Source organism: Ammodytes marinus, assembly GCF_949987685.1.
Source record: "Ammodytes marinus genome assembly, chromosome: 14".
NCBI classification, from domain to species: Eukaryota; Metazoa; Chordata; class Actinopteri; order Uranoscopiformes; family Ammodytidae; genus Ammodytes; species Ammodytes marinus.
Window position 1 is genome coordinate 8,172,450 of NC_137218.1, and position 65,376 is coordinate 8,237,825.

Below are 65,376 nucleotides of genomic sequence, written 5' to 3' on the forward strand. Positions count from 1 at the left end.
ATTGGATAAAGATTGTTGTCAAAATCACTTTTTGTCAAAACCAGTGCATATATCCGCACTATCCGCTACCTGTCTTTATTGTGTATGCGCAGAAAAAAATGGCGTTAATACACAGCCTAGGCTCTGTAAACTGGATTGTAAACAAAGGGTATGTACACAGTGCTCAGACAGTACGGACAGGTAGATTGTTGAGATTGTGGAAATATTCACTGATTTTGACAAAAAGTCATTTAGACAACAAGCATTCTCCAGAATCACTAGCACTTAAACACTGAAAGCTGTTATCGAGACCTGTGGAAACATTACATTTTATTTCCCTCAAATAAACATGGGGGATATCATAAGATACAAGTCCAAGAAACAAGAGGCAGATGGGTCAAGGTGGATTATACTTGCAGACAGAAAAATACATCTTGCTGATTAGCATTCCACTGAACGCCCCTCTGCTAAAAATAACCCAATATGACTTTGCTTTTCACTCAGACCAGTCAGAGACGCTCAGCTGCATCTGGGCCTCAGAATGAGATTATGTGTATTTTTTGGGAGGAATGTGTCACACTCTCTATGATATATTGAAGCTGATATATTCATGATTTGAACCGAGAATCCCTTTCTCATCACTACAAGTCAAAGGAACACATGTCATGGTCGCCCACTCAGTCAGGCAATCTTCAATGGCCCCAGTGCAATAAATGTTGGAGTCTTTGTCTGGGTGACATTGATGCAGACGCCTGTTGACAGCTGAGTGCACACTTACGCACATCGTGAGCCGCACAGTGCGTAGGGACTGACGAGTTCTCTTCATGAAGTCCACCGGGGAAATCCAAGGCAAAAGCTTTTAAAGTCAAAATGAAAAGATCAGTTAGAGAAGTATACTTAGGCTAAAAGCTGCCATGATTTGAGTTTGTGCTAAAGGGAAGAGAAAAACAGCATCAGGGAGAAGTTCCATATATTCTATACAAACTCTGTGTGTAGTTGGGGCCAATAGGCTCAGCTTTCCTCTTCACTTAGACATTCTAGTATTAGTACACAATGGACTGTGTGACCCTCTTCCATACCACACAAATCCTGTCAATTTTGCGTCATGTTATTGACAGTTTTCTTTAGGGATCAATTGACTTTTAGTTTCACATCTGTCAGCTTTTCAGAAACAGCACAACAAACATAGCCTCTCTCATGTCTTGTACACTTCATCTGTGCCCAATATATGAAAATACCAGATTTAAACACATCCTGGGCTGTGATAGTTAACACATGTGCGATTTCAAAAATACCTCTGGAAATATATACAACCTTTAAATAACAGATTAGCAAAATACTGTTTGTATTTCCCAACTTCAGTTCTCGCTGTGAAGTGACCAAAATGTGGAGTAACATATGGAGTGTCAAGGTTACAAATGGGGCTGGGAGGGAACACAAATATATGGGGAAACAGACCTTGAGACACCACCAGAATGCCATTGGATGCATGGCTTGGGATGCAGCATATGTGAGGTTCAAAGTCTGAAAAAAAATGTTTTTCACTTTGGCTGCAAAACCTGGTGTAAAAACAAGAGTGAAGCAATCTCCATTGAAAATATGCATGAGTTAGTTTCGCCTTCACAGGACTACGACCAAGTTAGTTAGTTCAATAAATACGCACATCACTCACACCCATATGACTCAGTGTCTACCTTGTGTGCTCATGTGGGTGTGTGTATCTAATAAGTTTGCCTGTAGAGCAGCAGCTAGGGCGGCCGTCCCGCTGAGCTCACTTTGACAGTAAACAGCGGCTTCCCACAGCGCTGAGATACAGCCCCCACATCAGGTAAATAGGTATTTAATGCTGCCACATCACATCAGCTCAAGATACATCACTACCCAGTTACCTAGCAACAATCCCCATTAGGTCTTGCACTAATGAATTCTTGCAGAGCCAAGCTGTGCTGAATTTAGGAGGCGGTGACAACCTGAAGTTATATACTGTACACACATCCCACGCATCGCATGAGCAATAATGTGTCTGTCCGCTGAGCACCGCTGGCCATTAGAGCCACAGGTGGATTCTTCTGCACAGCAGGAATGTGGAAAGTTAAAAGTCAAAAGTTACTTTAAAGCTCTCCCCACTGCTTTAGTCTGTGTATGGTTGGTATGAACTGTGATGGTACTGAAGTGTTGCAGAATGTTTTGGGTTTCTTTTCTGGGCTAGACTGGACAAATGAATCATTAAACATCAGTCAGTCAGTCAGTTGACTCAGTGATCCATTCTTATACTGTATAGATTCTCTGTGTAAACGAGCTACATAGTGAGAATCTTCCATTTAAAAGCAGACTTATGAAATGCTGCACGGTCAAGTCAAACAATTCCCCTAAAAGTTCAAGTGTGTGTTCTTGTTGTATTGTCATTATATTGAAGGTCAAACAACGATACAACACAATTGTTGTAGAACTCCCAGAGACAAAGGGCTAAAATGAGATATTTCTTTGTTTACTAGATTAATCGTTATTTCCTTTTTCCTTTATTCAAGTGTGTGGTGTTTCGGTTTGAGAGCATGTTTTATTGATTTCACGTTCAGATTTTATGTATGCTTGCGCTCAGATATACTCTCACAGATTACCTCGTCCCCGCTTCAGCAAGAGTTACTCAGTCTGAACATGAAATCAATAAATAATGCCTTCATATCAAAAGACCACGCTCTTGAATAAAGATAGGAAAATAACTCCATACGATGATACCTCGTTATAAATCCTTTTTCTCTGATAACAAAGAATAATGACTCTGTGAACGGTAAGGAAAAGAAAAATATGAAAAATAATGAAGATAAAAAATAAACAAGTTCTAACAAGGCAATTAAAACCTGAACAGAGTAAATAAACCACAGATCCCAAACCCTTAAAAAGACATCAGGAAAAAAAGAGATGTACAGTTATATTTTTTGCTCAGAGCCTCGCTGACATATCATTCCTAGAGGCAACAAAAGAACTAAAAAGCAGAATATAAATAATGTCTGAGTGCTGTCTTAGCTCATTTCATCCCTGATTGAAAACTAGATTTGTGATTTCATTTATCCGTGGCCAATTTGTTTTAAAGGCTAAATGTCAACAGCTTTTTTTCTACCAATCAATCTGTCAGTTTTTTTTTTCTTTATTTAACCGTTGGATTTATGTCAGTCCAAAGGATACGGACAGAAAACATTATGCCACGCAGAAATGCGAGGCGATCAGTCAAGTCCGTGTGTCTGTTTCTCTTTAGCTGGCAGCGTCAGTTTTCTTTTTATGGATCTATGAATGAACATAACATCAGATGCTGTTTAACGATATAATAAAACTGATATATTGGGTCAACATTTAAAACCTTATTTAATTATGAAAACCCCCTGCTTGGAGGAACTGTTGTGTCACAATTTAGAGGCTGCGTCCTCCGCTATGTGACCAAGTCAGGACAAAGTTTATGTTCTGAAAAAGGCCAGTGGGAAAGAGCTAGTAAGAAAATTGTATCAAAGAAGCTTTCCAACTGAATGCAGATTTTGGAGTTTATGAAATTACGTTATGTTACGTTAGGGCTAATCATTTTTGGCAGGAAATACACAATTACAGTTTAAAAAAAAAAAACTTCCCTGCTAGGAAATGAATACCCCTTAAAGGTCCCATATTATGCTAAATGCACTTTTTAAATGTGTTCCAACATATCCATGCGTCCACGGTGTGCCTAGAGACTGCCAAAATATCAAAAAAAATAACAATCTCTCCTTTTCTCACTCTCCCCTTTTCTGAAACCCCCACCCCTCCCCCCAAAAACACTCCAGTCAGAATTATCCCCTTTTCTGACCTCACAAACCGTAAAGCCAGAAGCTTCCACTGTGCAGCCCACACCCCTATTTCTTATTGGTCCACGGCCCTGACAGACAGAGGGCGAGGCGTATCTGGCTTCGCTTCCGGACAGGGGGCGGGGGGAGCTCAAAGATTGTATATTTACGAGGGGACCTGCAACTCTTTTTTTAAAAATAGGCCATTGTGAGATTAGCTGAACATCAGCATAGTACAATAAATTATCTGAAAGTTTTTTTCAGCAAACAATTAAAGAAAAACGTATTAGGGACCACTAAGACCATATAATATGGTGTATAATAGAACCGAAAAGTGTATAATATGGGAGCTTTAACAGTTTACCAGCACCTCAATGCAACATACAATGAAGGGTAGGAAGGAGGTAAAAATGTCTCATACTTATGTGTGTGTGTTTTCTCCACTACAGTCGGTGGTGGGGAAGACTTGCGGCGGTACTGGTCGGACTACCTGAGAAAGACTCATATTCTGGTGTATGTGGTGGACTCGTCTGACAGGAGCCGATTCCCATTGGCTAAGGCTGAGCTGCACCGCCTGCTGAGGGTGGAGCCCCGCCTACCTGTGGTCATCCTGGGAAACAAGCAGGTAAAACAACACATGTCCTGTCTATCTCCAATGTATTTTTTGACATGTTAATGCAAAACAAGCCCAAAGTACAGCTGATGGTTAATCATTTTGGAAACCCTGCTGTTGTCGTGGCAGCCCCTCGGTTTCCATTCATTTTCCTAACAATACACAAATCAGAAAGTAATAAGCAGACATCAGGTAAATAAATCATCACAGTGAACTTCAAGCCTGAAGCCATATTTTTCAGTTAACATTGCGGTCATGTGGTAAAGACTGCGATGCATAGTGTGACTGACAATCTTTAACTTGATATTCACAACTTGACGTTATGGATTACATAGCAGAAGCCGGTTTCCAGAGATCACCAATTGATTTTTATATTGTATAAAACAATATCAATCGGAAATGGTAGAGCATGCATTAAAAGAATAAAAATAAAAATGTATTATAGCATACATACAGTAATTTCTTGTTAAGGACATACAATCGACAAACATACTTGTAGGGTCCTTTTAGGTCTTCCTGTGAATGAATTGGAGCACAATATTGGTAAAAATAGAAAATTAAACAGCATAGTAGGGGAGAACGGGGGAATCTGAGGAATCGGGTAATGTGAGCCACCCCCTGTATCTAGGCAACGGAAAACATTTGTGGTCATGTGAGATATATGTTTTCAAGCCCCTCTCATTTCCCCATGGCCCTGAAAGAGAGGACCTCATGGTGCTGTGGTAAGCATGTTTTTTCACCAAAATAGGTATTTTGCATGTAAAAGTAAATGTTCTTGCTGTCAACTTAATCGATTGTTGTGCCAAAGCAAATGTATTCACGTAGAAAAACTTCTATCATACGTGTTGATGAACTACCAACATATAAAAACCATGTGATGATATTAGCTAAAGATTAGCCTGAAATGCTAAGAGAGGTAGTTTTTTCTCAAATTGTGGTGGTGGGGGAAAGTGAGCCAAATGCTGTGGGGGAAAGTGAGCCACTGTCTCACTTTCCCCCACCTTGAGGCACAAGTTAAGTTTAGTCTTAAACATATTTTAATGTAATATTACATAACATATGTTTTATTTTAATGTCATACACATTGTAGAAAAGCCATCATGCCAAGGAAATACACCAGGAAGACGACCTGGGGCAACCACACGGAAAGAGCACCTTCTCATCTTTCCCTATAACCTTCAGGGCTGGAATGTAGAGTAGGCCTAGTTGTAGAGTATGACAGGCTGATGTTATAATCCAGTTGGGTCTTCTCCTGTGTTCTGAGTCCCAGGCTGTTCTCGCTGGTTCTGATTTTCCTATGCTTTGACCCCCAGACACAAGCTGGCTCTAAGGGTCCTGTGTTCTGACCCCCAGACTGTTCTAATCTTACTGGTTCTATCTTTCACTTGAATCTTATTAAAACCTTTTGAATTATAATACGTTGTATTTGATTTTGTTCAGAGTTAGTAAGTGTTTAGAAAATTTGCTTTGCTTAATTGACCAGACCCCATCATCCTTTTACTATTCTGACATTAGTTCTGGAATGTGTGGCTACCTTTCAGGATTCTAACTGTTACAATATGTGTTGTTATGGTAGTTTCAGAGTGGAAAAAGTAAGTGGATCAGTTTACCCCCAGCTGGTTCACTTTACCCCCTTGATTTTTCTGGTCTGTCTCAGTTTACCCCACAGCTGGGGTAAAGTGAGCCACATGACAACTTTTTTTAAAACAATCATATTTTCACTGCCCTTTGTCTTGGAAAAATTCTTCTAATGCCCATTTCTAGGAAACATCCTGAATTAATGGGAAATGTGTAAATTTGAGTGATAAATCATTTTAGCTCGCTTAGAGGGGAGCAAATGTAAAAAGTGGCTCAGATTACCCCGTTCTCCCCTATTTAACTTTAAATGTTTTTAAATTATTTAAATTAAATACTTGCCCAAAAGCCATCATACTCTGGAGGACTAGAATTCTGGTTAAAAAATAAAATAAAAATAAAAATTCAGTCAAAATGATTCTGCAGTGTAAGTACTAAAGAATAATTTCACATGAGATTGAGCTTTCCAGGTAAAAGAGAGAGAGGTGCTACAGTGAGCAGGTAGACGACATGTTGTTCCCTCATCATTCTCTATCCAGCCTCAGTGATCCGTCAGACTTTCCTGAAATAGACATTTCTACATTTCCACCTCGGCTCATATTTCTTCACTCTGCACGGGCGGCTCCAGTGGAATTATTCATGACCCTTCGAGGGAAGCGGGAATATTTAGTCACATAGATCTACTGTCGGAGCGCCGCAGATTTCATCCGTCAAGCAATGTGCAGTGTATTAGCAATATGAGAGTAGTCTTTGCAGGTGGTGTATTGTACAGAGCAGGGGCCTATTGCATAAAACTAGGATAAGGGATTAACCTAGGATATTTCGGTTATCCTGGCTTGCGTTAGCCATGATCCGGTTGCATAAAAGTGGAGGGACATAAGTTACCCTGGAGATTTATCCTTTACGTTTAGCCTGGTCGGGACCAGGCTAAACGTAAAGGATAAACTTATTCTGTTGCCTGATTGGCTCAGTCAGCTGTCACTCCGATCTGAAATCAAGGTGTTTAACAGTTATTCCATGATCTTCTGTGTATTGCTTTATTTTCATTAGCCTGTTTTAAGGTACCACATAAAGGACTGCATTGTCATTTAGTTAAATAGTCCTTCTTTTTTATTTATTTAACCTGAACCATTTATAATTAACTTAATTATAATTAGATTAAGATGCAATGATATAAATTACAATAATTGATGTTCAATATTGCAGGCTATATTTATACAATTGATTATCGATGGAAGATGACGTTGCAAGTGTGGGTCAAATAAATTCACTTTGTACTTATCACTATATCGAGGTGCATCTAAAACAAAATTCAATATCAATGAAAAATTCCTTTTTTCTGTAATTGAATTCAAAAAGTGAAACTTGAATATATTCTAGAAATTCATTACACATGGAGTGAAATTAATCTAGAATAAACATACTTTTCAGAAGGTCGACATTTGTGTTTTATAAATCCTTTTTCTGATTGGTTGTATGTAACATTCTAATATTTTGAGATACTGGATTTTTTATTCCATGTCAATCAATCATCCAAAAAAAAAAGGCCTGACATATTTCACTTTGTGTAATGAATCTATGAAAGTTTCACTTTTTGAATGGACTTTCCATGATATTCAATTTTTTAGATGCACCTGCAGACTGCTCACTGTCAACTATTTTATCATAAAACAATGCAGGGACATCAAGAACAATTGGCAGAGAATACATCTCCTGTATGAAATGAACTGCCCCCTCACTTACGGTTTAAACTAGCAAGGCATTGTGGGAAAATGGGCCGTCTTTTCCATTTTTCCATCAGTAAATCTGTGTTCGATCTTCTGAAAGCTGTGGGCTGGCACTTAACAGAATTACTTACACCTGGCTTGACAAAGCAGCCCCTTTACATCCTGGATTGGCGTTTATGCAACTGACTAATCCAAAGTGCCCAGGCTAGACTTTGTCAAGGCTGGCTTTATCAATCATCCTGGATGTCTTTATTCCACTTTTATGCAATAGGCCCCAGGTCCAGTCTAGTTCGTCTATGAAGTATATCATGGTTAAAACATAGAGAACAAGCATTTTATTCTACTAAAGGTGTGACATTAACACCCTCTTCTTATCATCAAAATGAATAAAGTAGCATGGAACACCAAACACATATACCTCCTATAGGAATTAAAGACTTTATGCCTTTTAAAATCTATTGCCTGAAAATCCAGATGTTACACTGGTAAGCTTTGATGTTATTGTGTTCCACACATGCAATGCAATATTTCCCAGAAAGCATGGCCTTGGTGATTTGCAGTTTAAAAGTTCCTCAGTCGTTATAAAAGGCTAGCTAGGGCAATTTTATACATATAGCATGTGCCATTTTCAATAAAGTGCATACAACCACAAGTACATTAAGGATTTGATATACATTCAATTAAATAACTTACAACACAAGGTCAATGCTGGAAATATTGAATATTGTCTTAAAAAAAAATTAGACAACCATTTCTTGTCAGACTGAGTTGAACTGAGTTTTGCCCTCTTTCCACCAGGACAGGCCCAATGCAGTGAGCGTGTCGGAGCTCCATGAAGCGCTGTCTCTGGGCTCGGTGAGCGGGGACAGGAGGCTGTTCCTATTGGCTGCTCAGCTGGACTCTGACGGGGTCCTGAGGGAATCCTGCAGGGGCCTGGACGCCTTCCAGGACCTGCTGCTCCAGCTCGTCTGATCTCACACACACACGCACACACACACACACACACACACACACACACACACACACGAAGACACAGACACAGACACACTCACACACACACACACACACACACACACACGAAGACACAGACACACTCACACGGACACACACACACGGACACACACACACACACACACACACACACACACACACACACACACACACACACACACACACACACACACACACACACACACACACACACACACACACACACACACACACACACACACACAGAGCAGAGCAGAAGGGTGGGAGATGGAGGGAGGAAAACAAAAGGATGACTTCAAGCGATCTCTTTTAGGCTTTGGTTTATTGGAGGCAGAGGAGGAGAGATGAGAAAGACTGCAGGAACTGAGGAAGAGAAATGATTGAAGAAGACCAGATTGAGAGGACATACCTCCTTGTCTTGTAGTTGACCATTTTCAAACATGTCAGTTTGGTCTTTTAAGACTTTTTGTTAGACACCACAGAAAAAAAGGTGCATAGCGTCTGACTGGGAACCGCAATGTTGATCTCTTGCCAATGATTCAGACTTTGGACTTAAAGCTGGGGTATGTGATTTCTGATTGGTCAAAATTAACATGAGCGGTACACTTTGACCAATCGGAGCGAGGCTCCGATTCACAAAAAAAAATAAAAAATCTGATTCTCTGTTCTTATTGGCTGTTGGGACTGTCCATTCACTTTGGCACGACTTTGTTGGTGTAGAGCGTGTCAGGGAGGGACCATAGGGGAGGGACCAAAGTATATTTGGATTCAAATCTCTATCCCAACTGCTATATTCTCCCCAAATTCTCCACCCCAGCTTTAAGTCTTAACATGTAGATTTTACAGTATATTAACTGACATATGTCAAGATTGTACATACAGATTGTGAGTGATGAAAGAAGTCATGGTTTTAAAATCTCACTCTGTTTGATTAAAATCAAATATTAACAATAGATTTACAATTAAAAATGGAAATGATAACTTGATGTTAGATCAACTGGACCCTTCACTTTTCTTTTAAGGATTTCACCTCATTATTCTGTACACTCACAAACCAGTTTGCTCAGACGTATCCTCAAATGCATCAACACAGTGAAGTATTTGAAAATGGAATGCAACTTGTACAGATGAACTGGAATTAGCTAGACTCTGATTTGTGTGCAGCAATGTCTGCTTATGACGCACAATTTTTTAATGAATGTGAAGTTTTATTCCATTTGATGTACTTTAAGTCTGCAAAAATGTTTTTCCCAGTACCTTCAGTGGTTTGTATTTGGTGTGCACTGATTTTATATCCCAGGACTTGCTCGCCGCCCCTGTTTTCATGTGTTTTACGTTTAACTATGTAAACAGTTGGATATGAATTCATGCATGTCTTTTATGTTTTTGTTGTGATCTTTTTTAAACATCATGAATGTGTAAGCTACAGTGTCTGTAAACAGCATTTTACAGCATTAGGTTATTTCGTCTTAAAGAGGAATTCCACTGATTTTGCACATCAAAGTTAGCAGTATATAAGCTTGAGGCTACATTAGCTTTTACTAGCATAACACAGCTGAATCTCAGACTTTGGAATTGTATTGCCATGCAGGCAACCATGTTTTGACAAGGATGAGGAATGCATGAAATATAAAATATAACTCTGGGTTCGGCTGCATTTGCTTTAATCGTTTTAATATAATAGCATCCTGCAGTGTTATTGAAATGCAAAATCGGTGGAGATCTCTTCAAATGTTTTTCCAGAGAATTTAGGTATAAATCTGCATCTGTGGTGAGGTAATTTGCTTCAAACTTTTTGAAGATAATTCTTAACAGTGTTATTGGAACATTATAGCATATTAAAGAAGTGCAGCAACTTAATACAAGAGATTTTTTTTAAATAATCTATTAATTTACATTAATTTAATCAAGTAATCTTATGGAGTGAGATCTTTGTTGTATATGAGACCATGGAAGTAAAAGTGGGAACATGTAGAGACGATATATTTATTTACTCTATGCGCACAAAATGTACTCAAACAAACTGGACTATCTCACCCCACTTAAAACAACATAGACGGATCTATAAGATGTCCTCTAAACTTGCTGTCAACAAGCACAGAATTGGAAAAACAAGTTCTGTTTTGTCACTGCTGACTGGGGTCAGGTCAATGCAAACTCAGATAAAGTCTATATAGGCCTCTTCTGCTGCCTGGGCTGGTTTACTCTGGGCAAAGTTCCACAACATGTAGAAGCTGTCAGTTCTGAAGGTTACTACGACCGTGAGGCATGAAAAAGTTCAGTGAGTTAAAGATTAAATAAAGGTGTAAATGTCTTAAGTGAAACTCATTAAAATGCATTACTCAATTAACTTGCGTGTTCATTATTTTCATGTTTCAATAGTTGACACGTTATTTTGATCCTCAGACCTGAAGAGAACATTTTTGAGATAGGACTTCATGCTAGAAATATTGATGTTACTTTATGTTTTTATAAGGTCATAAAGGGACAGGGACACTTGAAGCCTTTTATGTATCGTATGTGCTCAGACTGAAGATCTGAGAAGAATTCCATTTGATGGAAAAGTATTGTCATCCAGTCCTGCCCACGGCAAATATATTTTACTACACCAAGGAAGATGTTGAAAATATGGATTCACTATGATGGATAGTTTCAAAACAAAAAGTCTATAGGAAGGCAAGAAACCTTGTAAAGCTGTAATGCTCATAAGAAAATTAAAATCAGATAAATAAAAAGGGAGACAATGTAGTGCGTAACTTCTGTCACCCCATTTACATTACTTTATATGAAAAAGTTACACACTATATCTTTAAGACGAGTCTTGAACAGCATATTCCAGAAATACAACCTCAGATTGTTTTAAACAATGAGCTAACATATCTCGCATACCTCTGCTGATGCTAAATACTTGCCGTTACATGGTGATCAACTCTCCACCCCTCCCTTGTTTTCTCATTAGTCAACTATGTGACTCTACAGGAACTTCAAGTATTCTTGTATGTCAGTTGGTTTTAAAAGTTTGATGTTTTTTTGTCTATAAATGTTATAAAAGCAGTATTCCCTCACTCCAGCTCTATCTCTTAAGATCTGCTTTGTTTTGTTCTGTACTGATATTGGGCAGCTTCTGGAACAAAGTCCACTTTTCTCTCAGTCAAGCTGCTCCCCTCAGCTTTACTGCTGACGTTTAAATTGGATGCTCCCCTCAAAGTGATGCATGCGTCTCTCCGCCTGTCACACCAGCCTCTTGTTTACTTCACACCGTTTCCTCCGAGCAATCAATGCAAACCACATTTTGCCGCCTGATGATTCATTTGTTTTGCCACAAATATGAAATTACGAGTCTGTTTACGGATACCAAAAATTGTCCCCGAAAAAATCCTGTTAACCGTCATGTCCTTTCCGGGAGGCAGAGACAATCAGTCTCCAGATTAGTTCTTCAAAGAATCCCAATATGAAAACATTTCTTGTTTTCATCCAAAGCTAGTAGGATGGATGGCTGTCTGTCTGTCTGTGTGTAAGGATGCTTTTCTGTCTGTCTGTCTATAAGGATGGTTTTCATCCTGGAGTAAGAAAAACACATCTACTAAAATTAGCTTTAAAAAGGTGTTTAAATGATACAACATTTAAATACAGCTCATTCAATCACGTTTGACGTTCATAATATAGAACAGAACACACAGTTGAGATCAGGGCGATATTCATGAAACTAAATTTGAAAACACAGGAAACTCTTGAGCGGGGGAGGAAAGTTACAGGGGAAGAAATATCCACAACACACTTAAAAAGTCCTTTTTCAGGTGTGACTTGTCTCAGCTTGACACAGTGTCTCTAGAATGGAGGTCCATCTCATCCCGATAGAGATAGAAACAGTCTCTTGTCTCTACTACTGGTCCATGGGCTGTGGAGGGGCCAGTGAGCTGATGAATGCAGCAAAGTGCTCTGGGTGGCAGCGCTGGTACTCGTTGATTTTCCTCTTGATCTGTTTGGGTGTGTCCTGGTAGTAGTTCTTCTCATCTCTGGCCATCGCCTGCAGAGAGAGAGGGAGAACAGGATGGGTCAGTTTAGGCAAAAGATTTTGTGTAAGGTTGTCTTGTATTGGTAAATGGATTTGACTTATATAGCGCTCTTTAGCCGATTTTCTCAGCCCCAAAGCGCTTTACAATTCTTACCACATTCTCTCACACACACACACACACACACACACACACACACGGCAGTAGCTGCCATGCAAGACGCTCTCTGAACCACTGGGAGCACTGTGGGGTTCAGTGTCTTGCCCAGGGACACTTCGACATGTGGCGGGTAGCCGGGGGATCGAACCTCCGACCCTATAATTCAGTGGACGACCGCGCTACCCACTTCGCCACTGCAGCCCCAGTATTTCATTTTTATATCTTAAATGTTGTATTAAATGCGAAACTTCTGCTTTTATGCTGCTTTCTTGGACAGGACAAAGGTTAAAAAAACTAAAATATAAGGAATTATTATGTTTTGGACCATCAGACCAATGAAGAAAACAAGCAAACTCTAATTTACTCTTTTTTTAAGATTATTTATTTGGGACATTTTCGTGACTGACTCAGCTTTTCCGAATTGGAAACTTGTATGTTGTATTATATAAAGAAAATGTTATTGTAGAAAAAGTTAGACAAACACATTATCCTTTGTTTTGACTGATAGTGGTTGGCCAGTGCTTTCAGTAATGACTCCTATTAAAAGCAACGGTTGATAATCCATTTGAAGGAGGCATTATTTTTGTTAATAGCTCAAGTCATTTAAACGTATACCCTTCGCCTTGCAGGGCAACAAAATACACTACGCTCCAAGCGCTGTCTAGAATATGCACCAGAATGTCCCTGCAATTATAATTTGTTATGAGAAAAAGTTTTGAAAAGACTACTATGCTCAAACTCTATTCATCATTCAGCCAAGCATCTTCAATGGAAACTTCTCTGGGAAGCCAAACGGAGGGAAGGTTATCATTGGGTTAACACAAGATGAAAACATCCCAGAGACAAATTAAGTTTCCTCCAGAGCTTGTGAGCACGTCCAGGATGGCACAAACAAATCGTTTTAGACCTTGGGCGGCCAGCGCTCATTTTTCAGATGTCAGGGTGTCCTTGAATGCACCATCAGGGAGAATTTCTGAAACAGTTTTCAGACATACAGCAGCAGTCCAGACAGTGATACAGTAAACCTGATGCCTTATGTAAAAACAATGCTTCCAGCAGGCTATTGAGGGCATGTTAAGCTTCAAGCTGAACTCCTGGTAATGGTGTGTGTGGTGAGTTAATGGCTTGTACAAACGTGAGGGAGATTGATTTTCCTTTGCAGTAGATTGTTTTCAACTCTCAAAGAGTTAAAGCAAGTTTGATGGCAGACTTATATTAGACCAATTTAAAAACAACTAAAACTGAAGATATCAATTACTCTTGGTCAGGGACAATTTTCCATAAAATATGACTTATTTGGTGCAGTGAAAAAGTAAGATCTACTTCAAATGTTAAATATATGTTTTAATTTGGTCATTCAAAATACACAACTCAAAAGCCCAAATAATATCTTTATCCATCGGATAAGTTGAGACTTCAGTTGCTGTGTTCTCACCTTGAAGTTGAATTTGTGTTCCCGGACCATGTGCTGAGCGTACTCAATCAGGTCTGATGATAACGTCTTGGAGTCTTTCTCTGGACGGCTGGCCTCCTCCTCCAGCTCTGCTCACACACACACACACCAGAGACGTAAGAGACACATCATGGCAGAAAGATGAATTACTTCTCCACCCACCTCTTTTATTCATTTTCTGTTTAATATCGTGACGACCAGGGTAAAACTGAGACATAATATGCAAACCATCACGGTCATTCTTTGTGATATGAAATATTCAGCTTAGGGTAAGAACTGCCACTGGTGTTCGTGGAATTAAAAGTCATTCAGCATCTGTTGAAGGCCAAAAGCTCTGTCTGCATTCCAATCGGTCTAGTTAAACTGCAATTTCATTGAGTGTCCAACAGAATAAAGAAATTGCCCTTGGGTGGTGGTGGGCATTAAGTTACATAAAGTCCATGAAATCCATTCATTTCAACTGAATGACTGCTTTTAAGGCTTTTGCTCACAGATGAAACACAAGGTCCAAGGTGCCTTCACTTTGATTCAACTTGACACGTACATTTCAGCTGTTAATAATTGAGAAATGCTCTCAAAAGCTTTCATAGAAACTGTGCTGCACACCCTCTAAATCTTCAAACTGTGGTCTGTTGGGCGTCACATAACAGAAGCAGGATGGAGTGGTTGGAACAGATTAAAAAGAAAATTCTGGTTGTATTTACATTTTAATTTTAAACAAATTCCATAAAAATAAAAAATAAATGTATCCAACAAATGCAAGCTTTTGGACAACAGTGACCAGCTGTCTGGAAAAATTGACTGAACCTTTTTTATGAGACTGTACATTTGCGAGGTGTTTTTAACAGATATTACGGAGTAGGAAAGTCAGAAAGCATTGAGAAAAATGAAAGGCCACATTGCATATTTCAATCTTTTCATGGAGTTTTGTTGACAATACCTCCAGGCCTTACTCTTTAAGGTTGTGTTAAAATCAGCCTTGCGTGAAATAAACATCACCATCTCATTTCTTTCAGAAAGGCCACTGCGTTGGCAGAGCGGCATTGCCAGAGAGCTGCTGCTTCAATAAAGAGAAGTCAGTGTTGCTCAGCAAAACAGTAAATACTGACTCAACTTTTGCCATAAAAACAAGAAAAAATGCAAAGTCATCCCAGAGAGCACTTGGATGGTCAATTACATTTTAGCAAGACATTTTTTTTCTCATATATTACCTAACGAATGAGTGATTATTATATCGTTTAGCTGACGATATCCTGGCGGAATATAAAAGGACTGTTGACGTTTTATCTTTCCACCGCTGTAAAAAATTATTCCATATCATATAATAACGTACTGTGCTGTTTATTAACAGTCTAATACACCTTCAAACTCTTGGATCTGTTACTTGAATCCTGCTCTAGGTGGAGTCAGTGATTCTGGAGAACGCTTGTTGTCAAAATATGTTTTGTCAATCTGAATATCTCCTCACAATCTGCCAAATGCCCATACTGTCTGTGTGCAGAAAAAAATCTTGTGTTCAATACAGCCTAGGCTCTGTAAACAGGCTTGTTGCTAGATACAGTGGGCCCCCTTGTTTACAGAGGATAGGCTTTGTATTTACACCAGATTTCTTTTAAGCACCCATACAGTACAGACAGGTAGCTAATCCTGAGGAGGTATTCACTGATTTTGCAAAAATTATTTTGACAAGCGTTCTCCAGAATCGCTGACACCACCTTTAAGTGCAAAAGAATCAAGCAAAGTCCACATTACTTTACATGAGGAGATCTTCAAATGCAATGACTTACGGTTGAGAACGTAGGGCTTGGTCACGATGTTGACGGGAGCTTTAGTCTCTCTCTCTTTACCACCGGTGAGCTACAGAAAGACATTATGGAGAACATTGGAGGGCGTCAAGACAGTGGGTTTGGATTCTGGGTTAATTGATCAGGAGGACAGAGGGCCATAAACATGTTTATTTCCCCCGGATCATCCATCTTCTTCTCTAATGCGGCCTGGCGGGTATGAAATGTGGGGGTGTGGCTTCAGTGAATTCATTTTCAAGACGCAATAAAGAGTTTGGCTGTTCTTGCTGCTGAGCCCAGAGGAGGCTAAAAAAATTGATCATTTATGGGTGGCACGCTGTCGGGAGAAGATACCAAAATTAAACTCTAGTGAAAAGAAACAGCAGCAGCTCAGAAGACAAAATTTACTTCAATTAACCTCAGGGTGAAAGCAGTGAAGAACAACAAAATCAAATGTGATAATAATACAGCATAGAAAATCCATCCATATTTTCATGGATTCAGAAATAAGTTTTATCCATGTTTGTTATTAATATCAGTTTGACAACTTTAACCAAAGAGGTTATTTGTTTTAAGTAGATTTTCTTCTGGTTTCATGTGTTTTATCGTCCTTACACTCTGTTGCCCCCTGCTGGCACAAATAAAAAACTACAGGACATGAGAACACGGATGTTTAAAAATCCTATCTTGCTGGATTCATTTGTTTTGTTCATTTTTAATAGAACACGCCTCTTTTTTTCCAACTCAATGGAGGCTGACCGTGACAGAAGGGAAATCCTAACAGTGGGACAGTGCCTGCTGCCAGACGGCACAGTTAAAATTAGATGTATTCAGAGTGGGGCTTGGCCATTCATATTATACAGGGGGAGAAAAAAAAATCCCCATTAGAACACTTTACCTGATCTAATTTCAGTCACGTCAATGTGTGTGATAAATGAATTCCTTCATACAGGCTTTAAGTACAGAGTGAGTGGGAGTCGGCATTGTTCCAAGAGACAGGTTTAAGGGAAGTAATGAACCATGCAAACGAGAAGGAGATGCTCCGTCTGTCCTTGGGAACACTTTGGATTTGGTATGCAAAAAGAAAAAGGAAAAAAGAAAAAGAGTGAATGGGTTCTCTTCTGTGCTATATACCAACAGCCTGGAAGCTAAATGGGGTAGTTTCATCAGCATCTGTCGAGTTATTGTAATTATCAAAAGATGAAATATTCTCACTTAAATATCACACAAATAGGAATGAGAGAACAGAAGCCATGCACATCTTCTTAAAATCCGATCGTAACAAAATATGTTTAGTCGAAAAAACCTTAAATACCTAAAGGTTTTCTTACCTAATAAGATTTCAAACAAATAACTATTTAAAACAATGTGTTATGATCAGTACAAAGAATAAATAACATCTCCTCCTTAAGGCCAGAAAATCATATGCTCCTTTGATGAGATATTGTTTTTAATATTTGTTAACAAGATAAATACCTAAAAATAGTCAATAGTGATACTGATTTCAGGTTATAGTTCATTGATTTCTAAATAGGGTTGAACATTCATAAAATTTCAACTTGTAATCGCAATAGGGAAACACAGCGAATATACAGATGACTAAATATATAAGTAACGAAATAGTCAAATTGAAGCGTGACTTTAAAACATGTCACAAATCAAATCATTATATCTGCCAGGAAAAATCGCAATATTTTTTCCCAAATCGTTCGGCTCTAATCCTTAATATACAGAATCTGTATGCAACACTTTGTCCATCTCAACTAAAGGTGTTTGGTACCATTTAGAAGAAGCATTTGTGTTCTGAAGAAAAACTCACGGATTTAAATAGGGCTGTACAAATAACCACAACACCACCATACCATGGTTATATTATATAGCCGCGGTGTGACGTCATAGTAACAATGATCACCGTCATTTTTTTTTTCCTTAATGAAAGTTAAAGGAGGCTGATTAAATCTATTTTTTATGTATTCGACATTGACACTGTCTTCCATGGCTTTCATTAGCCTATATTTTACTTTTTAGTATGCAGGTCAGCCTAAATCTGCGTGCCTCCTTCACCCCACTGTAAAACGAGTGAAAGGGTGCACCTATGGCTCAGACCAATGCCACTAGGTAAACATTAAACCCTAACCTTCTCCAAAAAAATAAAAATAAAAAGAGGGGGCACTGTTTTGCTCGCAGTCTGGAGCCTAATAAAAAGTCTATACCGGCACAGCCTAAAGGCCCAGACACACCGGCCCGATAATCGCCGTCGTGGAGTCTGGAGGGGGCAGGGACACAAATCTGTTAGGTGTGTCCCGTGAAATCGGTCGTCGTAGATGTCGTCGGGCTTCTTTTGAGCAGATTGAACAGGCAGGGCAGTCTTTCAGTTGGAGCAATTTGATTTGTGGAGGGCTAGCGAATCAGTGAAGCCCGGAAGTGAGGCGGGTAGCACAAACAGCTAACAACAGTTAGCCATTGTTTTAATGTGTTTGTTTGTTTCGTTCAGTGAGTACTCGCATGCATCAACCCTTGTTGACTGCTCGAAACTCTCTGCTAAAAATGGTGCTCTTTATGGTCCATAAATATAAATACGTATTTCTATCTATGTTTATGGTCTAGAGAGCCGTCCCATCATTTCCGGCTTCCGTATTTTTTCGGGCCACAATACAGATTAGCGCCCCCTACTGTTATAGAGCCATTACGTCCCACGCAAGCGCAGAGCGTGCAGAAAGTCAGCAGTCGGCTTGGTGTGTTCTTTGCACTTTTTTGGCCGCGACGGGAAGACAGGAGCTGCCTGAATCGGCAGACTCCATTTTCGGGGAGTCAGACTGGTGTGTCCTGGCCTTTAGGTGTAAATAAAACCTTCAACAGAACCCCAGCCGGTGGTCACTTACTCTGGGTTTCTTTATGGGCAGCGTGCGATTTGGATCGAAGGCCAGACCCATCTCCCCCAAGTTCCTGGCTATGGACTTGTTGTCGTCCCACGCATTTCGGATCTGAGTACTGAGGAGGAAGAGGCATTATTTTGATTAAATACATGGCAAAATAAAAGGTGCCGTCCTCAATTTAATACCAAAACCCATCCGTAAAAGGTCAAGATTGTTCTGCCATCTGTCTCATGATTAAGGTACAATACAGACCAATGAGTAGTATGTAATATATTCGTGGTTTGTATTGTTTGCATGCATAATACTCTAAATATAGGCCTATTCTGATTTTTATTACAAATGCATAACTGTGAGTATATGTTGTATGATAGAATAGGAATGCTGTTTAGTGCTGTACATGTCTCAACGTGACGTTATGGCATGCTTATCAAATCTGTGATGGTAATACGAGGTAAAATAAATACACATTTTTTTCAGTTATTAAGTTGCTACGTCACAAATACATTATTTATAAAAATCCAAATCACATCACATCTAAGCATTTTTTGAGAAATTTGAAAGATTGACTTATGACATGTTCGTACTGACCAAGCTTAAGTCCTATTTTCTTTTTAAATTAACTCATTGAAATGTCTTTAAAGACTTTTGAAAGATCTGCGTCAACACTAAAATCCTCCTCACATGGTTAGCAAATGTTAGCTTAACATGCTAAACTTACTTCTCTATCCTCGGGTTGCATTTCTTAAGGTATTGCTTCTTCATCCTTTTCCGGTCCTTGGTGTAGTCGAACCTCTTTCTCTTCCCTGACTTCTTGGCTTTCGGCATGTTTGTGTTTTTTCTCTGTTTTGGAGGATATTTTAAAGCCCAGCGGAGGTTTAGTGCAGTTTAGTGATGCTGAGGGGAAAAAGCAACGTGCAGAAACAGGAAGTTAGCGTTTGTTTTGTTCCGGTCATGTGACTAAAGACCACGCCTCTTTTCTATTTACTGCGAGAGGTCCTGCAGGTCAAATGTGTAAATTAGGCCTATACTGTATATCATCATGAAACGTTGCTAGTTGATTACTAATATTTGATATGAATCCATTAATATTTGACATTTGAATATGTTGCTTACATTATTACGTTCTATTATTCTAATGTCTCTTCATAATGCCCTCAATAGGCCTACATTGATGGATAGACTTTATTTTGTTCATTGGTGACTAACTGTTCTATTTTCTTGTATTAAAGGAATTTGTGAACAAATGTGTTGCAATAAAAAAAAATGCCTTAGTAAGGAGGTCCTGTAAGGAATGGAAACATCTGCAGCTGCCACTTTTATCCTCCAGATGTCAGTCTGCGTCAGAACATATCTAAGGGGCCACTCACACTAGGGCCGCGGCCCCGTGCCAAAGCTCATTAGCATACTAAAGTCTAGAACGTTTGGCTAGTGTGACCACGCCATCCGTATTCCAGCACGGAACAGCCCCTTGGCCACGGCACACCTGGGAGAGGTGTGCCGTGGCCAAAGTACAGATGCTAATGAGATGACACGCGCACAAGCAAGCGCACAGGCGGCGTTCCTGACGTGAATTTATTAAGGATGCATTGTCCGTTAACGTCCGCTGCCTTACTAGTCGGCACCAGAATTGCCCACCACTTGGACTTGTAGCTATAATGTGTGAGAATTAACGTGTGTGTAAGCCTAGGTGTGGGCTAATAAATTAAAGAGGGAGAGAGCTAATTAGGTCGGCTCAGAAAGCACAGCAAAAAGGTTTTCGTGTTTACTCACGTTCGTCAGATGATTTTTTTTCTTTTTCCTCCCGTCAGCTGTCATAACTGCATTTACGCATGGCGGTGGAGACGCACCCAAAACAACACACCGCAGCCCGGTGATAAGGAAACAGTAGCCTACACTAAGGTTTAACAAGAAACTTTATAAAGACACTTAAAAAAACGATCTCTGCCCATACAAAAAGTTCTGACTTGGATTTGATGGAGCGATCGATGTGTACAAAACCATCCGGATACATATGGTCTGATGACGGGCCGTTATATTAATAATAAACAGCGTGCTGCACAAATATGAGACTGTTCACCGCGACCTATTACGTCAAGACTACATTTTAAAAAAAACAATAGCTTAAGGATTCTCGTTGCTCTAATGTGGAAGTGGAATATTTGATGCAAATTTGGCCGGATGAAAATATTCACAAACAGTCGTATAGCCTACAAGTAGACTAAGCTCCAAATCCTAAACGTGCACGGTGACGTAGGCAAGGTGCAAGTGTGCCCAGGCCACGAGCAGTGTGAGCACGGGCCTGCGGGGGGAGTGGGGAGGGGGGGGGAATCGTGCTGAATCGTGCTGAGCACGGAACAGGCAAACGGCACTAGTGTGAGTGCGCCCTAACAGGCTGCAGCCCCATGGCAGCCTCACACCAGTTTGATTTTACACACGGGACTTTAGACTATAGGCCTACTTATCAATCTCTCAATAGTGGCATCAAATTGAATATTAAAGTAGCCTATTAATCCTTCTCCATGCTTTTCCACTATACTCACAACATCACAATAAAGCTATTCTTAACATTTTATTGATTATGCATTTAAGAGAGCTAAACTAGGGAATGTTTTTCTTTTTCTGCACTAATGGTAGGCTACTAAACTGTCCCATTAGGCTATATATTTGTTTTTTTTACATCAGAAAATGTCCTATTATTTCCCCCCATTTGTCCAATTATAACCTTGATTTCCTCATGTGTATAGCCTGCAGAGCTATTACAAGTTGTTGTGGTCCTTGTCCGATTCTGCTAACACATGCCTATTGATTCTGGTAGCCTATAGCCTACTATTAATAACTCAACAATAATGAATTAAGATAATATAGGCTATTTTAGACTTAAATAGGCCTGCAGACTTAGATAGGCCTTACATAGGCATAATAATCAGATTTAATAGAGATAGCCATTATCAACCAAATGTGACCTAAAAATAGTCTAGGAAATGTGATCAGAGTGAGAGCTCTTTCTGTGATATCATGCTTTGCTTTATTAAAAAAGCAAATTTATAACAGAGTGAGAAGTCTGTGTTTATTTTCCTCTCTCGGGGCGGAGAGACCAGCTTAGAGGAGGAGAAAGAGGAGGAGAGAGAGAAGGGAGGGGTAGCCCAGTAGCGGACTGTTACCGGGACGGGACTGTGGTTCGCGAGAGCAGAAACGGAGGGTTGAATTGTTCCTCCTCGGCTGGGCGGTGGGAGGAGGTGGTGGACGGTGTTTAGGAAGGATAAACTGAGATTGAAGCCGGCGGGGGGTGGGTGGTTTGGGGAGGGGGGTAGCCTACAGCTGTACCAGGACAGGACAGGAGCCCCGTCTGCTGCTGCTGCTGCTGCTATAAACCCCAGACAGACAGCATCAACATGGAGCTGGAGAACATCGTAGCCAACACGGTGCTTCTGAAAGCACGCGAAGGTAAGGATGGAGATGTCCGTTTGACAGTTCATCTTTCCCGGGACCTTACCGACTTTAGCATCGGTCTTTTGGCTGGGAGGGATTCCCCGGGATATGGGCGATATCAACAGTTATAGGATACTTACTGCACTTCCACTTGGCCGGTTATCAAACCTTTGATGTTGCGGTTCAGACAGTACGAACAGGATGTTAGTTAGCCTTCCTTAGATACGCAGCGTTCTGTTGACCCCTCTACATAGAAACGTACCGAACTCCATTTTAAACTTGAGCAATTAAAAGTGTTCTGCTTTATCTGTGAACTTACATGCGTGCTTTCACCTGCTTCAAGACACTTGTCAAGTAGTTAGCTAACAGAGCACAATTCGGCTAGGAAAGATGATTAGTTAATCGCTTTGTTTCGATCAAATCCCCGTCTTCCTTGTTGACGGACCTAACTGTCAACTGGCACCGTAATACCCTTCCATCTTCACAGTGAATCTTGGTAAAAGAAAAATTCATTTTAATTGATTAATTAGTTTATTAGTGTATGCCGAATTACAGAGTGGGTCCCATGGACTTGTAATACGTGGTCAGTATGGTTGTGTGTGTTGTTTAAAGCCAACGGAAATAGTTGTAATTAAAGGGCACCTAAAAGTACCAGTTTATTACAGTAAGTTTGGCTTGGTCTGACAAGTCAAGTATGAGAGGTCCGGATGAGGTTGAAACTGTGAACTGTGACTGCAGCGACACTTTGGGTTTCCCTTGCTGATGTTGCAGCATCGATGGTCGTTTGCGAAACAGGATGTTGAGGCAATGCAGCTCTGCTGTAGCAGACTGTGTGCACACAGAATTGCAACTTATAGGCCTAGTTGTATTCATTTTGTGTAGCCCTAGTCTTCCTGTTGAAATTGTTTCTTTAAAAAAGAATGCATATTTTTTAATATTTTTGCAATGCTAGATTATTAAAAATTTACTGGGATTTATGTTTTGATACCTGTTGATTACACCGAGTGTATACATGCCTCAAATGCGAATGCATCAATTTATGAATTCTAATTTTTCCTATGATTCCCTTGCATGACAACACATTTGAAAAGGCTACACATATTAGTAAAAAATCAATTGTAAACGTCTTATTGAGAACAATGGAAACATCCTCGGAGCCTGTGTTATTGTTATTTTAAACAGGAGACAAAGATTGTGGTGACTCAACATAATCCCAATCAGCCATCTGCAGACAGAGTGACATGAGAAGATAAGTGTCATCCCTCACTGTGAGCTTATGTGCTTAGTTGTGTTTATCTGATGTGTTTGTGGAGGACAAGGAGTCTGAGTTGGGAGTGCCCTTGAGCAAGGCATCCTATCTCCAGCACCAGAAAGGCCTTGACCTCTCTGTTGCCTAGGCAAGATGTTCTCTTATCATTGGAGAACATCGGTGTTACCTTGGTCTGGACTGACGACCTTGTGTGATTCAGATATTTAAAAAGATACATGTGTGTAAGTTTGAAGGAAGTTAAACAACATGTTAGGGCAATGCAAAGAGATGTACTGTATGCAGCCAGGTGATGCCAACACATTATTATCAAAGTTCACTGCTCATTAGGTGTAAACACACCCACCAGAAGTCTTCAGAGTAATGGTAATTCGCATTTAATGAGGGTGCATCAAACTGGGTATAAGCCCTCTTCTCCTGCCCCACAGGGACCACAATAGAAATAAGCCTTTGGGCTTTATTGTGTCATCCCTGACGATTTATGTATTTCAATGTATGACACAGAGTGCTGTTCATATTTTATATCAAAATGGTCAAATAAAATCAATCAATCAATCAACCAAACTGCAGAGATGATTATGTTTGGTCAGATTAGGTCAGATGATTAGTGATTTGAATCCAAAATGTATTGATATTCAATATCTAGCTCTACTCACGTCTACTCTCACATCCGTAATTTAATATATTTGAGTTGTTGTCATATCTTGTTTCGTTATTTTGAAATAATTGAATAATTACTACAAACACAAGGCGTACATACAGTGTATCATCCAGAGGTAACTGTGTTGTCCAGTTTTCAAGCATTTACAAAGTGGTCATATCTGCTTCTTAGTTGTAAATGAAAGAGGACATGACTGCAATATAGAAGCATCTGAAAATGCAAACAAATCATTGTTCAGAGTAACACAAATTATGTAACTGTTATATTGCCAAAGCACAGTACAGACAGGCAGTTGTCTGAAAGTGCACTCACAAGTTGTTAACATGCAAATCTTTTCCATCCCTATTCCTTCGATCCCACGTTACCTGAATGCAGCATAATACACAGGATATTCTGTCATTAACGGCAACAGAATAATCACTTCCCAACATCCAACGTGTTTGTCAGGCTGCGTTGTGACATAGGCTACAATGTGCTTAAGTGAGAACATAACCTCTTTGTTTACTTGGAAACTCTTTCAGTAACTAAGTGAAAAAGTATTTTTGTGCTGGTAGAAATAGAATAGCAATAGATGTCTTTTTTCCCTTATGTATTGTAACATTGTTTTATTGGGTGTTATGGCAGTTTGGTTTTCTCAAGTCAGGCTGAACTTCAGTGTATTGTAGATACGTTATCAGTCCACTCTGACTGTTGGTTATATGGCCTTCATCCAGTTTTAAATCAACACCGATGATGAGTCACCATTGACCCATATTGTGTCACAAAGCTCCTCCCATTCCCTGCACCAGCACGACTAAAAGCTAATTGGACCGGCTGCTCTCAGTCTAAATGTGACGTTATCATTTTGTGGAGAATGAGTGTTTCCGTGCCTTCCTGTCTCAATGACAGGCCGTCTATTCACATGCGGTTCGTCTTGATCTGCATTTGCGCTAATGCACAGAACAGACATGAGGGATCTCGTTTTCTCCCTTATCAATCGGCTTATTGGTAATTCTCTGGCTGATAGTATCGTCTGTTTTCCCGGAGTCACAAACAACACATCTTTGTTTGCATTGTATCTATGAAGATAATCAATTTTTATCTGCTCATGTCTGAGTAGCAGCTGCCTCGCAGCTATTTGAATAGCAAATCCTGAAACGTGATATTGACTTTTTTTCCATGTCAGAACACAATGAATCGGCTGCTGTATTCACAACAACACTGTTATCTGTAACTACATCTCTTAAAATGCCTGGAGGATTTTCTAAAGGCCAATCGCCCCCCCACTCCCCACTCCCCACCCCCCAACACAAATATATTCAAAGTGTTGCCAAGTTTAATCTTTGAGAAGTGATTTGGCCCCTGGATGAGACCTGAGGGATGTAAACAGAAAGCAAAGGAGTTGGAATAAGGAGGACGTGTCCAACTCACTTTTTAAAATCCCACTTCGGTACGCCAACAACTTTTACATTTCCAGTTTGATTTATTCGCCAAGATCCTTCTTAACAGCAATGTCTGATTGTCCATGCAGCTGCTGAAATACAGAGGAGAGGAGCTGAGTTAAACATATTTATAATATTCATTTATCACTGTATGCTCCCAGCTGTAGGGGCTGCAGCAAGGACTTTCTTGGACTATTCAGTGATTCAGTCTGTTTTCCCCGGTTAGACAAAGAATTGATCCATTGAAATCTGAAATGATTAGTTGATTTATCAGTAAAAAATGATTAGCCTACAATGAATCCTTTAGTTGTTCATCAACTCAAACATTTGCTGTCCTGACTGAGTGTCCTCACTCCGTCTAATGGAAGGATGTCTACATATTTAAACAATTTCTAGAATTTTTAATGTCTTAGAAAGTTACTCCCCTATTTCCGAATCCAAACTATACACCTCCGCAGATGTTTTTGTCATTTTGTCAGACCAACAGAACACAAACTACAAAATGACATAAGACACGAGAAAATGCTCACATTTGAGAAACTCCCAACTGTAGAATTGAATGCACTTTTTACTGAACTGCCAAGTGTTCGGGGACGTAATGGTTTTCTGTAAAATTACCGTGAATAATATCAACTTCCAGGAACTGTATACTTGCTTGACATTTTTGTTCTGAATCAGTGAGTGTCTTGTTGGCTCTTGTGCTTGTTATTGCAGTGTGGTGAATGGACCAGCACTTGAAACTTCTTCACTGTGCGTGTGTGCGTGTGTGCGTGTGTGTGTGTGTGTGCGTGTGTGTGTGTGTGTGTGTGTGTTAACTGTGAGTATATCTCAGGCTGCACTAACACACAGAGCACTGCAACTTCCTCTGGTTTCTCTTTGTGCTTTGTTCAGATTGTTCGAGTGACGTTCATTCTTTTTGTTCACTCTGACATTTCTTTATAGCAGCTATGCCCTCCCAAACAATGCTATACTCGTGAGGACATCACTTTAAAACTACTTGTAATTCTAAACTCGATATCAAGTCTCTAAAGCAAATAATTGACCTTGTGGGGACCTGTTGTCCCCGGGCTGGAGGTGAATATTGACAATGGGACAGGTATAACTTAATAAGTGGTGGAAAGTAACTACATTTACTCAAGAACAGAACGTTAAGTGTTTTTCAGTAAACAGTTTGGGGATCTCATCTGTGTCTCTGACGGGAATTGTATTACCCTATTCACCAAATATTTGACTAATTATTCAATAACAAAACATCATTAGTTACACCTGATTCCATTGAAAACACGCCTAAAACAGATTATGGCCTAAATGTTTGAACACAACGCACACGAAGGAGTGTAATATTCACAATATGTACACTTAAATTTACATTGTTGTAGCCTTCAGTTACACACATTTTTGAATATTATTTTGAAAAACGTCCATATTTCTATGGCATTTCCCTGGTTGATCTCTTAGGCCAAGCAGCTTCGTCACCTGGACTATCAATGTCCCTTCTTACTTTCCTTCCACATTAAACATCACCTCATACTCTCATACTATACTGTCCTGTTGTGCAAAGCACTAGAAAGCAGACATCCTTCCTGGAGTTGATATTCATTTTAAACCAAAGCTTTTATGTTTTACAGGAGGCGGTGGGAACAGAAAAGGAAAAAGCAAGAAATGGAAGCAGCTGCTGCAGTTCCCCCACGTTAGCTTGTGTGAAGAGCTGCGACAAACCACTGGTAAGATAGCCGTTTATTTCCCCAGTATTTTACAATGGAGGGCTTTTAAGTTGTGTAATTGTTAAAGTGTGTGTGTTATTGTATGTGTTGAGTGAGTGTTAGGCTTAAGGAACATATTTAGGTGAGTTGTATCTATGGAAACTTGTTTGCGTGTCTTAACCCCCCCCTTTGGCTAAAAATCCATAAGTGACTCGTTTTCGATTGAACTTCCTTGCCTATTTCTTTCTTTTGAATAAAAAAAAAAAGTTCACATGCGTGCTATGCGTTCATTGGCATGTGTGTTGAATAGATTTTAAGATAGGTGAACAAGTAGGGTTAAGCATTTGTTATTTTGCATATGAATTTGTACTTGACACCATTATTACAGTGTTCATACCAACCTTCGGAATTTTTTTAGCTAGGTTCTTTCCTTTAGCTGTCAGAAGCCAAGGGAAATCCCAACAATACCCCCAGGCTGGGACATTGAAGTATACTTTATTGCATAGGAGGCCTTTTATGGCTAGCTATTTAGCTTATGAATGGCTCTTGTTTAAGCCTTTTTCACATGGTCTTGTAGACAAATGATGTGTTTACTATTGTCTCACAGCAGCATCTGTCTACCTTATAAAGCAAACAGGCAGCAAATCTCATGGTTTGACGGGCCCTCAGGTGCAAAACACACAGGAAAAAAATGAAGTGCAGTCTATTTATACACCTAAATCAGATTAGTTGGCCATTTTGGACACAGAGAGAGATACTGAGCCATGATCTAATCATACGGTAATAGTCCAGTATTTATTATTGTTTCACTGAGTTTATATGAGCATTGATCAATGTTGATTTTTCATTTCCTCTGTGTAGCAGTGGTGGCCTAATAATACTGTACACAAATAGACATCCATTCTTCCATATGCTAGATATCCCTTCGTGCCCTCAGCAGCAGACATCAGGTTACTAACCAAAAAAAGAAAAAAGATGGTATATGATCAGATGAGATTTCACATTCAATAGTACTGTTGTCTTCCTTTTGGGATAAACATTTTTTTTTAAATCATGAATTGTCGCCATATTGCCCAGCCATTCACTCAACTACTTTTTTCAGAATGAACTGGTAAGCTCCACTTCCATGTAAAAGTACAGCACAAGAGTATTCAACATTTCATTAATCATATACAACAAAACTTAAGACTCAGAAAGGCCTAAAACCAACAGCTGTAATTTACTCTATATAGACATTTTAAATATAACTTAACCATTAACTTAGTTAATCGTTCATTGATCATTGATTTCCGGTGCATGATTTACCGATATTGTGCTGCTTTTGTCATCGACTAATCGAGTCACATTCTAGTAGTTGTTTTCTAATCGCGAGCTCGCACTGCATCCTGTCTGACACATGGCCACCATGTAGGGAAGAGTAGAGTGTTGTTGTAACTTCACTTTTTCTTTTACTCTCTGATTTAAACCAATACATGTTAAGACCCTTCTGTTCCTTTTACACTACCTGTCAATCAGCTAAAATCTGTCCTAACTTGACTCCTCTCAAGCCAAAAGCGGATCATTCATCTACATCATAAAATTAAATTTACCCAAGAACTCGGTGGCTGGAAACAAAAACTAATCTTGCTCAAGTGGTACGACAGGAAACTGTGGCCTCTGCAGAAAGAGGAAGCAGACTGGTGTGTGTGTGTGTGTGTTTTTTTGCGCTGTTTAGACCAGCAGTATGGTTACTTTCATTTTAACAGGTGACAGATTGGAGACATTTACAAGGGTTTACGATACTGGGAAAAGAGAGAAGAACTCACGTATACAGTCAGGAGTGGGTGGGCGGGAGGGAGGGAGGGAAAGTTCAAGGACAAGATGAAGGAAAAGGTTTACTCTGAAACAAAACTCACCTCCTCCAATGGAGAAACACAGTGAAGCGAGTCTTTAACTAAATGAAAAATATTAAAAATACTAAACAACCACACCAAGATGGAGGAAAAGCCTAGAACAGTTAACGTTCTTGTTAGCTAGCTTGGTTTTCATGATTAGTGAACTTATACAACTCAGGCGTATGTCATGTATTTGTGACCATGAGATGCAAAGGCCCCTGAAAATAAATGTTGTTAGGAATGGGTCGAACAGTAAAAAAAAAAAAAGTCACGCTTCAAAGTAATGTAAAGCCGAAAGGATAAGTTGATCCAAACCTATTTTGATAATCAATAAGTTGTTTAAGCCTTTAGTCAAGCAAAACAGTGCTTTTGTTATGGTCTCATGTGACAGTCAACTGACGACACACAATCAGGATGTCTTACTTGATGAAAAGAAGATGTTGACAACAAGCATCAGAGCATTTTTTTTTTTATCTCGCTGTGGCAAATTCTTAATTTTGATCAGCGTTGCATTTTTTAAATGGCACTGAAAATGCTGCATTATGGGTAACGCCTTGGGGTCATCCACGGTAAAACGCAGTGACTGGCTGTTATTGAGGATGTGTGCTGCTCTTATGAGGATTAAATTAAAAAGTCATGCCGCTATTACGACATTAAATCTTGACCTTTTACATAAAATAAACAGGTTATTGTGAGATTAAAAAAGAGTTTTTATCATTGTTTTTACTTTATTTCTGTTGGGCATGTCTTCACTCTGGAAGGTGAAGGTCTTATGTTTTTTTTTTTTTTACTGGGCGCACGCAACATATCTTTAAGTTGATTTAAAGTAGAGAAGAGTGATTTGTAGTCTGCGGTATCAAATAATGGGACAAATAATGTAAGCCTTGTTATTTCCACAGACAACACTTTTGTCCAGTGTTTGGTATTTAATCTTTACTGTCTATTTTTTGGGACAAAGAGAGGATTCTGTTTGCTCTGCTGCAAGGGATCCACTTTTTAGTTTTTGATTTTAACATAGGCTATAAATAAAATATATATATATTTTTATAAATACCACTTATTGAAAATCTTTCTCTATCCTTGTACGGAGGGCTAGTGGTGACCTTATGAACTAACAAACAGTTACCCTTTTGTAGCTCACTGTTAGTTTTTGTCAGATTATTTGAAAGCAAGCTATTATCATATATTATCAATAGTGAACCGTGATAATTCATTATAATTGACTATTTTACAGTTCCTGCAGGCAAACCCATTTCCACCATTGAGGACAACGAGTTCATGTCCTCTGTCATTTTTTCTTCAGTTTTTGTTTCATTTATTAGGCTACAGCCCATTGGTGCTTGCTTACTATATTGACATTCTGTACATCTTCGGAAATGGCTCTCATTTCCTAAAAAGTTTCAGCTTGGCCATTGTATGTTCTTCTTAGTAAAAATGACTCAAACAGAAAAAAAAGTGCGTTGGTTATAGCTTCCATCCATATTCAGTATTTAGGGCAGCAGGATAATTATATATGACGAGTGAATTCAACATAATGTTTTGAATAGTTTGTAGACAGGAATGGAGCTATATGGCACAAAGACAATGAAGTTCCTGAAAGGTGCTAGCTATGCAAATCCATTTTGATTTGAATGAGTTCAGTCGAAACATGTTGTCACACAGACGGGAAGTTTGGCACATAGCTGCACAAAACCGCAGGTGTTTTGAAAAGCCCATGTCCCGTGGTGGAGATAAGAAGAGATACTGGTGGAGATAAGAAGAGATATTGATAAATGTGAAAGAAGAGGAAATACAAATGATTAGAAAGTGTGAGATTGTGACATGGCAAAAGGACAACCGATAAGATAAACAAAGAGAAGAAGAGCTAAGTAATGATTGATGTCTGAAAAATCTTTGCGAATCGAAACCGTTGACAGTTTTTTTTTTATGAAACCAGAAGAAAGAGATGAGCGGGAGGGAGTCTTGAGAAACACGTTCAGGAAACTGTCAACTTCCTCGTTTTGCAGAAACAGTTTGTCCTTGTCTATTCTTTTTTTATTCTCTCCTTCTTAGTCCTTTTCTCCTCTATACATCACATATTATTATAACATATCATACTATGCAGCAGTTCTATATTGAACAACATCTCATCCCTGTGATATTACCATTTTTCTAAAATGTTCAGATGAATTTCTACCAATTTTTATTCTATATTTATAACTACTTTAAAAGGATTTGCATATATTTTAATGGTGTCTGGTTGTGTTTACTTTTTACTTTACTATAAAAAAAAATGTAACCTGGTTTGCACAGCACATAACAAAACTACACACACTCAGTGGCCCTCATTTATCAATCTTGCGTAGACCAGAAAAATGGGTGTACGTACATTTCCACGCAAATCTCGGCATTTATCAATATGGACGTGAGCGTAGGGTACGCTCAAATCCCACGCCAGCTCTCAGCTCGTGTACGCAAATTTGAAAACAGCTTGGACTCGCAGCGCATGCTGTGACGGGTAGCCGATGACTTTGTTGGACAATTATTAGAAGATAATACAAATGCAGTGCAAATAAGACCGAAATAAAGATATTAATCACATAAAAATGAGCAGCTTATGGTGTGCAACTGAGTAGGAGAGCTGATTCAATAGTGCACACACCGGCCACTTAGGAGGGCTGCATGGGACTGCGAAAGGGCAGTTGTCTCCGTCTTGGAGCAGCTGGGGGGACACTGAGGCACGGGGGCTGCATTCATTCAAAATGTTAGCCTAATAAGTATTAAATATAGTAGACATACACTGCTCTTTATGATACAAAAAATACACGGCACAACATTCAGCTTAACATTTTATTTATTTTACGCACTTTGTAGATGTTAGTTCCTCTTTTAATGTGTCATTAATGCTAAAGCGAGCGATTTATTTCCACCGTTAACCGGCACGTTGTCGTTGTTCCTATCTGCTGGTGGAGCAGGACGGTGGGCGCTCTCACAGCTGATCGCTGCCGGGTCGGCTTGTGCAGCTGACGGCCGGGCTGACCACTCGTGCCAAGCGCATGCTGTCATACAGTAAAACGCTAAATGTGTTATTTTTAGTTTTTAAAACCCTTTTGAATAGTGCTATCTAAAAGGGCCAATACATTCTAATCATTCAAATCTCTGCAGACCTGTATTTATTTTATGGGGACCATAATCGGACAGTCGGTGCGTCTTTTTCTCCTCCACCACTTAGCCTATATTATGCCAGCAGCCCCGCACCCCCATTTGGTTGCATTTCAGAACAGCAACACGCTTTTTTTAGTGGCGATTTTGAGTCAACACCAACGCTGTTGACCGCAGCAGTTATTTCCTTCCTAACTGCTGCCTTCTGTCATTCTTTGATGCTGCTTGTAGGCTAATGCTCCGAAATGAAACTCTTTTTTTTCTACTTTCGCTGTTATTCTGTCAATTTCTACTTCAGGGAAGTGCCGTATTGCGTATATCCATGTCGTAAAACCTCTGGGCGAGGCCTCTAAACTGAGAAAATATAGGGGCGTGATACGCTAGTTTTCATCCACCGCATTTATCAATAATGGCCTGACGTACGCTGAGATTGGCGAGATACGCCTGTTTGATAAATCCCACGCGATACCTGGCGTAGGGAGGTATTTGCGCCAGAATCTGCACCAGTTTCCACGCAAAATTGATAAATGAGGGAGTGTAGATTGTCCATGTCAGTCTTCAGTTCACAATATTCTCAATAGTGTTCCCAATATAGAGTAATGTGGGTCTGTTCGGGATCATGCAAATGTACAAAATTTGCGAAATCCTTTATCAGTGTGAAGTCAGATGTAGAAGGACGTATTAGATCGGGCCCTTGGTATTTGCCTATTAAAATGAATGGAAAATGGAGTAGGAAAAGCAGATGTAATTGAGGGCTGCGTGAATAAAATATAGAAGAAAAATATTTGGATGGATAACAGTTCCCATGCCCATCATCAACACTCTTCCTTGGTGAAATTGTTTTCACAGTGGAGTTGGACGTGTTCCAAATAGCGATCTCTTGTCCTGGTTGCGCTCACTGAGGTCAGGGATTTGGCCTGACAGTAATGATGACATAACTGCAGCGATGCCAGGCTCAGCTCTGTCACTCAGATGATTTGATCTAAGGTGGGATGATGAGGGGAGAATATATTAAAGTAGGTGTGATGTGGTCGGAAGTAAATCACACATGGGACATACACATTGCATAACGTAGTGTTACTCTATAGTTGTTCAAACATGTTATACAAAAAAAGGTTGTTTATCATTTATTTGCAATTGTGTGTGTCACTGGTTCTCAAAACAGTGCTTTGGTTAGTAACACACATCCTCGCAATTCACCAAATAGGCAAATTTGATGTAAAATGTTTTGCTTTGCTGTTGGCTATGTCCTTCTTTCTTAGAATGGTGCAGGAAATACAGTGCACGTGTTCTTGTTCTCTCTAGGCAAATGAAAGCATCTCGAGTCTTGATAGATGATGGCTCCCTTCCTCCCTCGTCCACAGGCCATTAGAGGAACTCGATATTCCAGTAAACACACAATGCTCCACAATGGCTTTAAAGTTAGGCTAGTGGCTAGTAGAAAGCTTTTTTGTTTTTTTTGCTATCAGCAGCTTTACACAATAATGTTGACATGCATCTCCATAGAAATATTCGGCCATATTCAGCAACCTAGTCATTGGAGAAGCCTAAAGATGAATCTCCTGGCTCATATACAGTACATGTTGCACTGAAGGCGAATTTTAAACTGACTGTAAAAGTCAAAGTAAAAGCATTGATGTTTGAATTGATCATAGTCAAGAGTAATCCCAGCTCAAATTAAGAAAGGGTGTCTTATCTATTCTGGAATTCCTTTGGGAATATATAAAATGATCTTTCTATTTTTAAATGTAGATGTTATAATGTCATAACCAATATAAGATACCAGTCAGAAAAAGTGGCTTGCATTTAGAAAGAAAAAATATGAAACTTTCTCTTTTGATCCAACTTCCAGTGAGTTGATGTGAAAGAGATGTACAAAACTAAATATACCAAATATTACCTATCATATTTAGAGAATAAATCATTGATTTTTTTTAGCCTCTTGGGGGACACAACGGGAGAAGCTGAAAACACAACATTGAAATATTACCACTTTATAAAGTCATGCTGTCAAATGTTTTTCAGATTTACAGCTCACATGTGAACCACTCTTCCAAGTGCCTTTTCAAGTTTGACTTCAAGATAGCAGACGGTTCAATAACTATGTCAAGATCAGCATTGCTTTGATCTTAATCAGAAAGACAACATGCCGCCAAAAAATGTAATCTTGATCTGACGATTGGCGCTAGATCAAACATTATTATCCTTTTGAAGGAATATGACAGTCTTAAGTAAATTTCATGGCGATCCTTCCAACAGTTATTGAGATATTTCAGTCTGAACCAAAGTGATGGACAGACCAGCCAACCTCCAGTACATTGGCCATGCAGCATCACACCAAGAAAAAGATGTTTATACAGTAACTAACTATGTTTGAAAAGAGTTTGATAAACGTAACAGAAATTCGGTTTGATGAGGTGGGCTATGCTCTGGTTCTTATGACACAGTGAGTATTTTGAACCAATCACAGCGGTTCTCTGCCCGAATGTTCTATAAAAACACGGTCTAGACCAGGGGTGGCCAACCCGCGGCTCGCGAGCCGCATGCGGCTCTTTGCCCAGCTTCGTGCGGCTCTTCAGTTCATATCAAATTATGTGATTTATAATTTTTTTTTTTTTTTTACTTTTTTTTTGTGTGGGCCTATGTGTGTGCATGTTCGCAAACGTTTCATGCGGCTCTTACGTTCGTTTTACATGTTGTCTATTATTTAATTTTTTATTTTATTAATGTGTAGGCCCTATGTGTATGCCTGTTCGCAAATGTTTAATTGAGGACGCAACATAACGTTCGCAAACGTTTGGTGCGGACGCAACATAAAACTGCCCGCTCAGCTTGGAGGGAGGTTTTCCGTGAGTAAACTATTTGTGTCAAGTTCGCTACGAAACAGAGTGGGAGAGTTCATATTTTTTGTTGAACGTTATGCCAAGCCATTCTGCCTTATATGCCAGGCGTCATTAGCGCATTTCAAGGCTTCAAATCTTCAGCGCCACTTCAGCTCTCTCCATACTAAAAGTAAGTCCCACAAAGCAACATGCATAGTAAGAGAAAAACGCTATTTTAAATTGTTATATTTTTGTTTGTGGACTTGGTTGAACTGAGAGTTTGTGTGTGAGGCAGTGCACACAATGTTCATTGTTGAAAATGACTGCCCTGTCGTCTTTAGTCCAGTCCTGTCATTATCACAGGGGCGGCCTTAACGATCTGGGGGCCCGTTTCAAGTCCTAGTGTGGGGCCCCGTTTTTTTTTTTTTTTAATAAATAATGCTTGTGCATGCATGTGCAAGCTCCCCGCGAAAATAAAAACGCCTCCCCCCCCTGCAATCTTACTCCCCCCCCACCCCCCAGTTCAAATGTTATTTTTTATTTTCATTTTATTTTTTTAATTACATTTTTTTCCTGATATGTATCCTAGTTCAGAGATGATATGTATTTTCTTTTCTTTCTTAACTTTTTTTGATAGGTAGTTGCCAAGTTCATCACACAAACACTCCAATCCACTGATATGAGATCAGTTTTCAATTTTCAATTACTAAATTAATGGTAGGACTGTGGCCACTAGAACTGGTCTCTGGTCAGCAAAGGTCTTGAAAACAGCATAAGTGTGCTTGTGACATGCGTGCCACCCATGCATGTGTATAGGCACGTGTCCCAGCAGATTTTTGAAATCTGAATAAAAAAATTAAAGTTTGTAGTTAGCGAGTGTAACATGTTCTTAGCAAGGGCAGACTTTCATAAATAAAGGTTTATTTTTTTAGCAAGATATTTGGTCAAAATCTAGTGGTTATCCGTCCCTCTGTCCAGTTGTTAGGCATCTGGCTGCTAGCAAGTTATGTTGTCTTGCTAATTTTACTATTCATCTGAGCTGAAATAAATATTGACTTTTTCCTTTATTATCTTCGTGAGAATGCACCAGAATGCTTAGATTACATGTTAAAAACACAAACAAATCTTCTGGGGGGGGGATGCCCCCAGACCCCCCTTCAGGGGTTTAGTTTTCTGACAAACATTACAATGGATACTAACATGATTTGGGCATTTGGAATTATAAATCATCTTTGAATTGGTTGTACAGCATATCACATGCTATTCATTCAGGGGTGCGATGGCCACCCCACTCTAACTCTGTGGCCCACCTTGGCCACCCCCAGTCAAAATTTCCTGGAATCGCCACTGTGTGTACCTGTGTGTACGATGTGGCTCTTTGCAGTAACACAGTAAAAAATGTGGCTCTTTGTCTCTGACTGGTTGGCCACCCCTGGTCTAGACCGTAAAACGTTTTTTAACTAAGTTTTATAATATTTATGATTTTTTTTTATGATTTTTTTTGGCATTTTCAAGCTTTATTGGATAGTACAGAGTTGAAATGGGGAGACAGAGAGAGAGGGGGGATGACCTGCAGTAAAGGTCCACGGGTCGGATTTGAACCCGCGACCACTGCAACGAAGGCCGGAGCCAATATGGTACGCGCTCTATCCACTACGCCACCGGAGCGCCCTGAACATTTATTTTTGATCAGATATTTGTCAAATCTAATTAAGACACCCAACTTTGATTATCGTATATTTTCTTTTAGACCAGGTTTCTTAAGGAAGAGTCCACCATATAGTGTTGGCTTGTTTGCTTCTGCCTACTTCCCACCATTATTCTACAAAAAGTTATAGGCAGTCAGAAGTGTTGAGGCCTTGAGCCAGTTTTAAATCCATATTGCAATATGTCTGTTACCTGAAAAAAAATCCAGATTTAGTACACTGCCTAGGTACTGTAAAAGGGCACGTTACTAGCGTTGGACCCTTTGTTTACATACCCTTTGTCTACATACCGATTTACAGAGCCTAGGCTATGTATTTAAACCGGATATTTTTTTAGCGTACACACAGTACGGATATAGATAGCTGATTGTGAGGAGATATTCACTGATTTTGACAGCAAGCGTTCTCCAGAATCACTGTCTCCTCCTTTTAATTTTTTGGTTTTCTTCTTGCTCTCATTGACTTCACATTGTCCCTGTTCACTTTGCAGTAGGACGGAGGAAGTAGCCGAGGGCCGAGTGGAGAGAGAAGAGAGCATTACAACACTAGAGAACAAAGAGGACGCAGCAGACGAACCAAACACAAGAGAGATAAATAGAGCAGAAAAAAAAGAAAAAGGAGGGCATCATTTACCATCAATCATAGTGTGAGACTGATAGGAAATTACTCAACAAGGGAATAAGAAAACATGAATCGTGAGACCATTAAAGGGGCACTTCACCCACATCATGCATTTACAGTACCAGGCAGGAACGGTCTGACCAAAGCATGCTGTCAAGTTGTGATACATGATTATGATTGATGCTGTGTTTCAGGAGTTTGACACATACTCAGGGTTAAAAATAAGACAAAGGTTTGAGCACATTTGCTATAGTAAACTCTTGTTTGCGTCTGAATATTTCTCCTATAAAACAATCACTAACAAAATATTCAAAACATTGTGAATTGTAAATGCAAATGTGCATTTTGCTAATGTTTTCTGGGGAAGGAAATACACGTAACACAGTAGGCCTGAAGCAAACATGTAATGTGTTTAGATCCCTTTGCTCTTTCCTTTTCGATCACAAGTGTGTTTGTGCGTGAAGCTTCTGGAGTCGCTTTGCATCCACACGAGTCACCCATGCAAATCAACATTTTCCTTAGTGATGTACTTTTGTCTCTAAGTAACGCTGGACAGATGAACTCAAACAACCCTGTTTGCATTTCATATAAAACCTCCCCAAATATTGATTAGACTTTTTGGAAACCAAATAATCACCTCAATCATTATTAACTTTTACTTTGCTGTTTATGCAGTGCAGCTGCCCATTTTCCCCAAAGTCCAATGAGCCTGATATTATATAAAACGATATTTAGCAGACGCTTTTATCCAAAACGACTTACAACTAGAGGTAGGCAGCGAACAGTAATGGTCTTACCTAAGGATCCTCACTGGACCAGCCCCTGACCAGAGTATGGAGCCCTGGTTTTGCATACCAAAGTCAGTGGTGCTCCCTACAGAGCTATCCAGCTTGTATATCTTCATCTTTAAATTGCATGGCAGGGCGAGCTGGTTGTTAACGCACTAATTCCACATTTATTTTGATGAAATTAGTTTGAACTTTAGAAAACCATTAGAATGAAACATAACTTTTGTGTTACAGTTCACTAAACATCATTATGTCCCTGTGTCTCTATAGAGAAGGACTACAGCAGCCTCTGTGAGCGGCAGCCCATAGGACGGTTACTGTTCAGACACTTCTGTGAGACTCGACCTGAACTGAGAAGATGCGTCAAGTTCCTGGACGCAGTGGTAAGAACATAGAGGGAAAGAAAGAGTGTGTGTGTCTGTGTGTGTGTGTGTGTGTGTGTGTGTGTGTGTGTGTGTGTGTGTGTGTGTGTGTGTGTGTGTGTGTGTGTGTGTGTGTGTGTGTGTGTGTGTGTGTGTGTGTGTGTGTGTGTGTGTGTGTGTGTGTGTGTGTGTGTGTGTGTGTGTGTGTGTGTGTGTGTGTGCGTGTGATGAGGTGTTGGGATGTGTTTGTCTTGTTCCTGGAAGTGTGTGTGAGTGTGTTTGTTTTTTTTGGAAAGTTTAAGAGTTGTGTCCCAAGTGCCCTTTTCCATGACTACTAGTTTGAAAAGACAAAAGGAATGGTGTGTGTGTGCTTGTGTGTGAATGAGAGAGGGCGGTGGGGGTCTCAAGGACTTGTATTTTTTTATTCCTCGAATTGCTCCTCAGTTGGTTCCTGTTATAGAAGGGAAGGAGGAATGTTTGTGTGTGTGTGTGTGTGTGTGTGTGTTTTCAGGTTTTCTTCCCACTTCAAAATCATCCTGAGCTTGTGTTGTGAGAGTCAGGTGTCAAAAAAAAGAAGACAAAAAGCCGTCTAAGGATAAGTGTCCAAACAGAAAATGTCAACAAGGTGACTGCTTGTTTACCAGTCAAATACGTCAATAGGGAGGTAATGTAATATAAATATGTTGGACCTGTGGACAGGGATTATAAGGCTTAAAATGGCCACTTCATAATGAAAACCCTTTTCTCATTGAGCAATGTAGATATTTTTAGCTCTACTAGCCAAGTATTTGAGGCGTCCGTATCTGACGTCTTCATCCCCAATTGAATATAGTGTTGCCTTGTGAGTTTTTTCTACAACATTGTTTGTGAATTGGCATGTCATCACATTGAAAGCCACCATGTTGCCTTTTACATATTCAACAGTTTTTGAGTAGTGTGTTGGGGATATTTTGTGATGTATCTGTTCACTTTTAGCTTTGTTCTCTGGTCTCCGACAACTCCCGAGGTACATATCGGACTCTTTAGCTGATAAATACCCCACTATGTTGTTAATGTACAGTGGGTTTTTTTGGAGCTTTTTTTTCTGTTAAAAAAAGGAAAATAATGCTACGAGAGTGAAACAAAACAGTGAAGTTGTAGGGCCGGAAAGCTAAACAATGACCTTAAACTCATAAAACCAACTTAACACTCAGCAGAGCATAGGCTATGGACAGATATCTGAAAACCTTCATATTATTAAAATAAAACTATCGATAACACAAGGGCTATGTGAGAATTTTGATGACTTTTTAAAAGTTTTCTTTACAGGCAGCTGGTGGAATTAATCAGGTTTACATGTACACGGCCTCAGGGGCATTTCAGGATAGTTAAACTTCCTGTATCAAACACTTAAGAGCGAGCACACTGCGTCAGTGTGTTGCTCTTTTCTACCTCCCATGTTGTATCCCTGACACACACACACACACACACACACACACACACACACACACACACACACACACACACACACACACACACACACACACACACACACACACACACACACACACATACTTTCTTTTGACCTTATCTGTCACAGTGAACGACTCACTGCTCGCTCTGCACACTCAAGGAATGTTTCCGGCACACTTTTTTATTTTCATAGGTGTGTGTGTGTGTGTGTGCTTGTGTGTGTGTTCGCGTGCACGTGTGTGTGGTCTCTTTGATGCTGCACTTTTGTTGGGTACACAGTTGATAAATGGTTAGTCCGAGGTTACCTCCTTCACTCTTATGGGTACACACACACACACACACACACACACACACACACACACACACACACACACACACACACACATATGGACATTCGGCTTTGAAGTATCTATGAAGCCTATGTTGATCACGATGCAACATAATAACTCACACACTTGACATGCTCATGCTCAACACACACATCCAATTCTATTACTCACCAATCCTGTGCAATTCTTTTTAAACAATAAACCGAGATAAACCAATTCAACACACGGAAACATTTGGACAAAGAAAGAGCAGAATATGTCAACTTTAAAGTCTAATCTTAGGCTTCTGATTGAATATTAAAACAATATGTTATAGTAGTATTTCTATCCCATATTGTTCGGGCCAAACAGTATCGTACTCACGAGGAGATGCTATTCTGTCTTATCTCTGATGTGTTAAGCTTTTACCACACACCACACATGTGTGTCAATCAATCAGTGGCTCAGTAATTCTCTGCTGTCATAATGTGAGAGGTTGATAAAGACCTTGGTCTATCCGTTTGGGCCTGGCTCCAGTCTGACTGACCGGCTTAGCAAAACTGCTATTAGCTCTCAAGTCGTCCAGTGGATACAACTCCCATACAAAGCAATTATGTTCTCTTTTCTTTACCCCACAACCGCTTCCCGTTTCTTCTTGTCTCTGAGAACTCTGCTGCGATATGGGAGACAGGGAAAATGAGATTTAAAACCATCTCCGCTGTCACTTAGCTTTAGTTTACGGGCCCCTCGCCGTACGAGAGGGCAAGAGGAAGCACTTTGGAGTTTTCCAGTCAGACTCACTTTACTGCAAGTCATTCACAGAGATGGGTGATGTGATGGGGAGTAGATACAGTCAGTTGGATACAATCAGTTTGTATAATACAGGGTGTGGAACTGGCCTATCAAAACTCAATTAAATCTTTAAAAAAATTGAGTCGAGGCATAGAGAGGTCTCCAGTGGACACACAGAGAGCTTGTGGTTCATCTGATTAATATTTCAATATTGTTGTCCATTGACCTTTAGTGCAGCCAGCCAGCCAGCCCTCCATCATCATCATTGTGTTGATATGATCCCATTGTATCATCCTCTATGTCAAATGATCTTAATGAACCATTACCAAGCCAATTAAAAACTAGTCATTGAAGTTTTTGTTTTGCTCATTTTTACTGATGTATTAAGTTGTCATTTTGCATACACTTATGTACACAAAGAAATTGGTTTAATTCAAGGTCCCCAGATGAATGTCAGAAAGATTATCAATAATTTAGTTAACAGCAATTATATAGTAATAAAAAAAAACAATTCAGTTTTTTAATGCACCTTTGATTTGAATTTTTTTAAGACCGCAAAATAACAAGCGAAACAAAAACACATTTATGGAAACTGGTTAAGTGAACAATTTTTTATCATTAGATGAAGTATCTCACATTATTTTTTTCCATCTCGTTCTAATCGACTTCTTTCTCTCTCTCTCTCTCTCTCTCTCTCTCTCTCTCTCTCTCTCTCTCTTTGTCTCGATGTGTTTTTTTCTGCAGGCCGAGTACGAGGTGACTCCAGATGAGAGGAGGAAGGAGTGCGGCCAGCAACTTGTCGACAAATACTTCAACCCAAAGGTATAGCTTCTGCTTTCATGTACAGCGGTCACCTTATATGTTCACCTGCAGATAAAAGTACTTAAACTGAAGACATTTTATGTCCGAGAGATTTCAGGGACTTTTGTGACATCACAGATATGGGCGGAGCCAGAGTGGCTGATGCAGGTCTCATTTAATTTGATGCTTTCTTGATACAATTTTTAGCGATTATACTGATGATATTAAAAGTTTAAGCCATTCGCTAAAAACTGGGTATACTTTAAGTGAGTGTTCCAAATCCCATCATGCATTTTCAAGATTTATGTTGAACGCTCTGTGGCTTCCAAAATATGCACTTTGAAATTAAATTGTAAATAAATAGATCAGTTTAAACTCTGACTTGAGGTAAGGGATCCATCTCTTTAACAACATGCCAACTTAATGTTTTTTTAAAATCTTTGTTAGCCTACTGATGTATGAGAGAACTGTTTTGAAATTCTACATACAAAGTTAGAAATCTAATTCACCACTCTGAAACCTTTTAAAGATTAACCGTTTGCAACAAAAGTACAGTGACAATACACAGTCATTTACAGAGATATGAAGTGAATGAGACACATTTAGCCACAGTGCTACTTCCTCTCTGCTGTCTTCAAGCTTCCCTCTGTTGTTCCTGTCTCTGGGTGCGCTTCAGACTCCTGCATTTGTCTGTGTACAAGTCTGAACATGCCGGTAGTTTGCAGAATGTTCAGAACAATTATCTAGCAGCTCTGTCTCACACCCAGTTCACCTGGCTTTCTCCTGTGATTTTAATGTCAGAGTTGAATCACTGTATTTACCTGGATTATTATGATATTTATATATATTTTTGTTTTTGCGTTGCAGTCAGAGGACCATGTCCCTGAGGTGGAGGAGCCCATGATGGCCCAGTGTTCGGAGAGGCTGCAGCAAGATGCCTGCAAGGAGCTCTTCAAGGAATGCACCAAGTAAGATCACAGGCCTCCCATGTGGGCTCCATTATTCTGCCCTCATTTTTTGGTTCCGCCCCCTTTCACACAAGGAATGGGAGACCCATTGTTCGGGCCAAGCCATGGATTAATGAAGTTTAGTTTTTTTTTTTATTACCGTGACAATACATTGTGGTATTTTTGATTCCCCTTATATCACGCGGTTCCACCAAAGCATTTTTATACACAGCAGATGGAATGTGGAAGCGTACCAGATTTTCTCCATTTCCCATGAAATAAAACATCCCACCTCCCCCCAATGCCCTCCATACAAAGGGCCTCAGTGATCAATGACTACATTTACATGCACAGCATATTCCAATTAAGGACCAAATTCCATTTAAGACAATATTCCCAACAAGGTGTTTACATGCGCAGAAGCTAATAGGAATATTCCCGTTTACACTTCAATCAGCATATTCTGAATAAACCAGCATCGTAGACTAGCAGTGGTAGAAGCATAATGACGTCAATTATTCCCATGCGAGGAAAATAAACTCTCCTTATGTCACTATCCTTGGCTTGCATTGTTTTGTCAGCCAAAAATGACACCTCTTCTTTCAAGGAGCCGTGTTGCATGTTTCCACACGCCAGTTGAACAGCTGTAAAACCAGGTCACGCGTCACAAACTGCGGCATATGCTGAAAAATGCTGCGAATTTTACACTATGAATATTCATTCTGATTTAAGGTGTGTACATGTCTCAATAATGCAACTATGATAGTACCACTCAGGCTGTTTTAATGCATCAATTACCTACTCTGAATATGATCTTATTCTGATTTAGGTGAGCAGGTGAACTGCTCTTTACATGAGTCACAGGGTTCTGATAGGCCAATGCAACAGAGAGTGAAGAGGCAACACATACAGCTTAATAACACCTTAGTCCTTTAAAAGTCTCTGAGGTCCTGTCTGTACTTGTGTTCTCCTAGCTCAAAGTCTGCATTTAGCCAAAGAGCAGCCAGATGCGTTGAACTAGAGCAAATTCCTAACCTTTTATTATCAGGTTGATTTTCCTTAGAATATCTCTCCAAACTGTGTTCACTTAGTTTGCCCAGTCTCATTAGACTTTATCAGAGAAGATCTGAGTTGTTTTAAAATGTTGTTAAACTCATCTGAGTCTCCTTCAGTTCTCCACTGCTGGCTCAAAGCAATAAACTGAACAAGCAGCAGAGAGATTATAGCCCTGGGTTTCGCCTCCCATGGCTACACACTGTACAGGATGTTCTGTTTTCTTGGTGAAGACTTGATGTTGATGTGGGCTACTGTACCCACACACACTATTCAATGCTGGGGGAACAAATACTGCAGAAATCGATTTTGGGGGTCAAAAGTAATAATAAAAAATACTAGGATTAAGTCTTTAGTTAAGCATATATCTTTTTAAGGAAAATAAGTAGTAAACATCATCTATAAATCTAGTATCTTGTATGTAGGGTTAAAATTCAGAGGTTGACAGAACATAGCATATTTTTGGTTATAATTAGACCATACTATAAAAGTGAGGACATGACAACTAACATAAACAGTATGGCAATATGTTATATTCACTTTTATCTAAAAGAAAACACATTAGGCTAGTTTTACTGCAGTGTTTCTTAACAGAAGTAATGTTGATGTTTAATACAGTTTAGCTATACTCTTTAGTAGATAAATGTATGAACAAATACAGACATAAAGTTCATGTCAGAGCAGCACCAGGCCTGTAACATCATGTCTTGGTTTTGCAACACTCGATTTGTTCCCCAGTATCTGGAGGAAGTTCGGCTCACAACGGTTTCAATTTCTGACCATCCATCCATGTCGCTTGATAATCGTTGTTGGTAAATATGCCTGCGATGATAAAATCTACTTAATCAACTTCCAAAGAAATTGAGATGACTCCTGGTGCTGTCAGGATTATGAAGAAAAATTCCTTAACATAAACATAATACAGGATGGAAAAGATAAACATAAAACATAATATTGTTCCTTTGTTTGTGGAGTTCTTTGTTCATTTGATAAACGTCACTCACACGTTGAGTAACATCCTCTAACGGCTGTGTACTTGCTTGTTGCGTAGTCTTGATGTAGCCCAGAGGGCAGCTTGTTGTTCAAGCCGCGTCAAGTACAAGACATGAGTCATTTACTGCCCTATAATCAGTATTAACACCTCACACTCCAAACTCTGGCAGTTTATTTAACTTTAGTGATTGCACCTCATCCATAGCATTTTGAGGTACAGGTATATGACGAGGGAAAGTACTTGTCATGACTATACTATGTTCCATTGCGGTATGTTTTATGGCACTATAAGGTATGTTTGTATACATACACTTTGTTTAAATACCAATTTACAAAGCTGGGTCATAATCCGTGAGTATCTCCTCATGATCCCCTACCTCTCCATACTGTGTGTGTGGCGGGAAAAGAATCCAGTGTTAATGCCCCCTAGACTCTATTAACTGGCATTTAACTGTTTATGTAAACAAATGAAGCCCACCTAAGCTAGTAACACGCCCGTTTAAAGTGCCTAGGCTGTATTAACACTGGATTTATTTTCAGCACACACACAGTAAAGACAGGTAGCAGATTGTGAGAAGATATTCACTGATTTTGAAAAAAAGTGTTTTGACAACAAGCATTCTCCAGAATCGCTGACTCCACCTTGAAGTATGCAATTATTCAGTAATTGCTGTTTAACTAAAGGTTCAAATAAAACTTCCATTAAATAATTTTTTTTTGTTTGTTTTTTGCCCTTCAAATGACCTTTTATATTATCTCTGTTGTGTTTTTCCCAGATTAATCCACGACTACCTGAGCGTGGCGCCCTTCGCAGACTACCTCGACAGCATGTACTACAACAGGTTCCTCCAGTGGAAATGGCTGGAGAGGTAACATTTGATACGACTTTGAAACTGAAATGAATCCTCCTTGTCCTATCTCTGGTTCTGTCCCAACCTTTCTTTTTGCTTGTTTGTTCTGTCTGTTGGCATTTCTCAATTTTCATGCTCATCAGCAGTCTCTCTCTCTCTCTCTCTCTCTCTCTCCCGCCCACACACACACACACACACACACTCACACACACACACACACACACACACCACTTAAAAGCTCACTCAGGCTCATTTAGACGCTACATTAGCCTTTAGACTGCACCACAGTACCAGTAACAACATGCTCAGTGAGTTGCCTCATTTCTTACTTTCACCATTGTCCTCATTTCCTCGGGGTTACCATATTTCAAAATAGGGCTTTGGCTTTACTCAACTGCAAAGATTCACAGTTCAGTTGAATTTCAGCAGCGTGGTGACCGAAGTGAATTTACTGTGTCACAGAAAACTCCCTTTTAAAGGTTTTAGTTTATTGTTATTATGGGTAGAGTGGTGCAGGAGGTGCTGCAGGTATATGTCATGTCATATGGATAGTATCTTGTATACTCAACAAAATCTTAATCTTAGTTCATGTATTTTTGGCCTAATATCTACAGCAATAACAATGTGTTACACACAAACGCTATAACAAATTAAACTAGCTACTCAGTACTGTGCTAATATCCCTCCCAATCCTGTCTCTGACAACATGATAGGATGTGTATGAGACAGCAAATCAAATCACATCTCTCCCACATGGCAGGATCTCAATGATCAGGCAGTCCAGACTTTTAACGCTATCTAATAAAACTATGAAATGTCTTTACATGTGAATAACAGTAGCAGTTTCCTTTCAAGGACGATGCAGGACAAGCTATAAGCTCCGAAAAATACAGAGGCTTTACAAAGTATTCAGACCCCTTCCCATTTTGTTCACTTTAGGGCTTCAGGTCTCAGGATCTCTTTGGTAGGTCTTTGCCAGCTTTACACACATGGATTCGGGATGTGTGGAAGATCCTCTCCAGCTCTGTCAGATTGTATGGACACTACCTGTGACCAGCCATCTTCAGGCTTCTTTTAAGCTGTGTCTGGGTCATTCGAGGACAGACAGGGAATTGTCCTGAAACCAATCAAGTGCTTTTCTTGGCTTTATGTTTTTGGTTCACTGTCATGATCCCACTTTTCAGGTAGATTCCTAGGGAACTCAACTCCAATTTCCTCGTATTTCAACAATAGTCACACATACATCTCTATTGTGGTTGTTATGGGTTTTATCAGGTTTGTTTACAGACAGAGAAAGTTTGTCGGATTTTGTGTCTCAAAGGGGACATCTGATTTCACTTCAGTGATGCTGTATTCAAACTGTCCCAACCGCAGTGGGCTCAGAGTTTTAGGTTAAAGGAAATAAACTGGCGTTCTTCAAAGATCGACTGAAACAAATTACATGTGAGGCCAAGGGACCCCTGTTTAGTGACACAAATACAAAGGAGGAGGCCTGAATCCACAAGGTGCTGACAGAAATACAAGACGAGAATGAGAGCGAGAGAGAGAGAGAGAGAGAGAGAGAGAGAGAAATATAAATAGAGAGACAAGAAGATATAGAGAAGGTAGAAGAAGAAAAATTAAAAGAAAACCAACAGACAGCTCAAGAGAAAGGCAGGAAGAAAAGACAAAACAAAATAAAGAGTGAAAGTGGAGACATATGCTTCTCCTGTGTGGCCTCCTCCAGGAACCTTTAACACTGTGGGCTTCCTTCCTCATTATTCACAGCCGAGTGAGGCCTCTTTTCTTTCAGCCCCACGAGCTGCCTGTCAGATAAAAACCCCAGTATGTCTGGCATTTCAGCTTTCCAGGAACTGTCTAGGGTTGACGACCCTAGAATTTTTCACTTTATCCATTGGGGTTTGGAGAAGTTTTTTTCACAAACCACAGGGGTGCATTGAAGTCTATGGAGGGAGAACTTGAAAAGCACCACCATAATTGGAGTTCAAATGTTTTCTTGCAGCAACAGTGTTAGGCCAAGAGATGTTGCAAGATGTGTCAGGAAGTAGAGGAAACGACTGCAGAGAACTGTGAGCTGCTTACTATATGTACCACAGACAAGCTTAGGTTTTTTAAGTAAAGGCTTCAGAATAGTGCTATGAATGATTATGGAAAGTTCAGTATGTAAGGGCTTTAGAAGTTGAGATCTTTGGTTCAAAGTATTGAAAACAAAATAATGTCTAAATGATGGCTGTTAAAGATGGTTGTATAGGAGAAATATACAGACACAAACAGACAAGGGATAGTAAAATAAACACCTGAATGTACATTTCGGAACTTTAATGTATTATGAACCCCACCCATTATTTTGAATACAGTTATGAGTTAAACATAGCTGCATTCTGGCTTATTGGATATTGTAAAGTAGAGGAGGCGAAACAAAGCTTAAGAGCTGGATTTGACTGACTAATGTATGTACAGTACGTTCACCATGTATATTAAGACATAAACCCTTTTACATTTCAGATAGTAGAGAATAAAGATCAATGTGCATTAAGCAGACAAGACTTCACTGAAAGCCTCTTGCAGACAGGAACAAAAAAATAAACAATAAATACTCAGGCTGGAAGCTCAGTACACTCATACCGAAGGGACTGATTATATACCCACAGACAAATGCGCTTATTGAACAGGGCTGAGTAATGGCTGCACAGTACATGAATCTCTCAGTGACCTTATTAACCGGATTTCTAAAGGTTAGACAGTTTAATAGTTGACGTTCAACATTTGTAACCTCATCAGCGGCCATCTTTTGGACATCTGCAGGGGCCTTTTCAAATATTAATGTATCTTCTTCACCATAGCTTGATACGTAAAACCAAGTAGTTAACTAGGCTCAAGGGAGTTTCCACATTTCAACCTGACAAACTACATGTCGCATGTTATCATCCTAAAGGTTTCTTCTTCTTTCGAGCTAGCCTGTAAATTTTTTTTATTTTTTATTTCATTTATAAGGACAATGAACGACATACATTCAACTCAAACAAAGCGAAGAGATGTTTTCTACCAGATTTAGCTTCGAGCTAATTTCCATCTGTGTTCCCCGGGGCGAGGTGAACAGAAAACTACAATAAACAAACAGACAGAAATAGCATCTCTACTACAAATGGACAAACAATATTCAGATAACGCACAGACATAAGTACACAAGGCCACACACAGATACACACATTGTATGAAATATGATATCTGAAGTTATAGGACATTTGGTTGAAGAGCTAAGCTAATGTTAGCAAGACTGGATACTTAAGATCCATTTTGTAACCTCACATGGGGGAAAATATGGACATCTTTGCAGGTTGTCATATTCTCAGGGAGCTTATTCCATTCTTTTATGGCTTTGAAGGAGTCAGCAGATTGTTCAAATGCAGTTCCTTGTTTAGGGACGCTACATTCTCCCCTTGAGTCAGACTTTTAAGCTCTGCTCATTTGCTCTTATCTAAATGAGTTAGATCTAGTGTTAGTCTGGGCCAGTGGGACTGAACGTATAACTTTACACGTGTTTCATTGTGTGGTTATACATTTTTATTTGTGTCCAACAGGCAACCGGTGACGAAAAACACATTCCGACAGTACAGAGTTTTGGGCAAAGGTGGCTTCGGAGAGGTGAGTACATTACATTCAGATTAAAAACTAACCAGGAGACTGTGACAAAATGCTGTTAAGGGCAAACATCCTTAACAGAAAACATGATCATCAGCCTTACATACAGTATGTCCTCCTACTCATTATGGATTGTGGATGTAATTTAGTTTATATATATTTTTGTTTACGCTTCAGGCAAAGTTTGTGTGTAGAAGTGGAACTAGCAAACACCTCATGCTCTCTTAATGTAGCAGGCTCCATTCAGACCGGTCAATAATAAGTTGCATCATCACTCAGTTTTGTCTGAATTAGCTTCGTTCTGACCTTTTAGAGCCAGAAGCAAGAGGGCTTTCTGTAGTGTCTAAGTTTATCTAGCTGTATAGTGTTTGTATTAGGGTGTTTTCATTCAAGCAGGAGACAGTCTTTCTATATGTCTTGGTATATACAACTGTTGGTTTACAGTAGCGGATTGGCAGTTTCGGTTGTGTGATCATCAAACTTGAATTTAAGGCTGCAACTACACTTTTCTTTTCATTTGATAAGATGTTTACGTGCTTCTTTAGCTGTATTTACCTTAGCACCGGGGGAGTTGAACTGTGCTCAAAGTAAATGTTTGGATACGTTTGGCTTTTTTTTTTCTTTCTTTTTTTTTTATCCGTCTCTCACAAGTCTTCTGACTGTATGAAGGTGTAAGTGTCCCTCCAAATCTGTTTGCAGAGGATTATATGGCGTTATGGAACTGTTTCAAACAATGTAACTTGGATGTAAGCAAGCTGTGTTAAGTAAAAAAAAAAATGTTGAACACAAAAACAAAAATATATTCAAAAATTAAATCGATATCAAGGGTGGAATATTTCTTTAAATTTGAGGAGAATGAATTAGTAATGAGTTACTCTCTGTGTTTCAGGAACTTCTTGTTTGTACTTAATGTATTTTTTTATTGTATCACATACATTATCACAAAGTACATTATCAATCAATTCAGGCGTACAAGTGCAGCTACAATTTACAACTGAACACAGCTGACCAGCAGAACAGTTTATTTTCCATCACATCCTTACTGATGCCCTGAGTGTCCGTGCTACCTCATCATTAAATCAATCACAATCACGTTATTGTTTAAGGCCCTGATGTTATCGGAGAAGGGAAGTCACAAGATTTAAATAGTGTGTGTGTGTTTTGTTCTAAAAGAGTGCATTGTATCCCTTATATTTGCACAGCTTTTCATTTGTATAAAATGGAAATTTTATACAAAGCCTCTCTTCCTCTTAACCACCCCGACAGGTTTGTGCATGTCAGGTGCGGGCCACGGGCAAAATGTACGCCTGCAAGAAGCTGGAGAAGAAGAGGATCAAGAAGAGGAAAGGAGAGTCCATGGCCCTCAATGAGAAACAGATCCTGGAGAAAGTCAACAGCAGATTTGTAGTAAGCGTCTCATCCGATCTACTGTCTACGTTCACACACAAGAAAACACACACACACTCACTCACTCGCTCACTCGCTCACTCGCTCACTCACTCACTCGCTCGCTCGCTCACTCGCTCTCTCTCTCTCTCTTTCTCTCTCCTTCTCTCACACCCACACCCACACTCACACTCACACTCACAACGCCACATTCACAAGTGACTCATGAAACAAATATAACAAAAGAAAGCACAAAGAATGCTGAAATATACATACATACAACTAAACATACATACAGGCCAATGCAATTATTCTATACAAAAATACAAACACCTTGTAGTTTTCTACACATGGTAAGTACAAGCCTAGTAGATACTGCACATTGTCATACATTGATGTATGTAATTGCATTGATGACTATTAGGACTAATACCAAAACAATACAAATGAGCCTTTGGAAGTTTGCAGGTCAGACAGTAAACATTATTGGATGAATATAGCTAAGATCAACAGATAACGTATTGTCTGAAGAAGTGTCAAGGCAGGCCAGCTTCTCCTGAAACAGAGGAGACAGTGTGTGATCTAATGAATGAACAGTTATATTAGTAAACCCTGTTAAAAGTATTTTCAGATCAAGGATGACCTACTTCACCTCCTACTTCTTGTCTGATTGATAGAAGTGTAGTAAAATCCGCTGCATGACCGTTACAAACAAACAAAAAGCTCAAAAAAGCCAGTGATATTGCCTTCAATCGTATATCATATTGCTGAAAGAACCCTACTTCAAAATCATGCCTTAGCTATCATTTCTTAGCTTGTTAGAGACCTGACACTTTATGATCGATGTTGTTTTTGTCCCACTGCTGATCTTTACTGCCTTATCTTAGCATAAACAGAAAGAGTAAACAGTGCTATGGCTTAAAGACTGTGTTGAAACACAGGGCTGGTTATTTTCTACATAATCTATTTTCTATCAACAAATCCCATTAAAAGACCAAAAGCAACAATGTATACTCAGTACCTTCTGACTTCCCGGGGTTTCTGTGACACATAGCACCAACTCCATTGGTTCCTACTTCAAATGTTATTGTTTAAAAACATCTCACAATTTCTTAAAGTTTCATATCTAAGGTTCAGTACTTCTTTTTAAAAACAGCTGATCACTGTAGTATAAAGCAAATGCTACTCAAACAAAAGTAAACAGTGAATTTGTTTGGCACCATTTTCAGCGGTATATTAATTCTAATGTGTTGCGATTAGTTCAGACAGCAGGACAGCGCAGCTCATTGTTAGTAAAAAAAAACCGTTGAAGAATATCAGCAGAATTATTCTTTAACATTTACGTTTTAGGAAATTGTAAATGTGTGTTTTCTCCACATTCATCAAAAACCATCCGGTGGCATTTCTTTTTTCCTAGAGAACAGACATTTGTACAGTGAAAATGCTTCACATATTTCGTCCCGAGTTGCCCCCTCTGTGTGCGTCAATGGGACGCGATGTCCGCAGCATTTACAATGGCGCTAATTAAAAGACAACACGGAGGTTTGCTCAGTCGCTGGTTTGCTTTGATGGTCTGCCAGATGACCTTCGTTCTGCTTATTTGATTTGGACTTCAGTCAGTCGTCTAGTTGGGGCTCCCAGGCCTCAGGAGTCCCTCAGGCTTCAACCAGGCTTCCATTTAGAAATGCGCCACATGGATAACTTTATTTAACATTTCACATTGTATTTATTTTTATTATTTCAGAATTGTTGGCAGTAGGTTATTTTTCTTAATTCGGGGGACGTGCAGGAAATGGCGTTGTCAGCCTCCTGAAAATCGCACATTAAAAGGAATCTACAATATTTTGATGAATTCAACGGCTGTTATTGGAAGGTTCTCGAGTTCTGTCATTATAGTAAGAGTTGAGGTTCTGGTACTTTTCGGAAGACCTTCCAGTTTTCCTCCACCATGTTTCTGGCTGATTTTTTTTTTTACTTTTGTCATTGTTTAGACCTTAGAGAGGCTCCTAAGAGGAGCTTTTACTGTAAATGTTTATGAAACTGACTAAGTTTTCAACACTTCACCTTAACTATGAAAAAAAATACTTTGATCAATATTTATCTTTAAATTGACTGTGACTCAATGGCAACTTAAAAGTATGCATCATTAACACACCATACCCCTCTGTCTCCACTAGGTGAGTTTAGCGTACGCCTATGAGACCAAGGACGCCCTGTGCCTGGTGCTCACCCTGATGAACGGAGGAGACCTGAAGTTTCACATCTATCACATGGGAGAGGCGGGCTTTGATGAGAAGAGGGCCGTGTTCTACGCTGCAGAGATCAGCTGTGGGCTGGAGGACCTGCACAGGGAACAAATAGTCTACAGGTCAGCATCCGCGCAATATTGTCTGATTATTAATAATAATAATAACTTAAATTATATGGCACTTTTCAAAAACAAAGTTACAAAGTGCTTAACAAATGGTAAAATAAATAAATAAATAAAACATTTGAATTAAATCCAATGCAACGATAAAAACATGGTAAAGTAGTAGGCTACAACAACCCAATGGCCATGCAATAAAAGTGAGTCTTAAGAAGAGATTTCAAAGAGGATACTGACTGTGTATCGATGTATTTTCCTCTTGTCTCATTGGCTATCATCTTTGTTCTCACTCTTCCGGTCTTTCACAGGGACCTGAAACCAGAGAACATCCTGCTGGATGACCACGGTGAGTACCAGTGTTAAAGCTCTACTATGTAAGATTTTAAAATAAAATGGACACGCTACGGTTCATTATTCAGACACGGCAGAGCAGTCAAATAAAGAGACCACCAATTCCATTTCTGACAAAGCAAGTATGATAATAACCATACAGCAGTTTGTGAGATAGTTTTTGCAACTCGATCACAAGAGGGCGCTCTGACTCCAGCACAACCAGAAAGATGGAAGAGAAACCTTGTCTGCTTTAAAGTTCAATCATGCAATTAAACAATTAGACTGAATTATAAAATGAATACAATCACAGAAAAATGCCATGTCTTTTTTTTTTGGCAGTGTGCATACCAGTAGGCTGAGTTTGAAATAACTCAGCTGCCCTTGTAAGGCGTTAATGCCGGTTTCTTGTGCATCAAAGGAAACAGACATAAGGGCTCATTGTTACTTTCATGGAAGTGGTTCTCCCCACATGATGCTGTTGGGAAACATAAATCACAAGATGGAACACAAATTCTCTGCAGCAATATGCATAGATCAGTGGCGCTGTAGATCTGAATTATGTGACTTTTTTACGACTTTGCGTTCAAAGTGGATGAACTCTCTGATTGTTTGCGTCTGTGCCTTTACACTTGACTCCTTTCAAGTAGAAAAATATATACTACTTAAAGTACTAAGAAGACTGTAAGGACATTTCTGTTAAGAAACTTTTGATCTTCTAGTGACATTATTAATTAATTCCTTTGCCTTTTCTTCCATCTGATACAAATCTGTGTGTGTGTGTGTGTGTGTGTGTGTGTGTGTGTGTGTGTGTGTGTGTGTGTGTGTGTGTGTGTGTGTGTGTGTGTGTGTGTGTGTGTGTGTGTGTGTGTGTGTGTGTGTGTGTGTGTGTGTGTGTGTGTGTGTGTGTGTGTGTGTGTGTGTGTGTGTGTGTGTGTGTGTGTGTGTGTGTGTGTGTTTATGTCTTTAGGTCACATCAGGATATCAGATCTGGGTTTAGCTGTCCATGTACCAGAGGGAGAGTCCATTAAGGGACGAGTAGGAACGGTAGGGTACATGGGTAAGTGACCACTGCTGACCTTTATGGCCCTCTACCAATGAGTAGAAACTTCAAAAACAGGAGTGATGCACATTTGTATTCACGGCTAGAGGTCTACCTTTTAATGTAGAGTGTGAGGAAAGCCTCACTTAAAGGTAGAGTCAGCGATTCTGGAGAATGCTTGTCAAAATAACTAACTCAGTGAATATCTCCTCACGATCCTCTGGTCCAGTCCAATCCAGTCTGAACACACAGCCTAGCTTCTCTAAACGGGGATATGTTGCTAGGTACGGTGGACCTCATTTGTTTACATACCAGTTTGCAGAGACTAGACATGTAGCAGATCATGAGGGGATATTTTGAGGGGAATTTGCTGATTTTGAAGAAAAGTGATTTTGACAACAAGCGATCTCCAGAGTCGCTCACTCCACCTTTAAGCATGGTGGTGTGAAGGTGTTAGATCCTGTGTCGAATGAATCAGCTTCAGCACTAAAAACAAGATGCTAACTCCACCTTCGCCTCCTCTCCCGCAGCTCCGGAGGTGGTGAAAAACGAGCGCTACACCTTCAGCCCTGACTGGTGGGCGCTGGGCTGCCTGCTGTATGAGATGATCGAGGGCCAGTCTCCATTCCAACAGAGGAAGAAGAAGATCAAGAGAGAGGAAGTGGAGCGGCTGGTGAGGGATGTGGAGGAGGAATACTCCAGCAAGTTCTCAGAGGACGCCCAGTCCCTCTGTAAAATGGTGGGTGGATGATAGAGCGAAAAAAAGTGAATTATTTAATTTGCTCTGATATATATTATCCCTATGCCAAGCTGGTCCATGTCTTCTGTGCACTATATAGTTATGAAACATTTCACTCCAAATGCAATACATGTGAATGGAACCATGAAAATCAGCATGGGTTTTTAAAAAAAGTGGATTTTGTCATGTATGCACACACTGTTGGATGAATAGCACATCTGAAGGTGTGGGAACCCAAACCACTTTGCAATTATTCGCCCTCTAAAAACAAACAAACTGTCAAACCTCAACTGCACCAGCAACTGCTTTTTTTCTGACATTCCCTTGAGTTACAACTGTAGTTTTTTTCTTCTGCTTCTTTCTGTCACTTGTAACATTTAACATGGTTGTTTACCCCCCATCTCCAGCTCCTGGCCAAAGATCCCACAGAGAGACTGGGCTGCCAGGGAGCGGGAGCCTCAGAGGTCAAAGCCCATCCCATCTACCGCTCCATCAACTTCAAACGCCTGGAGGCCGGCATGCTGCAGGCGCCCTTCACTCCTGATGTAAGGACACAATATATTATTCACAATATAGTTAACTTCAGGACAGGATATTACAGAGCAGCAGAGAAACACTCTGGAAACCTCTGCATGCTTTAGTCTTTTCTGATGCCCACCGGATAGTTTCTGGTCTTTAGTTTTTGCCAATGTCACTTTTGAGTCTTCATAGGAAATTAGTTATTTGATTTGATATTTATTTCAAACTTATTTTCTTAAGTCTCAGTCATTCCCTTCATAGTGTTTTCTAAGGTGTGTGTGTGTGTGTGTGTGTGTGTGTGTGTGTGTGTGTGTGTGTGTGTGTGTGTGTGTGTGTGTGTGTGTGTGTGTGTGTGTGTGTGTGTGTGTGTGTGTCTCAGCCTCAGGCCATCTACTGTAAAGACGTGCTGGACATCGAGCAGTTCTCCACGGTGAAAGGAGTGGAGCTGGAGGCCAAAGACGAGTCCTTCTACTGCAAAGTGTCCACAGGCAGCGTCTCCATTCCCTGGCAGGATGAGGTGCGGAGACATAAACACACACACACACACACACACACACACACACACACACACACACATAAATACTCATATCAGATTGTACATTAATGTTGAACACAAAACTAACTTTGGTCTTTTGTGCTGAAGATGATAGAGACAGAGTGTTTCACAGAGCTGAATGTTTTCCACCTGGACGGGACGGTCCCTCCCGACCTGGACTGGAGAGGACAGCCGTCCCCTCCCCCCAAACAGGGACTACTGCAGAGGCTGTTTGGCAGACAGGTCAGTGAACGCACCGCACCTCCCGAACATCACTTTTCTAAAGAAAAGTTCATTTTGTCAGAAGAATTATGTCCCAATGTGACTCTTGTTTTCTCTGCCTCCCTCTGCAGGACTGCTGTGGTAACTGCAGTGACAGTGATGAGGAGCCCACCAGGCTGTGACACACAAGCGCACACAGACACACACAAACACACACACGCACACACACACACACACACACACACACACACACACAAACACACACACACACACACACACACACACAGGATCTCGTTTGTTTACAAGTTTTGCACATTTGTATTTTTAAGATAGTACTTTCTCTAAATGTCAGAATGTATATTTCCAGCATAGCCATAACGTTTAATATTATTTAAAAAGTGTGAAGTGTTCCAAACAAGGAGATGGGAACTTACAGGAGATGAATAGGTTATAGTTTTTCATTTCATTTTAATACGGAAGGCTTTGCTTTCGCGTTTATCCACTTACACATGTCCACATCACTGATCTGGGAGATGTTGCCGGCCACTTAGCAGCTCCACTGGAACAAGCACCTGCTGTAAAAGTGCCTTGCTGGAAGGCACTGTGACAGTGGTTATCAAGGGAGAACTGAACGTTAACAGGGGAAGATCTCTTGACCTTTTTCCACACTTAGCCCAGGGAATCAAACCAGTGACTTTCAGCTCATGAACTGTGACCACTCTTCTTCTTCTTCCGCCATCAATTCTGCTGTTAGAGTCACTTCTTTACATAGCTTCATTTCTTTCTTCTATGTCATTCTTTCAAAAGTGTAAATACATTTTAAAAATGCATCGATTTTGAAATGGTGGTGCCAGAGTTACAAGTTATCCACATCTCCAGATATTTTTCTATCAATAGTGTTATTATTTTTAAATTTATTTTGTGAGACAATCGACTAAAACAGTGCGGCTCCAGTTACTCTTGTCAGTTCAATAGTGGACGTCCCTGTAAGGATTTGCGGTATTTTAGGTAAAACTGTTTTGAGGTCAAATTTCAAAGAGAGTTAAAAGATTAATTTTTTATTGTGTTGATTGCTTTTTGCTTTTTGATAAAAACATTTCAAAAATATATTTTTTATCTCTAAATACTATTGACCAGAGAGGCCAGTTTAACTCACACACCACCACTGCTCACAAGCAAAAATTGCAAATGGTGGTTTCGACCCCCCTTCATTTTTTACATGACATGAATTTGGCGAAGGCTTTTGACTTACAAGTTCTATCATTTCACAAACATCTTGGTACCAACCATCAGTCTTTGGGTCTGGAGTGTTGCTCAAAGACACGTAGAGCAGAGGAAGTTGGGATTTACTGCCAATCTTACGAGGTCATATGCAGCAGTCCTTTCTACAAACTGAGCTCCAACAACCCAAACACTGTAGCACTATTTAAAAGACAGACAAATTTAGGATTTAAATTAATTTATTACTTGTTTTTATCTTAACAATAGGATTTTTCCATCTAGATTTGTCGCAGGCTGCATTCTTACCAGAAGATTAAACTCACACTGAAGCTACGACGAGAGTAACTGGAGCTTTTTGGGACAAATCCATCGTCAAACAGAATCTGAAGCTGTTAATCACACTGTCGTATGCCTCAGCTGGTACTGTTGCAGTCAATGGCTTCCTCAAAGAATCCGGCCTCTGATTTAAAACTATTACAAAAGAAATACCTCTGAATGTATAAGTGGTTGTCATGCTTTTTCTGTAGACGGATATTTGAGAAAACGGACAACAGAAACCAGTCAAAAAGCCTACTGTACACTTTTTGTGTCCTGTCAAATGCCATTTCATTTCAGTCGATACCACCACCGGTTCATAAATGTGTGTCATTTTCCTTGAATTGTACCACAGTTTTCAAATGTCAACATATTTCTGTCAGGTTCGGACATTTCAATGTGTCAGCTACTTTCACCAAAGCTGAAGCTGAAGATAAAATAAAATACCTTTTCATGACATGTGTAGAGAAGATGGATGCATTTTCCAAGTTTCTTTGTATAACTCAGTGAAATTCTTTTAAGGTGGGGTTAGCGATTATGGAAAATGCAGATGTCGAAACACATTGTCAAAATCAGTGAATATCTTTTACCTATCCGTACTATGTGTACTCGATTGTGAAGAGCTCTTCAGTGATTTTGACAAAAAGTGTTTTGACAACAAGCCTTCTCCAGAATCACTGTCTCCAACTTTAAGTCTATCAAAACTTGCCTCCTGCTATCTGCGTTTTTGTTTAGCCACATAGCTCTCAACTAGTTTTTTTCCCCCAGCACTCCACCAGTTAACCAGTTATGATTATCCATAGAAGATCAAAGATGACAAAGTCCTTCCCACCCAAGGTGCCTTTAGGTGTTTGAAGGTACTTCTCCTCCAGCCAGTAGTCAAACTCTTTTAATACTAAAGCCTACTGTCTGTGTGTGTATGTTGTGTGCTAATGTAAAAAAAAAAAACCTGCTGCTGTGTCAGCATCATTTGTCTGTGGTACTTTTTTCTTTTTGTTATTTGTCAATTAGTCGCTCTGGATGTGAGAATTCTACCAGTGGAAAAGGAGGACAAATGAGACTGAGAGAAGAAAACCCTGCCCTTAAAAGACTGCTGTCCACTCCCGTCCCCCACACTCTGAACTGGAGTGGATTTTGTAAAGACTGAGAAATCAATGGGGATCTCTTGAGAGTCAGAAGAGCTGGTCAACATTCTCCATGGACGTTTCAATGTGATGACCCAATGTCTGTTTATGTATTTCTTTGTGTTAAGGATGCACCGATGAATGCTGTAAAATCAGACTTAAAGGATTATTCCACTTTATAACAGTTTGGGTCTTTTTTTCTGTACTTTTGCTCGTCATTATTAACAGTTATATTAATATCAATTAACAATGTCTGTCACTATTGAAAAACTCTGGGAACACAGCAACAATGACCAGTCACGCATTGGGCAGGGCTTCAGTGTACCAATTAGGATTTAGGTATATTTGAATAAAAATGTTATGACATTTTTTGCGGTTGATGGCTTACATTGTCAGGCCACTGTCAATCAAATTAAGACGAGCGGTGGTTTTGAAAGTTCAAGGTTCCCTTGCAGGAAATTGACTTTTAGTCTATCTTTAAAGCAATGTTTGTAATGGCCGGTGCACCCTTTTCTACTTTTAGCAACCCCTCTCGATTGCTATATGTTGAAAGAGTGCTGTTATTCCTAGTCTTCAATGTAGGCCCCAAACAGATTTCACTCTGGAAAAATGTTTCCATCCAGTTAGGACTGATTCCCTTCTCTGAGATGCTTGTTAAATAAAGAGCAGGGCGCCAGACATCAACAAAAGATAGAATCAATCAGCATCCACTTAACCTGATGATTTGTGTCTGTGATTCTGCCTCTTTGACGTTCGTATACTGGCTACTGCACAACAACAAAATACACTGATTTCTTCCAGCACAAACCGGTTCAGATATGAACGTCTTTGGAAATGATGACATAATTATCATTTAGTAGCGGTGGTTGATTTCGGGACAAGGAGTCGTGATGGCTTTCAAAATGACATGTTATTAGCTAATGGGATAGAGGACACTCTGGGTTGCTTAGCATTGACTCTGTGACACTTGAGATGTGGGTAATTGTGAATTAAAGTGGGGAAGAAGTCATTTTACATTTCTGTTTAATTATCAGTCGGACTGAGGTGATTAACTCATCTGTGCATTTGTGTTGGTGCTCTAAGATACTTTTCATTTCATAGACAGGTCCTTCTTGTTTTTTACCAATCCTAGTTCTTCCCCCATAATCTGACCATTGAACACAGTCTGTTTTGTTTTCTCTCTAAACTACTTATCTTGCTTCTTCCTCACACCTGTTCTCATCCTTTCCAAACAACGAAAATGTCACAGTGAATGCCACTGCGCCAGCCTGCGCCAACATGGAACATCTGTGTCAATTTAGAGCCAACATGATTGAAAGGCTTTTTGGTGCTGCTTGCAGTGCATTCATTATTGTGTGATTTTAGTTCAAAACAATCCAAATACTGTAACATCTATATAGATTTATTTTCTGCATGATTCTTTTGGCTGATCACTGAAAAAAAAGGTTTTGTAAAGTTTCATAAAGCATTGCATTGTCACATTAATTCCTTCGCCTGCAGTCAACCAAAATTACTCTCAACTGAGCATGAACACTCAAAGGAGTAATAATGGGCAGCAGAAAGGCCTGTGTCATTGTGATACTGCTGTATTAGGCTTAAGCTATCAAATTATTATTACTTCAACAACTCTATCAATGCTGCAGCTGGTTAACGATGAACTCATATTACATTTATTTCAACTTGTTAGTTCAACACTTAATACATATAATAAATCATTTTAGTAAAGAACGGAAACATAAAGGGCTGATAAAATGATATAAAAGGCTGTAAAAATATGTGCAGAAAAAAAAACCATGTCCATGTGTTTAATTAAAATACATCCTCGTCCGTGCTCCCATCTTCCTCTGCGTTACCACGGCAACTCAAATCAAGGATTTATTATGAAATGGGTAAAGTGTATGTAGACACACGCCCACACACTTGTGCTTTCACCCACGCCAACAAGCACAAGTAAATATTCAGCGCGTGTTTTCAGGGCTGATTATTTGGTTTCCATTTTGGGACGAATCCTTTGCTGTGTGTTGCTGTGTTTTAGAGGACGAAACTGTCAAAGGGAACAGGTGAGGATGAAGGTGATTGCTAATTTTCATGATAACAACCACTTCACCCATACAGATGGAGAGGGTAGGCACTTGGCATGTCTCTCAGCAATCAGGATGAGAGCTGTGTTAAGTGTGCTGAAAAACATCTAAAATTATCATCCAACATTCACTACATACAAATATAGGCTAGGTTAACTGTAGTATGATACAAGTTAAGTATAATATATTTGAAGGGGTTTATAGCAATGACTATATTAAAGGATATGATTTAGACTTCGACTCCATTATGGTTAAGAGGTATATACTGTACCTATACTTTTACACCACTACTTTTGTCACAGTTACTTAAAAAAATATAATAATAATTTACTTTCACAAAAATGTACTTAATCGTGTTCATGCCAATAAAGCTAATTTGAATTTGAGTGGAAAACTAGAGATGCTGCTGCTCTGTGTTTGGAGCGGATGTCCCAGGACAAAGACGCCCATTGTGTGTGTGTGTGTGTGTGTGTGTGTTGTGTGCGCGTGTGTGTGTTTGTTGCTGTGTCACTATTCGATCAGACGTCATGCAGTCACACTTTCTTACTCATCCACGCACCTACATGTGTCACTGTTGTGTGTCACTTGGTGTCAAATTAAGAGACACACAATCTCACAGATACTGACTTGACGCAGTGACGTCCACCTAGACCCACTCAGACCAAAGTTCACTCTTTTTGTTTCATTGTGCTCCCTCTCTCTCTTTCTTTTTCTCTCTCTCTCTCTATCTAAGGTTTTGACCGTTGTTGTAGTGTTACGGTATTCTGTTCACGTTTCTTTGAGTCACTCGCAACTGACTGGATGACTCAACATGCTCAGGCCCTGACAAATCACACACTTTTTTGGATTCAAAACAGTGTTCCTTTGTTTAGACCATAGAAACCTGGGTCTACTTTGGTCCAGAATGAATTATCTCAACAACATTTTGATTAATTACCGTGACATGTCCTACAGATGTTTACGGTCCCAATGTCAATGATGCAATGTTTGCAATCATCATTCTTTTCCCCTAGCACCACCAGAAGTTCAAAGTTTTTACTTGTCCTGTGAAATATAAAACATATATGAAATATAATATCCTGAGATGGGGAATGCCGGGAAAGGTCTTGTCACGAGGCAATAAGGAAAGGATCTAAACTGACACAGGAGTTAAGTATGTGGCAGGAAAAACTAAGCAGACCTTTGAATGTGCACAGATGAGTTGGGAGGAGTTTTGACAAATACAGCACATTAAAAGTCAGGATTCATCCTCTTGGGATTATGAATGTCTATACAAATTTCATGGAAAAAAAATAATAATAAAGATATTTCAGTGTGGGACAAAGTGGCGGACTGACCTCATTGCTCTTCATAGACCCATGGCTTTAGCATGCGGCCTTAAAAGAAAATAACAGTTTTGGTTATGATACTATAACCAAAATTATTTTACTACAAAGAAAGATTTGATGCTCCTTTGGTCAGACTCAAGCAAACATGTACGTACATGATTGAAGTCAGCCAATTCCATTTTGGAATTTGATTCCTGTATTCTAATCTCATCACTTCTAGTGTATAATCCAGCACTCACTCTCTATCAAACCCAGTGGCCCATGACTCAGCGTGGGTGGACTCCCAACAGTGGAAACTTTAGTGGAGTTCCCACCTGCTAGGAACCACAAACAGCCCAGTGACGTCTCCATTTTTAGATCCTCCATCAGTCTAAAAATGAACTGATCCTTCGCTTTTCCTGATCTCAGTTGGAAGAGAAACAACTGTTGTGTGTTTATTGAGTGGTTGACATCGACAGTGCAAACACGTTGTTGTTTGCATGCAAAGACTCTGATTTATGCAATAATATTTATCAGCAAACTACAGAAGAGATTGCTAAGCTCAACTCAAAGCACCACTGTGCCTTAATAAAGCTATAGTGAGAACCTTTTTCCTTACAAACGAATGTCGGTTACATTTAAGCCATTGCCAAACTAGTTGACATAACGTTGATTAAGCCTGTCAACTCCACAAAACTCTCTCTGTATTTCTCAGAATGGCAGCGTTATCATTGGCGCAGGTGCTCAAGAAAAATCAAAGGAAGCGCCCAACAAAAGTTCAGTTGTCGATTCTACTGCTAAGAATATACCTGGACGTACAACCGAAAAAATAAAATCCATGCGTGATCACGAAGGCTTACCTCGTGTAGATGCTTCGACAGTGTTGTTGTAATTACTCAGAACTCCTCATGGTGGCAACAGAAGTTACGCAGCTATAGCTTTAAGAAAGCCACACAAACCTGCTAGCATGGTTAGGGGTTATTGTTGATCATTTGGAATTGCAGCTTATTGCCCTGTAATCACGTGAAGTCCCTCTTCGTTGTGTAATGTAAATCTGACACATTGAAGACTATCCTACATCATTTAGGCCAAATAGAAAACAGCGCACAAGACTTCCTAAGAATCCAGTAAAATTGCCAGTGCCAGCCAAAGGGCCTTTGTAACGCTTTGATATTCCCACTTATCCATTTATCAAAAGTTGTAAGGACAGGAAAGAACCGAGCTTTGTTTGAGGGTTGAAAAAGGGTACTTGAAGGGGACTGGTGACTCTTGAAATGCTTCTTTTTCCAAGGCGTTCGGCATGTGAGCCACTTTATGCCTCAAGACTGAACAGTTTGGTCTCCCTGCAGAGGGCTGGAAAAAGGAAAGAGAATTGGAGAATAAAACAAGCAATCAGCACTTTGGCATCTCATCAGCATGTCAATAAGCCTCTGTTGTCTTTACAGTTTAAACTTTCAACTACAAGGAAAAAGAATGGATGGAGTGTGTGTGTTTATTATTTCAACAGAGAAGAAGCCAAACACAGATGTATAGTGTTTTGTGTATGTATGTCAACTCTTTAAAAGAGCAGAAATATTATTGCAATCACTACACAGCTTTGTATATCCCAACTATTATTGCATAACTGTCAAATATTGGATTCAGCTATTTCCTAAGTTGTCTACAATGTGAGTCATGTATGGTCCCACCAGAAAGAGTTGTGCTGACTTGACCCTCTAACTTTTTCTATAGGCCGGCTATGGTTGACAATGTTTAAGGTCCGAGTGAAGCATCTCAACCAAATAGATCAGAGGGATTCCCATCGAATGGCCTTCCAAAACCATTACAAATCGATATTGAAATTAAATCATCTTTCTTCTAATGGGGACGGTATCTGCTTGTTCTGCACTACCGGTGTAGACAAGGTGTTGTTGTGTCCTGTTCTAAAGCTCTAGCCCTCCTGTATTTTTTAGTGAGAGTGCTTCGTATGTTGTTAGTGATTCTGTCCTGCCAGCATCTCTGATGAATAACAAAATGTACTAACAAATTGGTTTGCTTGAAAAACAGCACAGGATCCATCCTAGGTGTGAAGGGAGTAGTGTTTATTTAAGAGCTACCGATGTTGAGAAAAGGTGGCTGAAGTGGAGTACAGATTACAATGGTTATGTTCTGGTGTGAAATAGTATGCAGACATATTATGAAACATTGACGCCAATATTTAATTGGTTTTTAATTTGCGGGTATCACAACTCTTCGCTATGCAGAAAACAGCATAGTGCAACGCTCTCTTTATGTAATAGCTTTTGTTAGCACCTCGCTCAAACACAGAGCTGTTGTCATAGCGATACGATCATCTCCTGCCTATTGCTTTATTGTCTTATTGTTGTATTTTTGCAGATGTGTGTATGTTAGTTTTGGTCCCGGTATCACGGCTCTATTCATTCAAAGCATACACAATGTGTTCGATTGATTGGCCACTCACAGAGATATAGAAATAAAAAAACATAAACAAATACCCTTTATAAAAAACCTACTATAACGTAAACCTCTTGGGCCACAAAATGGTTCCCCTTTTACCCCGAGTTTATGGGAAGCAGGG

General features: G+C 39.7%; 3 protein-coding genes across 3 annotated transcripts in view; 2 read left to right on the forward strand and 1 right to left on the reverse strand.

Moving 5' to 3' along the window:
• The window catches only part of arl10 (ADP-ribosylation factor-like 10), a gene marked incomplete at its 3' end in the record, with an annotated part of 16,747 nt that extends 8,075 nt beyond the window's left edge, over window positions 1-8,672 (forward strand). The window contains exons 3-4 of the mRNA XM_080041752.1: window positions 4,235-4,410; window positions 8,499-8,672. Coding sequence (XP_079897878.1) covers window positions 4,235-4,410; window positions 8,499-8,672 — 350 coding nt within the window. The remainder of the gene's footprint in view (window positions 1-4,234; window positions 4,411-8,498) is intronic.
• A 2,865-nt stretch (window positions 8,673-11,537) lies between these two features.
• On the reverse strand, window positions 11,538-19,903 carry nop16 (NOP16 nucleolar protein homolog (yeast)). Its single transcript, XM_080041191.1, has 5 exons — window positions 19,694-19,903; window positions 18,982-19,090; window positions 16,103-16,172; window positions 14,298-14,404; window positions 11,538-12,717 (listed from the first exon to the last, which is right to left on the reverse strand). The coding sequence occupies exons 1-5, from the start codon at window positions 19,798-19,800 to the stop codon at window positions 12,574-12,576; spliced, it is 537 nt and encodes a 178-aa protein (XP_079897317.1). The 5' UTR covers window positions 19,801-19,903; the 3' UTR covers window positions 11,538-12,573.
• A 2,383-nt stretch (window positions 19,904-22,286) lies between these two features.
• Window positions 22,287-58,897, forward strand: grk6 (G protein-coupled receptor kinase 6). Its single transcript, XM_080041736.1, has 16 exons — window positions 22,287-22,419; window positions 27,382-27,477; window positions 38,679-38,791; window positions 42,067-42,144; window positions 42,991-43,091; window positions 45,893-45,985; window positions 49,549-49,612; window positions 50,876-51,016; window positions 53,173-53,363; window positions 53,672-53,709; window positions 54,664-54,753; window positions 55,266-55,474; window positions 55,882-56,019; window positions 56,373-56,510; window positions 56,637-56,771; window positions 56,882-58,897. Exons 1-16 carry the CDS (start codon window positions 22,368-22,370, stop codon window positions 56,930-56,932), a joined length of 1,728 nt encoding a protein of 575 aa, XP_079897862.1. The 5' UTR covers window positions 22,287-22,367; the 3' UTR covers window positions 56,933-58,897.
• Window positions 58,898-65,376: the final 6,479 nt, after the last annotated feature.

Excerpts from the sequence above, each read along its gene's own strand:
- grk6 (XM_080041736.1), top strand. The coding sequence starts at position 22,368 with ATGGAGCTGGAGAACATCGTAGCCAACACGGTGCTTCTGAAAGCACGC. Across the intron at positions 51,017-53,172 it reads AAGTCAACAGCAGATTTGTA|GTGAGTTTAGCGTACGCCTA; the intron begins GTAAGCGTCTCA and ends TGTCTCCACTAG. Across the intron at positions 54,754-55,265 it reads AGGAACGGTAGGGTACATGG|CTCCGGAGGTGGTGAAAAAC; the intron begins GTAAGTGACCAC and ends CCTCTCCCGCAG.
- nop16 (XM_080041191.1), bottom strand. The coding sequence starts at position 19,800 with ATGCCGAAAGCCAAGAAGTCAGGGAAGAGAAAGAGGTTCGACTACACC. Across the intron at positions 19,091-19,693 it reads TGCAACCCGAGGATAGAGAA|TACTCAGATCCGAAATGCGT; the intron begins GTAAGTTTAGCA and ends CTTCCTCCTCAG. Across the intron at positions 12,718-14,297 it reads AACACAAATTCAACTTCAAG|GCGATGGCCAGAGATGAGAA; the intron begins GTGAGAACACAG and ends CTCTCTCTGCAG.